General features: G+C 42.6%; 1 protein-coding gene and 1 pseudogene across 1 annotated transcript; both read right to left on the bottom strand.

The window, feature by feature from the left end:
* Positions 1 to 5,095: 5,095 nt before the first annotated feature.
* On the bottom strand, positions 5,096 to 40,775 carry Tnfaip8l3 (TNF alpha induced protein 8 like 3). The gene is made up of 2 exons (XM_005316565.5): positions 40,431 to 40,775; positions 5,096 to 6,607 (listed from the first exon to the last, which is right to left on the bottom strand). Exons 1-2 carry the CDS (start codon positions 40,480 to 40,482, stop codon positions 6,045 to 6,047), a joined length of 615 nt encoding a protein of 204 aa, XP_005316622.1. The 5' UTR covers positions 40,483 to 40,775; the 3' UTR covers positions 5,096 to 6,044.
* On the bottom strand, positions 22,997 to 23,082 carry LOC120887097 (small nucleolar RNA U13; annotated as a pseudogene).
* Positions 40,776 to 60,948: the final 20,173 nt, after the last annotated feature.

Below are 60,948 nucleotides of genomic sequence, written 5' to 3'. Positions count from 1 at the left end.
ATGTGCAGGTAACTTCTCTCCTTTACAAGTTTTTTCTCTCTTCCCTTCCTTGGGAGGACAGTCCCTGCTTTGTCAGACAGCAGACACTCTTTGTGCCTTTAAGATTTAGTTTTAGGATTGCCAGGATAGATTGGTCAGTTCTTTGATTTGATTTGTAGGTAATAGTTTTTCTTGGCCAATTTTCTTTCAAACATTTAGGAGAGCATGTGGAAGCCCACTTGCATATATAGTAAAGACCTATATTTCCCCTAGATACACTTATCCCTCAACGTTTGACCTTTCACATATGGGTCACTGTCAAGAGCATGTTAACGTTTTCCACTCTCAGCAAGCCTCCACTTTCTTATGTCGCAGCAATGTTTTTCAAAATGGAGCACTGTGAAACCCTAAGTTATGCCAGCAGACCTCTCAGGAATGCCAGACCTTGAGTAAGAAGCACATGAAGTTAAATTCTGTTTTTTCACATAAGGTGCTCAATTAGCAGCAGTGACACTATAAACACTCAAACTCTAAAACCAGATGGCATCCCTTGGCTATAAGGTCATTCCTACATGACTCAGAATATACTTATGTTGATTTTAATTCTAAAAAGTCAGAATGAACAAAAACTTTAAAACTTCCTTTGGAACTCATGGACTATTCCTCAACTTTTCTCCCTGCCTCAGAATTACAGGGATTTGGCATGGTGGCTCAGTGGTAGAGCATTTGCCTGGCATGTGTGAGGCCAATTCTCAGCACCACATACAAATAAATAAATAAAGGTCCATCAATGACTAAAAAGAAAAAAAAAGAATTACAGGGATTTATAGATGCTATTTTGAGAAATAATGTATCTTCTTTCCTAACAAGCAAGATCCTTACCTAAGGAAAGAGCAAGAAGCTGGACACAACTTGGGCTGTGGCTCACTTAGTAGGTCAGGCTACACAGAGGAAATCCATTCAACCATACAACTCTTGAGTTAGAGGGCTTTGGCGAGTCTCTTTCTTTCAAGGCCATCTGATTCATGGCTATTGTTGAGATCCCATTGTTGGACAGCTCCCACAAAAGTGATGTCTTCACAGCCAAAGTTGGCCAGAATTTTCACTGATTGGTTGTACTCTTGACATCTGGGATCTTGTTGAATTAAAAAGAAAAAATCCCCAAAGATATTGGGGCAGAGGGCATGTAAGCCAGATTTGAGCTACTGCTGCTGCTGCTGCTGCTGCTGTTGCTGTGTGTGGTGTGTGTGTGTGTGTGTGTGTGTGTGTGTAAGAAGTTCATTGAAGCAGCCAATGAATGTACTGATTTGCTTCTGAAAAATGTACAGATGGGGAGAGATAGGAGTTTAGAGAAGCACAGATGGGAAAGTTTTTTCATTTTGGTTTATCACTGAGCAGAGACCTGGAGTTGCTGTCAAGACTCACAGATGCAAACACAGGGAGGAAGAATGATACAGACACATGACAGGAGGCAGCCAGCAGGCAATGTAGTTCTGCAGGGTTCTGACACATGAGGAATGACACGTACCAAGGGGAGAGCTGGGAATTTCAGCACAAGTATCTGGTTTCCTATGTGAGGCCAGAGCTGGGTGTTCAAGGATGATTTGAAGACCCAGTGATATTTCCAGATGATTTATACAAGCTTCTCCTACCGCCCCCACCCTTACAGAATGAGTCATGTCTCTGTACTTGATTTGCTAAGCCAAGTACTGCTCTCTGAAGTCTTTATGCAGCTTGATCAATTGAGTGATTTTTTTTCTTTTCCTCCTTCTTTTCTTCTTCTCCCCTCTCCCCCATCCTTGGTACTGGTATGCAAATGCTCTACTACTGACCTATATCCCTAGCCCAATTTTGCTTGTTTTGAAATCAATTTTCCTGTTCCATCATTTTTACAAAATGGTAGATAGACTTTATTATTGATATTACCTAATGTATAGTCTCAATTTTGCTTTTGTGGTTCTCATTGGAAAAATTTTATAGAACTCTGAGCACAGTGCACATCTACAGAGTAATCTCCTTTTGAAAATATCTGCTATCCTCTGTCTTTTTATTTTTCATGGCCACCAAATAATGCAGTTGGAGTCCTTAGGATAAACCAATATCACTATGTTATAAGTTTCCTTCTTTGGTCATTAGAATGTAATGGAAAGTGTTTGAAATTTGTTGGCCTTTCAGATGCCTTCAGACGAAACTCAAGAATCACTTGAGTTTAGATGCCAGAAGTATGTTTGAAAAGTATACATTGTCTGGGCATAGTGGCGCATGCCTGTAATCCCAGCAATTCGGGAGGCTGAGGCAGGAGGATCACGAGTTCCAAGTCAGCCTCAGCAAAAGCAAGGTGCTAAGCAATTCAGTGAGACCCTGTCTCTAAATAAAATATGAAATGGGGCTGGGTATGTGGCTCAGTGGTTGAATGCCCCTGAGTTCCATTCCTGGTTATCCCCCTGTACCCAGAAAAAAAAAGAGTATACATGGGATTGGTTTGGCTCTGTATTTTTAGATGAGTGTGGGATTACTTGCCTGGACAACCCAGCTCATTCTGGCTGCTGTTAATAAACTTGGGGTACATCCAGCTGCTCTTGTAGTAGAGAACCCATTGGTTCCCTCACTGGAGGAGCCTAAGGCAGTGGAAAATGTTTCAGTCCATGCCACTATACTTGCTGAGACCTGCTGATGGAAACACTGATCTTTCCTTGCCTGGAATAGGAAGGACAGAGGTTTCTTTAGAGACTTGTGGGCTGTCAAAACCCAACACAACCTTCTTTCTACCAGCACTGCTGTGCCTGTGGCCTGCTATGCCTGTAGCCCTCTTTGGCTGGGAATCCTGCCTTCTTTCCCCATTATCTCACATGGTGAAAAGCAGTTCCACCCATTACTTTTGCATTTGAGTTCTCTATAAAGTCCACTTATTTAATGGAAAATGAGCCAATTTCTAGAATGATGTCTTGAACTAGAAGGAAGTCCTTAGTAAGACGAGTATACCTAGAAAGGCCTTAAAGCCTCTACCTGTGTAAATCCTGCTACTGCCAGACCAATGCCCAGCAGGCAGATGGAAGGAAGGGGAGAACTGTGACTGCAACTCCTACCAGGACTGCCAAATGGCCAGTTAACCTCCCCAGTCCAGAGGTGCATAGGGCATCATCATTCAGCCCTTGAGTCAGAGAGGAAGCTCAGGTCACATTTGTCAAATGTGGAGAACAGGGACTGACTTAACTCTTCCATATACTTTAGTGGACATCCTTCCCATGAACTTACTGTGTTCTGTGGGTGAGAAGCTTAACTGGATAGTTTGCATGATGTTGACATAGGAGCCAGTTGAGGCTGAAGGGCCAAAGTAGGCTTAGTGGGTATGTGGTATATAAACCATCTCTCACTGTTCACAATGCTTCTGCTAGAGGGAGACTGCCGCAGTCTGGCTGGGCACAATTCAGGAGCCACTTGTCAAAAGAAACAAACTTTATTTTTCGAACCACACATGCTAAACAAAACAGCTCCTCAGGAAAAACCCTCAGAGCCCAACAGCCACCACCGGCTTCCCACAAGCCTCTCTCCCAACCACCAGCCTCTCCACCTCCCACAATCCTCCTGCTCTTGAGGCCCATTGGCTGGGTCATGTGGGCGGAGCCAAAATAGTCTCCCAATGAGCAGCTCCGTGGTCTGAAAGGGCGGGGAAACAGCCCAATGAGCATCACCGCAGAGGAGCCAATCAGCTAGATGTTGCTGGGGCCGCTGTGAGCCAATCATCAGCTGGCAGTCTGAAAGTTTGCTGTGTGAGTCTGAAAGTTTGCTGGGGCTGAACTGCTTGCAGAACTTGCCTGGACTATGTATCACTTGTATGCATTGTGAACTCACCTGTATGCATTGTGAACTATCTGTTGGTGCATCGACTTATGGTAGTGTTGGGGTATTTTTACTAATGATGTCATCGGTGGCACAATTTTCCCAAAAGGAGCCGTCAACTGGTTTGGTGTATCTTCCTCCCTTCTGCTTGTAATGATTGTTCAGCTAAAATTTGGGGGCCAACAGAGGTGAGGCAAAGAACCTCCCCCCCCCTCACGGTATAAAGACCTCTCCACAGGTGTGGCTGTATACTGGACCGGTAGTCAGTGACGGGTAAGATCCAATTGCAATGGTACCAACCTAAGACAGGAGGCTGACGCCTTGAGGTCAGCTCATCCAATAATGGGTAAGGACCATATGTACTATTGGACAACCTAAGGCAGGCACGGTCCCTAAGCCACATGGTTGTTGTTTAAACAGAGAGGGGAAGATGTTGAGAGCCACAGCCGAAGGGGCCCCAGCAAACTTTCAGACTGCCAGCTGATGATTGGCTCACAGCGGCCCCAGCAACATCTAGCTGATTGGCTCCTCTGCGGTGATGCTCATTGGGCTGTTTCCCCGCCCTTTCAGACCACGGAGCTGCTCATTGGGAGACTATTTTGGCTCCGCCCACACGACCCAGCCAATCGGCCTCAAGAGCAGGAGGATTGTGGGAGGTGGAGAGGCTGGTGGTTGGGAGAGAGGCTTGTGGGAAGCCGGTGGTGGCTGTTGGGCTCTGAGGGTTTTTCCTGAGGAGCTGTTTTGTTTGGCGTGTGTGGTTTGAAAAATAAAGTTTGTTTCTTTTGACAAGTGGCTCCTGAATTGTGCCCAGCCAGACTGCGGCAAGAGACCATGGGGCTGAGCTAGTGTGTTTTGTTTTTGTTTTTGTTTTATTGTTATTGTTTTTTGAGACAAGTTCTCTCTAAGTTGCCCAGGCTGGCCTCAAGCTTGCAATCCTCCTGTCTCAGCCTCAGGAGCAGCTGGAATTACAGGTGTGTGCTACCACATACAGCTTAGTGTGGTTTACATGATCATAAGATATAAGCATTGTGCCCTGATGTTGATTAAGACTATGATGGCAAGATGCCCAGGGTCTCAGTGTGAAAGTGAGGCTGAGACATTTAAGTGCCTGTGTATTAGCTTCCACTGATCCCCTCCAAGATACACCCACATATGCTCCCTGGGGCTACTTCCCCTTGGGGTATGAGTGTTGACCTCTTGCTCTTCATTTTCTTCTTTCTTCCAATACTTTTACTCAACTCCAGGAAATTTTCTTTTTGAATCACAACTCCAAGACTTGTTTGAAGGGTAAATTGAATTTATTAATGAATCAGAGAAAACAGCACAAAATGACCATGAAAAGCCAAGAAAGATGAATAGGGGTTCACTCTGCCTGACTCTCCTGTGCTTATTGGAATAAAGCCTCCCTGGGTTGAAAGGATGGAGCCCCTTCATGAGGGAAGGCTGGTCCTGCAGGGGGAGCATAGTGTTCCTCTGCTTCTGTGTTATGACTCCAAAACTCTCTCTCCATGCCCTGTGGAAACTTTCCTTCCACTGGGTTATAAGTCTGCTCATCTAAGACCTAAACAACTTAGAAAGAATGTTTTTAAAGACCTTTTTTTTTAAATTTTTAAGCATACTTTTTCACACCTTTGGATTTTATTTTATTTTGTTTGAAGTAGCATATTTAGAGAGAGATTCAAGCCTGACCCATTTTTAATGCTGCTAAACAATCTAGACCTAGGTTTATCCCTTTCACACTCAGAGAGAAAATATTAAGATCTTACATTAGACTTTTCCACATTAGTATGACCATACATCATCTCATTTGATCCTCACAAGAGCCCTGTGAGGTAGGCAGACAGGCATCATGACTCCAGAACACAGAGGACAGAGTTGTAACTGGGAGAGGTGATAAGTGAATTCATGTCCTCTGGCTCCTGGTCCAGGGCTCCTTCCACTCTAAGATGAACTGAGCTCATCATTATGAGCAAAGCAGCCTTTTTGCTTAGAATAAATGAACTGTCCTTTGGGCTTGCACACACAGGCAATTTAAAGTACAGACCTCATCAGAGAGCTACGGAGTAAACACACCTGAGCTCAGTTCAGCGTCAGCATTAGAAGGATGAATAGGACAGAACATGGACATCTTTGACAAGGGTTTCTGCTTGTTTTCTTGATTCTCACCTGGACCATGTTGTATGTTGTAACTTTAAAGCAGCAAAGTCCAGGAGGAGAGTAGCCATTCAAAGGACTTTTTCATCTAGTAATTTATTGATTCCTTCACAAATCCTCTTGAGGTTGGGCCTACAGTCTCCATCTAGACTATAGAGGGTGGATAGGAACTCCACATCAGCAAAGTGGTTGAAGACATGGTTGATGCGCCCATGGGTCCTGGGCGTCAGGTGCCGTTGCACCAGTTCATGAACCAGTTCCTTGCACTCATGCAGGAGCTTGGAGAGCACGTTCTTATCAAAAGTGTATTCTACCTCATAGAAGCTGACCATAGTCATGGCGGTCTGGTTCAACTTCTTCCGGAACTTCTCTACAATAACAACCTCTTCCTGATTGAACTGGTTGTTCCTATAGAGAATCCCAATTTTGATTGCCACCTTGATTAAGTCTTTCATTATCTTGTGGGCTTCCTTCTTGTTGTGGGTGTGCTCTTTGGTGACTTTGTAGAGCTCATCAAAGATCTCACTGCTGGTGTCGTCAATCAACATGTTGACCACAGTTTTGCTTGCTATTTTGCTCAGAATCTTCTTCTGGGCTTGAATGGCAAGACTCTTTGAACTAAACACATCAGAACCTATAGTAAGAAAAGAAAGAAATGTTATAGGAATATGAGACTTGTTAATTATGTTTCTAAAAACTCATGTCTTTATACCATAACTCCCTAACTGAACTCCACACAAGCCTGGTGGCCCCACATTCTCTTCACATGCTGTGCCTCTTTGCCCTTTGGAACCTTCTTAACTATTCTTGTGCTCTTTGCAAGGGAAGTGGTCTCCTCTTGTCCAGGCTACATCTCACTATTTTGGATCTTCAAGCATAAAATCTTTTTTTTTTTTTTTGATTCTACTAGCTCATGGAGAACTCCTACAATTGCTGCCACCATGGAAACATTCAGTTTCACAAATTACACAGGAGCAAATTATTGCATAATGACAGGGATCAGTAGAACCAAAGCAGTAGGCACCAAGGGCCTTCCATGGCCCCAGTAAGCTCTCTCTCCAAAGTCTAAGACTATAGAATCTTTAAGCAACTTGACATCCAAGTGAACCTGACATAGTCAGGATTTTCCCTTCAGCCTCAGAGCAAAGAGAATAAACACATATCATATAGAACATAAAAGGAATGAATTTTGTCTCCTGACCACCCCAAGAAAGCTCTGATTTCCTGATTTATGCTTTTCCAGAGTTTGAGACAAATGTTATTCTTGCCCAGTGTGATCATCCACTGTGGTCTCCAGACTTTGTGTGAATAACTTTTGCTCAAAAAAAAAAATCAAATATGTCCCCCTATGACAAATATTTAGAAGCACTAGGATTTTCAAAAGATTGTGCTGTAAGCTTTCAAGTCAGTAATGGCCCTGTCACTGAAACATGTCTATGTCTCCTCAGGTGATTATTCCAAAAGGAACAATGAAATATAGATGGATCTGTCTTGAAATATAAAAAAAATGAGTCATTACTTTATAGTCACAGCTTCTAAAAACTGCCTAAGAATAAGGTCTGTTATCATTTGGATCTTTAATGTACCCTGAAAAGCCTATGTGTTAGGCAATGCCAGAATATTCAGAGGTGGGATGATGAGATTATGATAGCTGCAATTCATCAGTGAATTAATCCATTCAATAGATTAATAATTTGAATGGACTACTGGGTGGTAAACTGTAGTCTGGTGGGAATGGCTGGAGAAAACAGGTCATTGGAAGCATGCCTTTGGGGACTATATCTTATCCATGGATTCTTGTTCTCTCTCTGCTTCCTGGCTGCCATGACCCTCTGCCATGATGTTCTGCTTCACCTTGGTCTAATTTTTAAAGAAGACCTTGCTGTGCACCCTTTAAATGGACAATAATGGATATCATATCACAATGGCACTTGAATTACTTCATATTTCTGATCTCTAGAAATATACAATGGTGCATTAGTGTTTTAAACCACTAATCTTGTGATAAATTGTTACAGAAGCAATCGGAAATTAATTCAGGTGAGTAGAATTCAAACTTCCTATTTTATTTTTTGAGACAGAATCTTACTGTTGTCCATGCCATCCTTAAATTCCTGCACTCAAGCAATCCTCCTGCCTCAGCCTCCTGAGTAGCTGGAACTGTAGGTGCATGTTCATTTCCCAATATTATTTGATCAAGGAAATCTTTCTGTCTTCTTAGTAGAGCAATCACCTGTCAGGTTTGCCAGCAATCAGGAGTTTCCCAGATAGTGGACTTCACTGACAAATTTGAAAAAGTCCCAGGCAAATTAGGACAAGTTGGTCACTTTACTTTTATTTTTGAAGTATTAGTGATATGTGTATCATTGAGATTAAAAAATGAAGAACAGAGATGCAAAAAAAGAAAACATTTCAGAGAATGGAAGCAGATAATGTTTAATTAATGGGTAAGATGCTTCCAGATACAGCAGGGTAAGCTGTACACTCTACATATTGCCACACTTCTCACCCCTTTCTACCTGCTTTTCAATTTTAGTGTCATGAGCTGGGGGTGTAGATCAGTGGTTGAGGGCTTGCCTAACATATGTGAGGCTTTGAATTTGATCTCCAGCACTGTGATTAATTAATTAAACTAATTCTAGAGTCAATGCTAACCCTTTTTATCCCCTTTAGACCAAGGACTCTTTATTCCTTTTTTTTTCCTATAGTTATTCAGCACTTACTATTAGCTTGATTCTGTATGAAGTATTATGGAAAAATACTCCCAAAAGTATTCAGTTGGGTCTTATTTTGAATATGGTTCTGCAGGGAGGCAAGATATAGATAACAAAACAAAATGCAGAAACATGAAAACAGCCTAAATTAGCATGAGTGGTAATTGTTGGCATGAGCTCTGAGGACTCTGAAGGTAGATTTGAATGTAGGTAGATGGAGACAGCTACAATGTTAGAAAGTAGTTTCTAAAGTCAGGATACAGGCCAGTAATTTTCACCAAGATGGTAAGTCCCTTGGTGGTTTCCCTGATGTTTCCAGTCATCTTTCTTGTAACAAAAAACCCCCAAAACAAAACAAAAACAAATAAACTTATTTTGTACCTACACGTGAATCGGGAGTACAAACTTCTAGGGTGAGAGCTTAGAAGGATCACAGTGTGAACAACATCTCTGAAGACTTAAAGATCAAAACTCTAGAGCAGAAAAACTCAAATGTTATAGATAAACAAAATCACTGGAAAGCTTTTAGGAAAAAAATTCACCACCAACACCAATGATCCTAAGCTGTCACAAGCTCCCTAAGTGATTATGACATGTTAAATGTGCCCCATCATGTATCCTGTGAGTCCTGTTCTGTCCTCTAGGATAGAAGGATCTGTAGTCAAGTTAAATGAGTTTGTAGATGACTAAATATTAAGGCTGGCTCTTGATGGTTCACCATACAAGTAGTTTACTAAGGCTTTGAGCAGTCCTGCGAGAAAGATAGCTGCATGTATGGTTTTATTTAGTCCACTTCCCAAACTTTCTGGAGACACACACACACACACACACACACACACCCCACACATCTTTTACATGTAGAAAATAATGGGAAGGATGAAGAGAAATAAAATAAAGACAGTCTGGTCAACATAACACTTTTAATACCTCCCAAAGATATGTCAGGGCACAGTGGGGAGATGCCACTTCTTATGGTTTGGATATGAGGTATGTCCCCCCTCCAAAACTCTTGTTAATGCAGGAATATTCAGAGGTAAAATGATTAGATTATTAAACTGTAACCTGATCAGTCCATCCTATTTGAATGAACTGACTGGGTGGTAACTGTTGGCAGGTGGGGTTTGACAGGAGTAGGTGGACCACTGAGGGCATTCCCTGAAAAGTTTGTTCTTCCTACAGCCCCTTCCTGTCCTTCTTTTTCTGCTTCTGACCCAACTATGAGATGAGCCATTTTCCTGTGCTCTGGGCCCTTCCACCATGATGTGCTGCATCACCTTGGGCCCAGAGCAATGTGGTCAGCCATCTGTGGACTGAGACATCTGAATCTGTGAGCCCCAAATAAACTTTTCCTCCTCTAAGTTGTTCTTGTTGGGTATTTTGGTCACAGTGATGAAAAGCTAACTAAAATACCACCGTTCCACCATGCACACATGATGTTACAATGATTTGAGGGAGAGGGTGTGCCCTGAGGGGCAGTCCGATTCAGAAGATTTTGCACAAGCAAGGGAAATCTTGGCCTTGCTTCCATCCATCCTTTTGTCTCAGTCTTCTGCAAAGGGACCGTGTTGGTGACCTATAAGGAAGGGATACTGTAGGCAGAGAGGAAGAGCATGAGTTAGGCTTTGAGAGTCAAGGTCAGGAGTATGCTTGGAATATTTGGGGGAATAGGCCTAACTAGTGGACATATGCTTCTTGGTGGAAAATACCAAATATCCAGGATAGGCCTTGGCAAAACTCGTTTTCTCATCCCTGTATACAATCCTGAGGAAAGCTCTTTTGGCTAAGGATAAATTTCTTTTGACTATGTTTGAACAAAAGTTCCCATTCTCTAGCCATGAAAGGTAAGAGATTAAATATGATACTTCAGAGCCTCTAAACATAGAGGTATAAATATGATTATACAGCAATAATATAGCTCCCCTGACATAATGAGACAACATTGATGAAGCTGAAAAATCCATCCTTGTAGAAAGAAATGGAAACTTTCTGAACTAAGATTGATGGGAGAGCTCAAGTAAAGGAATGTGAAGTCAATGCTTTGAAAGTAAGTATCCTTAGGACATTTATAAAAAAAAGGAAAAGTACCAGGACTATGTTGGGAGAATGGTATGACAGGAATAGGGAACTAGTTTAGGGAGACAGAAAGCAAAAGATAGTCTAAGTGGGGACTTCACTGGGACTAGTCTGAGTTACTGCTTTTATAAATGATGTTCATCCAGAGAATAAGTGATGTTTCCATGATTCTAGAAAACACCAACCTTTCTCAGATGGTGAAATGCCACACTGATGGTGATAAACAGCAAGATCTTACCAAGCCGGATGAATGGGCCTAAAAGAAGCAGATGAGCCTGGTAAGATGAGCATGGTAATAACAAGGTAATAGATTTGAGGAAAGATGAAATAAATCATGATTATAGAAGATTATAGCCTCTGAGCTGTCAGCTATCGCCTAGGAGAGTACTTTGAGCCTCATCCAGGATGTGGAGGTGGAGAGGGACCAAGGGACAGCTCTTCTGTCACTCATAGGACTCTGCAACTTCTCTACCTCTATGGTGTGGAAAAAACTTGAATATAAATATGGAGAGTTGTATCAAAATTAGATAGCTTGAAATTATGTGTAACAGCCAGCATACAGACAGTATCACTTGACTTCTGTAAACAGCTTAAGCTGAAGGCAGGAAAGCAAATTAGCTAAAAAATGTTAAGTAGAAGTTAACAGTGGACATGGTATCCAGACAAAAATAACCTGTGATTCTTTATGAGCACCATCTGTCACGACAGAGGACCCAGGGTACAGGGAAGGTGGGAGGGAAGGCCCCAGGTCATGGGGGGCAGGGTAAGACCCTGTGCCAGAGGGAGATCTGTGGTAGTCCATGCTTCTGACTCTCAATCACTTACTTTAAATATTGGGGGGAAAACTTCAAAAAGCTTCCTTGAGATGGAGCAGGCTCACAACTACTTTGAACTTTTAGGAACTATCCTGCTCAGCTGCTTATGCACCCAGAAAAGATGAGTGGTCCGGTTATGTCCCTCATGTTATACCCATCACTACTGATGAGGGGCCAGGAGCTGGAAGCGGGGGTGAGGGCCTCCCCTCTCCCTTCTCATTCATTTCCTTTTCTCCTCTGGGTGAATGATGAGGAAGAGATTGGCTACAGGAGTAATGTAGTTGGCAGGAAGGTATGCCCATGACAAGAAGACATGGTTTCTGCTTTAATTCTTGGTTGTCCTTAAGTAGCAATGGGGACAAGATTATCAAGGAGCCTTGAGTAATGTTTTGAAATGTAAGTGTAACACAGTTGTGGTTTCCAGAAAGACTAACTGAGTTATGGCATCTTCAGGGGAGTCAAACTAGTCAAACCATTTTCCTTCACTAGTATAAAACTGTTATTTGTATACTACTGGAATATCAAAGAAAGAACAGGGAGCTGGAGGAAATAGAATAAAATGAAATTGTTAAGGGATGGTGGGGCCTTTGAGTTAGGGACAAGCAAAAACCTTGATCTCCAACCTCATGGAAAAGTGATCAAAGCTTAGAAGCTCATGAGAAATGTTTTTTGTTGATCTGATCCCTTTCATACTTGAGTAAGATGGTATTTTTGAGGCTTAAGAAAGACATTCAGAGGGCTGAGGTTGTGGCTCAGTGGTACAGCGCTTGCCTAGCACATGGGAGGCACTGGGTTTGATCCTTAGCACCACATAAAAATAAAAAAAGAAAGAGAGGAAGGAAGGTAGGTATTATTTCTATCTACAAACTTGAAAAAAAATTTTTTTAAAAAAGAAAGGCATTCAGAGACATTTAAAATGCATCCACAATATAACTTAGATGAACAAGGAGGGTTAGGGTTAGTCCTTGAGAACTTCTGTTGGTTTGGTCTCTCCCTAACTTTCCAGAAGAGCCTCGCCTGCCTTAAAGACAGATCCTCTGGTGAATGATGAGAAAGGTCTTCTAAGAAGACCTGAGCTCCCCTAAATTTCCATTACCTGCAACAAGAAGAAAGTAGTTTGTGTGTTCTATGGACAGGGACACCATGATTTAAAGGGCAGCTGCCTCCACCAACACCACTGGTGTGGTGCACAAAATGAAAACATTAGAATCTTTATTTATGTTTTATTGTAATGGAGAAAATAAACTTTACTAATATCTAATACAGAGACTGACCCTGGTCCCCATTGGTGTGTGGCATTCTGAAGGAAGAAAAAGTTACCCAGCATGGTATGTGAGTGTGTGTGTGTGTGTGTGTGTGTGTGTGTGTGTGTGTGTGTAGGGGGTGTCTAGCGTATACCTCACTTGTCTGTGCCCTTTTAGAAGTTTTGCTTTATTTCAGCATATGTTTATGTATGCTTGGTTAAACAGGCTCACTGATTATATTATTTAGTTCTAACTAAACTAACCATTGCAAAACAGACTGGTGGTTTAGAAAGATTTCTGTAAGAAACAAAACCAAGGACTGAAGACCATGCATTAATCATGTAAGCACATGCAAACCATGAGGGGATGGCAGAGCTGGTGATTGTGTTCCTCGTGGCAAGAGCTTTTCCACAGCCAAACTATAAGGGAAAAGTAATGGTCTAACCAGATCTGATAAGAGATGAGCCATAAACATTTCAAAATTTTTAATAAGATGATTTGAAATATGGATTTCAAACACTTTTATTTGCCTTGAGTTATTTCCCAAAGGCAATAGGAAGACTTAACAGTTAACAAGACAGTTTTTTGTATTTCATGTTTGAGGTAGGGTCTCACTGTGTTGCTCATGCTGACCTTGAACCTAGGATCCTGCTCCCCGAGTTGCTGGGATTACATTTGTACACCATGGAGACTAGCTTTAGCAAAACAGTTAAATGCGTTGTTATTGATCTTTAGCTTCTCCTTTGGGAGACAGGAAAAGCAATAAAGAGTGGCATGGATGGCTGAGGGAGAGGGATAAGCCAAGGATGATATTGAATGTTTTTTCTAACCAGGAGACTCATTTGAGTAGGGGGACTTTTAGGTGCCATCAACTGAAATAGGCATCTTGGAGAAGCCAGTATAGCAGGAAGATGAATTCAACCTTAGTTGCCAGTGCCCATGGGTGTCTGGGCGGAGATGGGTGCACTATCCTGTTTAATTAGGCACCTTAAATCTCACTCATATGACCCCAAGCTTCCTATTTTCCCATGCAAATGCTAAGAAACAGATGATAAGAAGACAATTTTCCTGAAACAATTATCTAGCTAGGGACCCTGAGGGATAATCAGGCTCTTCCTTCAAAATGGAAATACCTGCTTATCCTATTAAAGTGGGTTCTCTATTCCCTGTAGTTAGAGCCACACTGTATCTTCTTGGAATTCTCTTTCTCCCTTTGTGGCCCACCACAAAACCACCCTTTCTCCACCCAGGTAGAGATTTAAAATTTAGTGTGTACTCTACAGAAAAAATAAAAACCATTATGCATGGAGAAAAAGATAGGGTAGAGAGGCAAAGGCAGGTTTGCCTGCAGGAGGATTGGTGTGGAGGGTGGAAGAAGGAAGGACTGAAATACCTGAGACAAACCCATAACAGAGGGTGTTGCACTGGACCATCATGACTCCTGAGACATGTGGTTAGTCATTTCATCTCCAACTTATGCTTGAGCACCCCCAAATCTTGCCTTTTCCTCAAGCCTGTGAGCAGGCAGAGTTTGGCTTTGCCCATGGTAGATGCTTAGTCCTAGCAATTGATTCATTCAGAGACAGAACTGGGGATGGATGTGTTTGTGGGGATGGGGCATGGTGGACTTTCTTAGTTATACTGAACGTTTCAGCATGCTAAGCAAGAACATATAAAAGCAGCTATAGTCAAAACAGACATTTCTTATAGGAAAGGAGATTCAGATATCTTCAGAAACCTTACAATGAGTAATCGCCCTTGAAAAGCAGCACTAGACAGTAAGAAGAAGACCAAGGGTTTTTTCATTCTTCTTATCTTTCAATAACATATTGAAGAGAGACTGGCAGAGATAGTTGTGAAAACTTTTAGTTCATTATCTCATTTGGTCCTCAACCTCTCAGTCAAACACCTATCAGCACCAAGAAATATGTAACTCAGCTAAGGATAAGCTAGAGATAAGGATCAAAACCACAATTTGTTTAACTGTTTTGCTAAAGCTGGTCTTAATGGTGTAAAAATGTAATCCCAGCAACTCAGGGGGCCAAGGCAGGAGGATTGGAGGCTCAAGGCCAGCATGCATAACACAGCAAAACCCCATCTCAAACACAAAATACAAAAAACTATCTTGCTTCCTGTTAAGGTTTCCTACTGTCTTTGGGAAATCACTCAAGGCAAGTAAAGGTGTTTGAAATCTACATTTCAAATCATCTTATTAAAGCTTTTTAGCATGAATTTGTACCTAAGGTGGCATACACTGTGTATTTGAATCTCAACAATTCTGCAAGAGAGGAAGCTCTCTTCCATTGCATAGAGGAGGAGACTGAGGCACAGCCTGTAGAAGTAATTCACTCAAAGCTCTGGTGCTAATAAATAGCAGAGCTGCCATTGGGCCAAAGTTCACCAGACACCAAACAAAGCCTGCAATCTTAGCCTTTCTGAATCTACCTTCAGAAAATTGCTCTTGGCTTCCTAATGACTATGATTTCTCACTTATTAGAAATGTTAAGTAGGCCTCAATTTAAATCTCCATGTAGCTAGGAGAGTTAACATCCCATCATTAAAAAAATACAAAAAGGACATCTTATGATAGCACAATATTGTGTATTCATCAAAACTTGAAGATAGATGTAGCATTTATTTTTAGAGGGGGATTATATATATTTCAACAGAATTATATATTGGTTTTGTTTTTCATATTGATTTTATAGCCAGCTCTGAAAAGTAAATGAGTGTTTGATAATTTTACTTACCAGAGCTAACTGAAGCAGACACTTTGTGAAGTCACTGGGGGGTGAATCATCTCCAACTCAACAGGTTAATTATGGAGATCTGAGAGATATTTTTGTCTCACTGCAGCAGAAGAGCAACCATCACTAAAACAACATCTACTTACATGATTCCTTTAAACAAAGATTATCTACCCCACCCTGTTGCATCTAACAAATAACTAGTATCTCTCTGAATGGTAGATCATATTGAGGTTCAATAATAATAATAGAATCTACTTATGTGGTGTTGCTTATATGAAGTGCTTCATGCAAAACAATGAATCATATTCTTGAAGAAACTCTATGAAGTAGGCACTAATCATCATCACCACTACCACTACCATCACCATCATCATCATGGTCATCACAATTAGCAGCAGCAGCAGCAGCAGCAGCAGCAGCTATAACATTTGAGATGAGCAAAGAGAGATGAGATAGCTTGTCTAAACCTACTACTTAGGAAGTGGCAGAGCTGGATTGTGCCATCTGTCTTATAGTCTTATGCTTCAACCCACCATACTAAACTGCCATGCAGGGGGTGACAAACCAATTAGTTTAAATGCTTCTTGAATTGCTGCCACTTAAAAATGGAGTTAGAGCAGTTTTATTTCTCCTCGGAAAAATTAATTTCTTTTTAAAAACCCACAGCACATCTAAAACATCTAGAAAAAAACCAAACTCTTGTGTGGTTACCACTTAAAAGCAACAAGTCTTAATATTTTGGCCTTAAAGACAGGGGGAAGTAAGGAGAGGGGACCTCCCTCTCTTCTGCTTCTACCTCCTCAGATCTAACTGGAATCTGGGAGTTGATGTGCCTTAGCTCATCTCTGTTTTTGTTTTTGTTTTTTAATTTTTGTCTCATTGTACGAGTGTGCCTGCATCAACATTATATTGAAAATCATTTTTAAACTTCACATTAAAATGTGTCACTACATATTACACATATCCTTCTGCAACTTTTCATTCAACATCGTGCTTTCCAAATTTACCTAGTCATTTAGTTGCCTGTATGAAAATATCCCTGTATTTCCTGTTGATGGACATTTAAATTATTTCCACTTTCTGCACATTCACAACAGCCTCCCAGAGTCTACACCTAGTGGCAAGCCTGCCAAGTCTGTAGCAAGAGCTGCCAAGTGCTCCCCAGTGACACTGCACTCATTTTCGCTCCCAGCAGCAGTGTCTGAGTTCCTGGGGTTCTGCTTCCTCATCAACACTTCAAGTGGTCCAACTTTTTAATTTTTGCCAATCTGATAGGTACAAAGTGGAATCTTGTGTTAATATGCATTTCCCTGACTGCTAGTGAAATTTGATGTTTTTGTGTTTACTGGGCATTTAGGTTTTTCTCTTCCGTGAAATGCTCATTCATATAATATACTCATACTTTTTCAATTAGATTGCATGTCTTTTTCCTGTTCACTGGTAACAGGTTTTTTTTTAAATTTTTTTTTTGTTTTTAGTTGTTGATAGACCTTTATTTATTTATATGCAGTGCTGAGAATCAAACCCAGTACCTCACACATGCCAGGCAAGTGCATTACCACTGAGCCACAATCCCAGCCCTTGATAGCAGTTTTATATACTAAGGATTCTTATCCCCCACTGATCTCACATGAGTTGCACACACCTCCTCCCAGTCTGTAGTATTCACTCTTACTTTTATTATAGTGCCTTTAGTCATACAGAAGATTTAAATGTTAACATTGTCACATTTTTCAATCTTTCCCTTGATGGTTGATGGGTTTTTATATCTCGTTTTAAAAATTCCTTTCCTGCCATGAGGTGATAAGAGTCATGTATTTTCCAGAAGTTTTAAGGTTTTGCTTTTCACATTGAGATCTTTGATCCATCTGGAATCTATTTTATGATGTCAAGAATTTTTTTCTCCTCACAATTTATTCTTTTTATTGAATAGTTTATCCTTTCTGCTACTGATCTGTTAGCCCCTCCCTTTTCTTATCAAGTTTCCATATTTCATGCATCTGTTTCTAATCTTTTTACTCCTCCATTCCACTAGTATTTTTTGTTACCAATAACATATTTTCTTAATTACCAATACTCTTAAATTATGATAGACCAAAAGGAAGTCCCTTCTCTTTATTCTGCTTAGAAATTGTCTTGATTCTCACTTTTATTCTTCCATATGAGTTTTTTTTTTGTACTGGAGATTAAACCCAGGGACGTTTTACCCCTGAGCTAAGAACCCAGCCCTTTTTATTTTTTGAGACAGGGTCTCACTAAATTGCTTAGGGCCTCGATAAGTTGCTGAGGCTGGCCTTGATCCTCCTGCCTTAGTCTCCCAAGTTATTGGGTTTACACACGACGCCACTGCACTGGGCTTCCACATGAATTTTAGAATCATTTGATCAAATGCAATACCACCCTTTATTAATCTTAAGTAAGCTGTTATCTTTAATATAGAAACATCACATCCATTAACATGATATTATTTCCACTTAGTTAGACCTTCTTTGTTCTCCAGTAATGTTTATGGCTCTTCTCCATAAAGCTCTTGCATTTTTTTCCATCAGATTTCCTTTAAGGTAGCATAGAGTTTCAATTGCTCCTGTTAGCATAAATTTTTTCTATTACAATCATTGAATGGTTGTTAATGATGCATAGGAATCCAAATGGTTCCTGTATATTTATCTCTAATTGAGAAATTTTGCTGAGCTCTGTTATTAGGTTTTATTTATATCTCTTGGATTTTTTTTATGTATACAACATTGCTTGCATAAAATTTTTCTTCTACCTCCTTTTTTCTTTCTTGCTTTATGCCATGGTGGGAACACCCCATACAATTTGGATAGTAAGAATGCTATTTGGCATCCCTGCTTTATTCTTTAATTTTAACAGGATTACCTCTAAAATTTTCCCAATAAATATGATGAGCTTTTGATGTGTACCACTTATCAAGTTAAAAAAATCTTTCTCCTATTCCTATTTTGCTAAGGTTTTTTGTTTTGCTTGAAAGTAGAAATGCACACATAACTATAATACTTTCTTTGTACCTATTGAGATGATCATACAGTTTATCTCTTTTAATATGTGAACTTATCAATTATAAAAAGGCTTTTTTATTTAAACCATCATTGCATACCCAGGGTAAGCCTTTCCTGGTCTTAATGTGTGTGTGTATTTACTATATTGGTGAATCTATTATTAATATTGTATTTAGCATTTTGAAGCTATACTCAAAAGTGAGGTTGGTCTACAATTTCTCCCTGGTGCTTTCCTTGTCCCATTTTGATGTTAGAGTAAACTAGCCTCATAAAATGAATTGAGTAGCTTTCCTTCTTTTCTTGTTCTCTGAGGTTGCTTACGTAAAATATGTAAGGTGGGATTAACAGTTTTTGATGCTTTTAGTAAAAATTGCCCACTTAAGACTAGTGTATATTTTGAAAAAGTGAGGACTCAGTTTATGTAATATTTGTTTATTCAGGTGTAGCAGGCAATCATCTCCTAAAACAGCAATACTTTTGGTATTTTATTTAACAACAGTCTTTCCTTCCTTTTTCCTCCCTCTCTCCCCGTCTCTCTCCTTCCTTCCTCCCTCCCTCCATCCTTTCTTCCTTCCTCTCTCCCTCCCACTCTCCCTTCCTTCCTTTCTTATTTTCCTCCCTTCCAGAGAGCATCCACAAAGGAGGAAGCTGCTCTGAATGGCAGATCACTCTCAGGAATAAAGTGATAAATGTGATTCACTAGTATAATTTGTAATACTATTCTCCTTGTTTTATTTTAAGAGGGAGAGACTAAGCAGTTATTTCTTCTCAAAGTTGTTTCTTTCTTTAATAATTTTATCATCAAAAATGTTACATGAGTACTGCAAAAAGTCATAAAATATAGATAAGCTAACAGAAGAAAATGAGCCCCCATCATCCCAGCATGCATCACAGTTAGCAAGTGTATGTTCTTCCAAACATGCATATTCACAAATGTAGGATCTATGAACACTTGTTTTTTTTTTCACCTGAGTTTTCATTCAACATTTTGACAATGATTTTCCATGTCAATAAATATATATCATCTTTTTTAAATGACATTTTTGTCACCATTACTTTTTTTTTTTTAGTTTTAGAAGGACACAATATGTTTATTTATTTTTTATGTGGTGCTGAGGATGAAACGTAGTACCCCACACATGGGAGGCAAGCACTCTACCACTGAGCTACAAGCCCAGCCCCTATCAGTTTCCTCTTGATAGACTTCAAACTGTTTCCAGTTTTTGCTATTGAGAATCTGGGGAAAATAGCAAATGACTCAGCTCTATGCTTTGGGGAAAGTTGTCTAAAGGTATGTTTTCGCACATGATAGGAGTCCCTGCTAATGCCCCTTCCTAGACCATGAAATGGCTGGAGACACTGAGGAGGAGTCTCAGAAACAGACCCTCTGGTTCATCCCACCCTCTGGTTCATTCCAGGCCCCCTGGCAGAGGCCTGCTTATCCAAAGTCAGTTAGAGAACATGCTGAAATTAGAAGTCAAAGGTGGCTCATAAGGATGGCTTTGCCCTAACCCACTGGCTGAAGACAGTTCAACAAGAGCCAAATACAGCAGATATCAGGCCCTGTGGGTCCTAGCTGCCAACCACACCCTGACCTTCTCATGCCTACAGCCAAGTCTGATGGACCCTGCCTAGGTGGAAGAGGCACAACTGAAGCCTGTCTGTGGTGGCTGAAAGCCCCCTCCCACCATGAGCCCCTGGCCAACCCTCACTCCTTCCCCCAGGGAGGGTGTCCTTTGCATTCATCTTCACCTCAATCCTTTCCGTGCTGCACTGTAATTGACTCTGCTTTCCACACCTGGGGCTGAGTTCTTGGGGACTGATGCTCAGATGATTTATGTGACGTTACAAGTGTCTGCTTTGTAGAAGTAATTCAATAAATGTCTCTTAAATGAGTGATGAAATGAGTGATTTACCATGGTCTTTCTCATTCCTTGAGGCCCACATTCTATCTGTTCAGGATCCACGGTTGGAAGTAGGTGTGCATTGACAAAATGCAGATCGAATTGCATATACTCCAATGCCTTCTCACCTCAGCACAGGATTTACCCCTTGCCTTTCACTCCGTGCTACCTGCCTGGCCTAGTCTTCACCTCATCAAACAGCAGCATCACCTGGGGCCAGATGCATTGCCTACCACACCCTTAGTGTTTAATTCCAGCAGGAACCCTCTCCATGACACTAGCACCTATCCCTCCTGCCACACCTAGAGCCTCCCCATTTGTGCCCCTTCACACTCATGAGCTATTTTAATATCGAGGAGTTGTTGGGCATGGGAATAGCACAAGCCATGTTCTGTCTCTCTGGCGATCCTCTCTTTCTCTGCTGGCAGCTCCCAAACTGTTCACCACAGCAGGCGCTCAAAAACCCAGGCTCAGGCCACCAGACTGCTAACAAGGACGCCAGTAGGCTGCCATATTCAGAGTCATGGGAGGATGCCAACAGGGTAATATGTGAAATTAGTAAGTAGACTGAAGCAATAAAAATGTCAGTCTGGAATTCAATTTTTGAATTCCACCTATAATGTTAAAAAGCAGGCAATAAAATGGATCAAAATCTAGTCTAATTTGGAAAAATAAAATGTGACCTGAGGCAGTAGGTATCTGAGTCTAAAGGACTGAGGCTCCTGAAAGATACTATAGTTAAATACAGCAACATTTAAACCCTCAGTTTAGTAAGGTTACAAAAGGTTAAAAAAATAAAAATAAAAAAGCTGTTAGCTATATTAGGGAAGTTAGAACAAATGAGAGAGAATAAACCAGAAGGTACTTCTGGATGGGAGACATTTCATAGATAGAACTATGTCTTGTTCAATGTTCTACTTTATTTTGGAGGGAGGGGTAAAATATGAATTTTGTACAATGATATTTTGGGTTTCCGTCACAATGAATGTGTAACAGCAGGAAAGGGGATGATGTAATATATTACTTATAATATCCCTTATGTATATGTTGTAGTAAAATTGTTGGGTTTTTTTTTCATGAATTTGAGATCTGAGACAAGAGTCAAATCACATTTCTAATTTCTGCTGGTGCCAAGCCTATGGAATGACAGTGTTGAGGGATGCAGTTTGTAGATGGGAGGTGGGATGGCCCCTAAAGGGGGTCCTGAGATGGCTCCCAAGTTCTCCAGGGACACCTGTTTGGATGGAGCCAAGGGTCAGACCCATTCATATTGCCCAAGAGAAAGGACCAACCAGCAGTGGCAGCCTGACTTCCTGGAAGTTACTAAGAACTGTGTCTTTCTCTGAGGCTTCCTTTCTAAACTAGATTGTCCCTGTACTTGGTTCTACAGTAGGGAATGGCTCAGAATAAAAATTTTTAGACCTTAGGTAATGTAAAACAGTATCACCAAAAGGCTTCACCATTTCCCAGCCAAGTCACTCAAAGATGCTGAGAAAGGCTGTCCTGAGGAGTGGAGAAGCGAGGATGTGGCATGGGGTTGCTCCCCAAAGACAGGGAAACACAGACAGCTGATCAGGGAACCTGACTCAGGCCACTGAGCTGGGAGAGGAGGACAGAGTCAGCTGCCAGTCCCACCCCTGCACCCCCAAGTACTCATGGGGGGGCGCTCATCCTCACCTTCCTGATTTCTGGCCTGTTAAATGAAGAAGCCGACTAGATGATTCTGCTGATTTGTTTTATATTCTCAGTTGTAACCCCTACAGAATCAGAAACTGAATATGTGCATTTTTTTTTCCATTAAAAAACCAGCACAGGGCAACATCAGATGTGAACATGGGCCAGGTCACAGCTTTTTTTTTTTTTTTTTTTTTTTCTCGTGCTAGCTCCCTGCCCTGCAAATTCTTGCCCTGTTCTACTCTTGCCATCTTCTTAAATGGAGTGCCCCCTGCTTTGAACAATCTGGCCTTAGAGCCTCTAGCTTTCCCTTCCTGTGGCTTTCCTCCAGCATGCCTCCTTCTCCCCCGTTTCTTTGGGGCCCTTGACTCCCCAACCAGGCCTCATCCTGTGCTGACCACAGAGCACATGGGGCATGTTGGCTCTCCCCATACCTCTTCCTGTGCTGGCCTCAGTGCCCACAGACTAAGCTGCAGACTGGTAACCCTGCCAGGCCTTCCAGCCCCAGCAAGCACTGATGCAGCTGCCTGTGGGAACTGTCTGGAAACCTCAAGGCCAGCTCTTCCCACTAGGCCTGGCATCCCTGTGTCTCCAAGAGAAGTTGCTCATCCTTCCTCCAGGATCACCCCATTTTGCTTTGTGTATCTTCTCCCTAGATCCAAGTATCACTTACTGTCCCCCAGCAACACCTCCCCACAGTGGGGCTTACTCAAGGACCTCCAGCCTGGCTTCATTGGCTTCTTCCCTGGCAGTTTCAGGATGGGGCACCTTTGACTGTTGTGCCACCAACATGTGTCAGGAACTTGATGATGATTTTTTTTTTTCTTTTTGTCAGGCGGGTAACAATGTTTAGAGGAAGGCACATCTCACATGATAGCATGAATACCCAATCATCACGCTTATGAACCAAAGGATCTTGATAATGAATTTAAATCTCCAAAAGCAAACGGCAACTGATCAGCCTGGGGAACTGTGGTTTTGTCCTTCCCTGGCTTTCACTCGGAACTTGATAGTTACTGCTGTCACCAATGCCATCAATGGTCTTTTCTCTTTTTCTTTCTTTTCTTCTTTCTTTTTTTCCCTTCTTCCTTTCTTCCTTCCCTCCTTCTCTTCTTTCTTTCTTTTTTTCTTCTTTTTTTTTGGATTGCTGAATACTATTTTATTGTATAGCTCACTTTTTGGTTTTATTTTTGATTAACGTATTAGTTATACATATTGAAGGAGTTCAATGTGATATTTCAATATGCATATATGCATATGGTGTCCACTGATCAAATCCAGCCTCTCTTTATCCAACCCCAACCCTCTTCCCAGTCTCTAGTAATCAGTATTCTACATTTGGATCCTCTTCTAAATACATTTCCATATTTGAGAAAGAACATGTGGTATTCTCCTTTCTGTGTCTGATTTATTTCACTTATCATCATACCCTTCAGCTCCATGCATTTTGCTACACATGACAGATTTCATTCCTCTTTATGGCTGAATAATATTCCATGGTGTATATGTACCACATTTTTTTTTTTTTTTAAAGAGAGGGGAGAGGGGGAGAGAGAGAGAGAGAATTTATTTATTTATTTATTTTAGTTCTCGGTGGACACAACATCTTTGTTTGTATGTGGTGCTGAGAATCGAACCTGGGCCGCACACATGCCAGACGAGCGCGCTACGGCTTGAGCCACATCCCCAGCCCCAATATGTACCACATTTTGTTTGTCCATTCATCTGTTGACAGGCATCTAGACTAATTCCATATCTTTGCTATTATGAATAGCAGTGTAATAAACATGGATATGCAAGTTTCTCTTTTGTATGCTGACTTCATTTCCTTTGGATATACCCAGGAGTAGGATAACTGGATCATGTGGTAGATCCAGTTTTAGTTTTACTAGGCATGCTCCCTACCACTGAACTATAGCCCCAGACCTCTAATTTTAGTTTTAAAAGGAATTTCCACACAGTTCTCCATAGTGGTTGTACTAATTTACATTTCCATTAATAGTGTATGAGATTACACTTTTTTAAAAAATAGACATTTTTAATTGGAGTAAGATGGTCTCTCGTTGTTTTGATTTGCATTTCACTGATGGCTAATGATATTGAACATTTTCTCATTTATTTATTGGCCTACCAAATGGTCTTTTAATTATTTCTGAGAAGTGTTTGGAAACATGGGAGGGCATTTTTTATTTTCACAGTGTGAGTGGGTGTTTTTCAGGCTGTTGGGAGCGAGCAGGTATGCTAACTATCCTGTAATCCAGGACAGAAAACGCCAAGGGGATTGCCCTGAGACACCTACTTCTCAGTCTTCATCTAACCTGGCCTCCAGCAAGTCTCTGTCTTCCTGATCACAACTCTGGGTCCTTCTCAGACTCCTTCTGGGCTCCTCTTCTTCTGACAATGCCTTAAGATTGTGTGTTCTCCTGGGTTTCCTTAAGGCCTTCTCCACCACACGCTCTCTGTGAGTGATAGGTGCCACTCCTCTTCCATGTGTTGATCCCTTCTCAATATGTCCTCAATCCAGTCTTATCTCCAGAGGTCCACCCCATTTCTAACTGCTTGCCTGGTTTCTCCACCTGTATTCCCAGACCCATCAACCTCCACATGTTCAAAATCTCATCATCTTCTTTCTTTACCCCCAGAAGCCCTCTCCTGGTATTAGGTGTGACTGCCCCTTGCCTCATGTCAAGACAGGAATCCGGGGGCCATCCTTGCCTTATTTCTCTCCTTTAGTTCCCACATCTAGTGGGGTACCAGCAGTCTATTCAGCTCCCTTCATTATCTTCAAATGCATCTGTTTTCCTCACACACTGCGTGGCACAGATCCTCATTATTACCCACCTGAATGCTTATTTGCCTCCTCACTCATCTCTCTACCCCAGCTTCCAAGCCTGGGTGCAGCTTGGATCATGTTAGTCCTTTAGAAGGAACCTTCACTAGCTTCCCAAAACCTTCAGGATAAAGAAGAAGCCTCTAGAGCAGGGCACAGGCCGCTGAGCTGATGATCTATCTACTGTTCACCCAATACATGTCTGAGTTTTCAACTCTGGGCTGCACTCTGGTCTTACCTGTACCAGGCTCTCTCATGCCTTGTCCCTTTTGTCTCTGCACATTCAGTCCCCCATGCGTGGACAACTTAACTCCTCCCAGCCCAATTCCTACTCAACCTCCAGGGCTCCATTTGAAGGACCTTGGATCTCTGGGTGATTTCTCTGCCCTTAGCTGCCCTCCAGCACACTCATTCCCTTGTATAGCAATCTATCATCCATTAATCATCCACTAGCTAGATGTGCAACTTCATCTTCCCAACAGTCTGTGAGCTCCCAGAGGGCAGGAATCGTGGTTTATTCATGTTCCCAGCAGCTGCATTCCAGGATTGAAACACAGAAAATGTTCATTATATGAATGTATATCTCTTAGTCCTGACATTTTATTGAAAGGCATTCGCACTCACGTCAGGAACAGTAATGGTAAGGGGAACTGGCATATCCTTGGACACTGAAACCTATTTCCTCCAACTGGGGGCCTGAGGCCCCATCACCGTGCTCCTTCCCCAGTGAGAGGGACCAGGGAAAGTTGGACTATGTTTGCCACATTACTCCCTAGACTAACTGGCTACTTTTATTTTTTTAACTTTTTAAAATTTTTATTTTCAAAGTAATACACAGTACATTATTACTTTCAAAGTCAAAAACAAAATGTGGCCTCTTCTGGCCTGCCTCTGACGCTGGCTCTTTAAAGAGAAAACATTTTGAGCTGTTTTAGCGGTTTCGATGAGTAATTACCTCTATGTATTTAAATTACATGCTTATACTGTTAGTTCTTGATTTTATTGACTTCAATTTCCTGCTATGGAAGAAGAGAATTTAGCTCTCTTCCTCATTCATTTCTCCTTCCACCTTCCAATTTGGTTCTCTTTCAACATTTGGTTAAATCACACTTCAGCAATTATATGACTGGGATTTAGATGCCACTCACAGCTTAGTCATGGCAGTCTGCATTTCCTTTCTTATTCGTCTTGTTTTCCCAGGAGTTAACACTTCTTGTTTGTCTTCTGGTTAGTTTTCTATATGTCTGGAGCTTACTCACTCCCAAAGTTTCCAGCTGAATATAAAATTTTTCCTGATAAATTCAAACACATCAACTACTTGACTACTTCCATTTTTTTCCTTGGAGGTACTCCTGGGAACCCTGTCCCGTCCCCGTACCTCATATCTGGGCATGTTTCCCTCTACATCTGATATAGGCTGTCATCCCAGCTTCTCCTTCCTTGTTCGCCTCTTCTCCCTGTGTCTGTCTCTTGGTTCTCAGATTCTATGGCTCCTCTTTCTTTATATCTTACCTGGTTTCCAGTGCAGCACTGTGACTAGCACAGATATCAATAAACTACCTTAAAACGCCAGAGAAGAAAGGGCTAAAGCAAAACAGAAAATATGATGTAGGTTCTTCTATATACACTTAAAGTGCAACTATTTAAAAATGTAAGCAATATCTACCATGTCTCACAATGACTTTATTCCACTTATGCACTTGACAGGTGGCTGCGCTGGATTGAGAACTCGGTCAGGAATCATTTACCTGGAGGATGCAGAGACATTGTACCACTGTTGTCTAGCACTCTGGTTGCTCTTTAGAATACAAGTATGTTGGTAAAAGGCCTGATTGATTTTTCTGGAAGCTTTTAAGACTTTTACTTCAGGACTAGTCTCCAGGAATGGCCACACTGTTTGGAGTTTCTGCCGTCCTAGTCCCTCTGATGCCCAGAGGGCTCGTGAGGGAGGATAGGGGCCTAAGGCTAAGGAAATGAAGAGGAATTTCTAGTGTCCCAAATGCTGCAGGAGAAGGGGACAGCAGGAGGAGGCAGAGAGCTGGGACCAGGGGTTTGGGGAGGATGAGGAAAAGTCAGGAGGAGGAACTGCTTGTGGCAGGGGTGGGGGGCAAGAGGGATAGGGCTCCACAGGGAAGCACATTTTTCTCTAAGCTTCAGACTTTTTAAGGTTCAGAGAGACTATTCCTCCAGGAGGAGGGGCCCACAGAAGCTAGGGCAGCAATGACTGGATGACCAGCTGCAGGCCAAATGACTTTGGAGAAAATGGGCCTGTCTTATGGCACCCCTGCCACATGCCCCTGATGTCCTGACTATCAGGCCTGTGACTCCTTGTTTCTTGCCTGGCCTTGATTCTTCTAGTTACCTTGTAGTTATCATCCAGATTCATACGTTGCTCAGACTACGTTCCACTCTCATGGGGCTATGGGAATTTGATGGAGATATTTTTATGTGGAGTTTTTCTTTTTCTTTTCTGAGGTATTGAGGCTTGAACTCAGGGCTCACGCATGCTGGGCAATTGCTCTACCATTGGGCTACATTCCCCAGATTTTTTTGTTTTAACAAAACAACAAAGCACCCAGGAGAGTTAGAAACACTTCTTTACCCATCCCTGAGCCTCATCTCATTATTCACCTACTCCTGGGTGAGGGGAAAATCTGGGTGAGGGGTACTTGGGAATAGCCCATGATCTTACTGCACTCGCTGGGCCTAGCATGTGCTGTGTATCGCTCTTAGCACCATGCCTGTTTTTCTTATCTCATTCTGCCTCATCTTCTCTGATCTCTCCTTTAAAAATGGCACTGGTCATATCCACTCATTTGCAGATAATTAGGAGAGACGGTTTCTTAATAATAAGGGAACTGCTTTCCACTTGAAAACTAAGTGATTTTTTAAATGAGAGAGAGATAATAGTCTATTATAGTTTTTGTATATGAAAAGGGGTTAAAATAATAGTTTTTTAATAACATGAACCAATAAAATAAATATAGACAAAATCCTGGCTGATAGGGAATACCAATCACCAATGGTGATTGGGACTAAGTTACAACTGGGTTAAGTTGCTGATAAATGTGAGCCTAACCAGTGAGCACTTCTTTTTCCTACAAGTTTCTTGATAGGGCTTCCTCTGTTTGGTAGGCTAGAGTGGAATGAGGAGGTAGGGAGAAAATAAAGAATTGGGGCTACCATATGGTCTCTTATTTTCAGCTCCAAAATATACAAGAAATCTTCAATTAAATTTCTGTCTAATTACATTATACTTAATATCACACAATTCCTCAATGAATTTTTTTGGGGGGAGAACGATGGACTCATGTTGATGGTGGCAACCTGAAAGCTAATAATCCTGTTAAAACAAACTTTAAATGTTCTTATTTTCCCCCTAATTTTAGAAGTAATATAAAATCCAAATATATAAATGAATATTACTCATACTTAGGACAAGAATGAATTATAGAAAAAGGGTCACAGAGAGAGTGAGGGTCAGAGACACCAGGTGTTCACATGCTAGTCAGCAAACAACTGCAAGTTCACATTTCAAGAAAGCCAAAAAGGCTGTGTCCACAAGCTCACCCAGCAGGTCCTATTAGCCTGCAAAGCACAGTGCTGTTGGCCGGTCTGTGACCTCAAATACATGACTTCATTACCTAACCTGTCCACACTTCTTCATGTCCAGGTGGGGCCCATAGGAGAGGATGGTGATGGGTGGAGGCACCAGAGAAAGAGGGAGCTGAAGTCAGGTCATTGATGAGCGGGAAGAGGGCTGAGGACAGAGTCTGGATGATCCCCACTAGGTGGGTAGGGGAAGCCCATGAGAGCACCTGGAAGAAAAGACAGAGGAAGAAGAGGAACTGGGACAAGAATAAGATTGAAGGGAGAGGAAGGAGGGCACTGGGACGAGACTGCCAGAAAGTCAGAAGGACTAGCAGTGGACCAGACTGCTGGATCACTCTTGGATGTTGCTTTTATTTTGTTTTATGGTGCTGGGGATGGAACTCAGGGTCTTGTACAAGCTAAGCAGGCACTCTACCATGGAGCACACACCCAGCCCTTGGTTGTTGCTTATAAAACATTTCCTGCTGAAAGCTATGTACACTTATTGAGAAAAAAATCTGGAAGAAGAGAACCAAGAAGGAAATTAAAATTACTAATAAATTTTTCACCTGGAGTGATTTATTTTGTTTGAGCATTAAAAATAATTTAAGTGGTTGTGTGTGTGAATGTGAGCGGTGTTTCTTCTCTACTCCATATACAAAAGGGTGTGTGGACAGAGGTATGTGTGTATGCATATATGTATATACATACATAAAACAAAATTGAGTGGCAAAGCGTCTGCCTTGCATTCGCAAAGCCCTCGGTTTGACCCCCCCAAAACAAAACAAAACAAAAAAAAGAACCCTACCAAAATAAAAAAGATTAATAAAAAAAACCCTTTTCAGGGCTGGGGTTGTGGCTCAGCGGTACAGCGCTCACCTGGCATGCCGAGGCCCTGGGGCCAATCATCAGCACCACATAAAAATAAATAAATAAAATAAAGGTACTGTGACCATCTACAACTAAAAAATAAATATTAAAAAAATTGATTGTTGATCCTTTTTTGTGTAACATTATAATGTGAACACTTCCCTATACCATTAAATGTTCTTCAAATTAATAAAATTTGAATAACAGCTGAATAAAATATTATACTATGTGAAAATATCATTATATATTTAATTATTCAGTAAATTAATATTGAATATTGAAATTGTTTATTTAGGCTGTATTTTGAGTTCTGTTTTTCTAATTCCTGACTTTTGGAGCAGTTCATTATTTATTTATTTATTTATTTTCCCAGCACTGAGGATTGAACCCAGGGGCACTTTACACTTAACTACAACCCCAGTCCTTTTTATTTTTAAGAAATATTTTTAGTTGTAGGTGGACACAATACCTTTATTTTATTTTTATGTGGTCCTGAAAATCAAACCCAGGGCCTCATGAGTACTAGGCAAGTGCTCCACCACTGAGTCACAACCCCAGCCCATACCCAGTCCTTTTTATTTTTATTTTGAGACAGAGTCTAAGTTGCTGAGGGTCTTGTTGCTTGCTGAAGCTGGCCTTGAACTTGTGATCCTTCTACCTCAGCCTCCTGAGTTGCTGGGTTTACAGGTGTGCACCATGGTACCCATGTGGGACAGTTTTAAATAGTAAAAAGCGCCACTTGCTTTGCAACTGGGATAATTCAATGTCTCTGACTCTGTTTCTTTATTGTAAATTGGCATTAATAATACCTGCCTTATCCATGTCATGGTTTTGCTAAGAGATCATATGTGAAGGATATTTCATATATGAGTTCTTAAGAGTTTACTTTGGGTGACTTGGTGGCTTCTGGCAGAGCAGGGAAAGGTGAGGGAAAGACAATGGTCTGGATTCACTGTGCTGAGGTCTCTCCTGAACCATGAGGAAAGGCCCAAGGTCTCTGGAAAATGAGAATCTTGATCAGGAATAGGACTGAGCTGGACTTTGGCTTCAGGGAATCTTCAGTTTCATGTCATGAAAATGAATGGGCTTTTCCAAAAGAAAATGTTTTGTCAGAAAAGAGTAAGGCCAAGACCCCTTGGTGGGGGACACAGCCATGGGGGGGTGGGGGGTAGGGGAGGAGCCAAGAGGGTAATTATGAGGGAGATAGCAGTAGCCATGGAGGAAAAGCACAGGGAAATCAGGATGATATACAGGCAGGGAAGTAAAATGTTTTAAAAAATGGGGGTGAGGTTGGGATTATGGAAATCCGTTTAAACTTAGCTCTGCCAGTGTCATTTAACAAGAACTAATCAATGAAATATGAAGTTAAATCCTGAAGGTAGAGAGGCCTAATGCAGATAAACAAATTTCCCAATTTCTTTACAATTAAAAATTAATCCAAAGAAAAATAAAACATAATTGGAGAATCAGAGGCCAATAAATTGTCTCTTGAAGCTAGTAGCTATTAAATATCAAAGTAAATTTACCTTTCAAGTTGTCACTGGACATTGTAAAAACCTACCAACCCCATCTCAAATGTGAGAAAGGGGAGTGGGCGTGCAGGGCAGGAGGCTGCTGGGCCAAGTGCAGGTGTGGGGGGCTGTGGTGGTCTGATCTCTGCATGGATACACTTAGGATGAAGAAACTTAAGACAGGAAAAGGAGGCAAGAGGTAGGGGTGATAAGAACACAGTGGAAGGTGTCAGAAGGGAAAAAAAGCAGCAATCTTTTGATATTGTAAAACCTAAAATGCCTCTGATCCTATTTTTTTAAGTTGTGTGTTTGGGGGAGAGGTTAGACAAGCTAGAGAATGTGCTCTCCAGTTGCAGGGCAGCCAGATGTTTTTTGGATCCCCACGTAAACATTTCAGAAGGGTGACTCTTGTTCTCTTATCAAACCCTCTTCTTTCCCATCTTTTCAGGGTTCCTTTTGAACTACTCTCTTTTCTTTGGAAAAACTACATTTGCTTCTGTGGCTCAATCCAGTTTTCTTCTTTGTACTGTTTTCACATAGTCCACCTTGAGTTTGCACTCTTGTGGTCAGAAAATAATGTCACTAAAAATCAAAAACTTAGAGACAACTCTGGAAACTAAACATGAGCCATCTAGCACAGAATCTCAGCTTCTTTCCACTAATGCTGCAGCCTCAGCTTCGAGTTTTCTCTCCCATGTAGTCCAAGTGGTCACCATGCCCTGCAGAGTCTACATCTGAAATTACTCTAAATGTTGGTGTGAACAAAATTAGACCCAACTTAAGTCCACTCTGAAAAGGGAACATTTGTCTTTGGCATTGTTCTTCACTCTGTTTGTTGACCATATATTTTTTTCCTCTCTCTCTCCTCTCACCAGACCCCTATGAGGGATGCCCATGGCTCTGAGGTCTTTCAAGGACCTTTTCTCCCTGGCAGATGCTTTGTGCTGACTCTCCCCTTCTTCTCTCCTTCAGTGGTTTGAATATGTTTTATTCCCTCTAAAACTCTGTTGAACCTTAATTGCCAAAGTAATAGTACTGACAGGTGGTGGGACCTTTAAGAAGTGACCTGGTGAGGGGGACATTGCCCTCATGTATAGGTTAACATCCTCTTTGAGACTGGATTAGTTGCCATGAAAGTGGGTCATTACCTAGTGAGGCTGCCCCTTGTGTTTTGTCTCTTTCATACGTGCCCTTTTGCCCTTCTATTTTCCTACTCTGTGGTGATTCAACCATCAGATGCTGACCTTCCCAACCTCTAGGGCTGTGAGCCAAAATAAACTTCTTTTCTCTATAAATAACCAAGTTTTAGGTATTCTGTGATAGCCACAGAAAAACAGACTAAGAAACCTCCCCAAACACCCTTTACGAGCCCCTGTTCTGGATCCTAAACCAGCCGATCCATGCCTGTGTGTTATTGGGTTAATGCAGGGAATGTCTGCAGCTTATAACATCATGAGATACAATGCCCTAAGTAACAGAGGGAGCCCCAGGGTCAGGGTTCTGGGCACTATGGAAGTTGAATGAGGATGAAAAGCAGCCTGGTGGCATCCATCAATCCAACTATGTAGTCCTCCCCTTACAACAGAAGCATCTTTGGATTCATTTCCATGTATGAACTGTGTAATTCTGAGCAAGTTACCTTTCTGTGCCTCCATTTCCTAATCTAGAAAATGGGACTATTTATAGTCCTTAGCCCAGAAAATGGCTTGGTATGAGGGTTAAATACTATACAATTAACTGAGTCTCTAAGACATTGAAAGTTCTTGGTAAATATAAGATAAATAATAAAAATGTAATATATCACTATTATTTCACCAGTATCAGCCCTCTAGGGATGGCCCTTAGCTGGCAAGACCATCTTTGTGGTTTCTCATCTTGTTTGACCACAACTCTTTAAAACTCTAGTTTCTCTTACCAGGCAACTCTTATCCCAGTCTTTCCTCCCTGATTTTATCAATCCAATCCACAGAAAATCAAGGAACTAGGCCTCAAATGTGGTAGGAAAGCTGCCGCAGATAGCTACCATTCCTCCCTCCTCTATTCTATTCCATATTTGCTTACCTTCCCCCACAGAACCCGCAGACCTCAAATCAGGAGCATGGGAAATACATGTTCACCAGCAATAGCTCTTTACAGAATTTTCTGCCTCATGTGAAACTGAATGCCTTTACTATAAAAATATAAACAGGGGGTCTCCACTGGCTTTGTATTGCTAACATGCTTCCTTTTGGGGGCTACAACAGTTCACAGAAAGCATATTTTACTTTTGAAACAGAACCTAGCAGCCAGTGGTTGCCCTTGTGGTTTTTCCACAGTTTAAAGCAACATTGGATACCACTAAAGTGCCTCCCCCCGCCCTGCCTGAGAACTGAATTACAAAATCCTGGTTTCTATTAGGGTGTGTCTAGCACTTTCTGTGCTGCCAAGCCCTCCATTTTTATAGTCTGCACACTGGTAGATTTTCCATGAACGGGCTCAAATTTATTCCCAGGCAATGATGTTTAGGAAACCCAAGATGAACGTGAAGATTGTTCTAAAGTAGCCTCAGAATTTGTGCCATACAGTTGCCTAAAAAGAACATTTCTGATGTATTAAAAAACATATTATACTTTAGTATATGCAGAAGGAAAAGAGTATTCACTCTTCTTATATGTTTTTTTTTTGGGGGGGTTATTGGAAGAAGTTTATATTTGAAATTCTTCCTTCTTTTCTTCTTTGTTTCGGTGGTGCTGGGGATTGAACCCAGGGCTTGGCTCATGCTGGGCAAGCCCTCTACCACTGAGTCACACCCCCCCATCCTACCCTTTTATTTCTATACTTGTATAGAATACAGCCCAAACACCCACTTACACAGGCATTTTACATAAAGAGTTGGAAGGCAAGTGACTGAAAACAAAACAAAATTATTTATATAGTATTTTTATAGAGATTTACATGTGGATTCCAAAAGGAGTCAATGGTAACTCTGGAGGAAAATGAAACAGAAAAGTGCTAATGGAAAGTGTGACTATAATTTAGTTTGGCTGACAAATGAAAAAGCAGGTGTTATATATATATTTTAAAGGGAAAAATAGCATAGGAAATAGAGCTTTATATGTACATATTGCACACATTCTCCATTTCCAGAAGCCTTCCCATAAAACTCCAAAACCACATTGCCCCACTTGCCAAATCCTACATTATTTATTGCTGGTGCAACCCAATCTTACAGTTCGTTTTGGGTGAGTGTTTTTCTCTCCCTAACACAGCTACAAACTTCTTGAAAGCAGGACCACATCTAATTTCATTTCTGTATACTACCATAGCACCCAGCACCTCTCTGAACAAAAATGATGATCTACCAATATCTGTTGGATTGTGGGGACTGAACAGTTGAGTGCAGAGCTATGAGGTCTAGGATGACTAATCTAATCCAGCAGTCTTCACTGTCTTAAAGAGGTCTTAGTAAAGTTAGCAGCTCAACAGCCATCCACTGAATTCAGCTGGTAGACAGGGCCATTTCCACTATTGAAACTTCCCTAAAGAATGAGGTAGGTCATTGTGCTATCATGTATTATCTAGATCCCCTTCAGGAATGAAGGACTTCCTCCACAAGTTTCTAGGAGCTGTGCCTGCAGAAGCCCACAACTGAAGGGAACAGTCTGACTCAAAGTCACACATTATTAGAAGGTCTGAGTCCCTCATCCCATCTCAGGACATCTCTGAAGGACCATCTAGCTTTAGAGCCTTCTGTGGGCTCTTCTGGGGCTGTCATTGGGTCTACATTGCTGCTCAGCTTCTCCCTCTGCCCAGTCTGGCTCCCTCCCCCGCTTCCCTTCTGCAGGTATTAATCCTAAGAAAAGTTCCAAATAATCCTTCTACATGATAACCTCTGCCTCAGAATCTACTTCCTGGGGAACCAACCTACAACACTATCAATCCATGCATATTGCATCCATCTATCTATCCAGCTAGCCAGCATCCTGCTACTGTGTTTAGGGCACCTGGATGGTGTGGCGGTAGGTAATACAGAAGAAAAAGATCCATTCCTTGCCCTAAGGGAGCTAACTAATAGTCCAGTACAAGAACAACTTTAAAATATGTAATATTAAGTGGCTGGTGCCAAGGGAGAACACATAAACAGTAACATTGTTGAGGGTGTAACCCTAGGCAAAGGAGGTCAGGAGTTTTCACACACTGGCTTAGCTGTGACTATCGGTACCTATGTACTGCCTCCCCATCCAATTTCAAGCTTGGGAGGACAGAACAGGCGGTGTTCTTATCTCTATTCACATTCCCCATAATTTCTAACAGAGTCCAAGACAGTGCAAGAAATCTTAAAACCCCGGAAACAACACAGCACAACACTGAAGGAAAACTCTGGCAGTTCTAATTTATAGAACAGGTTTCTGGTTGCTGGTCTGATTTTTAAGTGAAAAGTTTTCTAGAGGCTCCTCAAAATGCTTATTCATTACCAGCCCAGTAACATCTTGGGAACATGAAGAAGTACAAGTCATGGTCTTGACTCTCAAAGCAGCTACAGCTCCTTGTGTGGATAAGTCTGAAATCTTGCAAATTTCAAAAACAGGAATAAGAAATGGGAATATGACTAACAGCCAATGGTACATCATCCCCATGCAGTCCCTGCCCTTAGTTGGCCAATCTATCCATCATCAATCTGTCAACAAAGATTACTCAATGACCTCTATCAGGAACCCAACCATGGGAATCGAAAATCCCTAAACCTCACAATCCTTCCAAACGAAGGTACCTGCGGAGTCTGCTGTCTAAAGAGGAAAAGACCCTTTAACCAAAACATTACTGCCAAGTGTCTACAGGAAAAAGAGGTACCCAGTGCTAGTGAGCATGTATAGGGTGGCAGAGTCTGTCTTCTACATATCTCTGCCTGCAGAACATCTCCACTCAGCTGTTCTGCCCTCACCCCAACTCAACATGCCACCATCTCCTTCCACTCTCCTTCCACTCCTTCTGTACAATCTGTTACTAACTTCTGTTGTTGATTTCTCTGTAATGCCATTTGCATCCTTCCTCTTCTGCCTTGCCTTAGTGCTACCACCCTTTCAGATATTGTGGCCACACCCTGGAAGCTGAGGCTCCAAGACTTGGCAATCCCTGCATGTCTGTATCTCTGCCAAACACACCTTCAGAATACCCAGCTCTCATTTGGTCATGTCTCTGCTTAACAATCATGGGTTCTGTCTCCCCAGCTACCATCAGAATCAAGTTTATAATTCTTCGTATAATATGCCCTCACCTCCAATTGCCTCCCTTTTTTCTGTGCCTCTGCTCAAGCTGTGTCTGCCTCCTGAAATGTCCTATTGAAACTACCCATTGAATCTATCTACTCCTTGTTACTTTTTCACCTGGACCAAGCTGAGGACTTATAGAGATAGGAAGGGCAGAGTTAGGGGTTGGCTGTTTCTAGTTCTTTTTTTCCTCTTGAAGTCCCTCTATCATACACAGACACCCTTTTTGTGGAATTGCTTTTCTTTCTTTTCTTTTTTCCCCCTGGTCCTGGGGATTGAACCCAGGGTACTCTGCCACTGAACTACATCCCTAGCTCTTTTTAAGTTTGAGACAGGGTCTTGCTAAGTTGCCTAGGTTGGCCTTGAACTTGTGATCCTCCTGCCTCCACCTCCCAAATCGCTTGGATTACAACCATGTTTCACAGTGCTTGGCTGGAAATGCTTTTCTGCAACACCCATCCAGGCACAAGGATGACCCATCAGCTTAACTGCTTGGGACTACCTAGTTGTGGGTGGAAGGAGCTCATATGCCTTCAGCAGACTATCTTGGTCTTCCAAACCAGAATGGGGAAAAAAGCTGACATGGCTAATGTTTACTCCCCTGTTGCTTCTTAGGAAAGACTCTTAATCACTCTCAAGTTAATACACCAAGCTCTAGGATTTCTGAGAGATGGATGGTGGGTTTGCCAAAGGGAAGACTGCCAAGTTGGGTCTCTGGAATGAATCCAGTGTTCTATAAACCCTGCCTCTTTCCTAATCATAGAAAGAACCATAAAATGACAGAAAGGCAGCAGAGAGCTGCAGGCAGCAGAATGACACAGAAGCATCAACCTGTTCTTCCTAAAAAAACAAAAAACAAAACAAAACAAAAATGCAGATCAAGACAAATCTCATCCCCAGCCCCCCAACCCTCTGTTCTGCGGGGTGTGATGGATCTTCACTGCACGATGTGGGAAGATTTGGTAGAGCTTCTTCAAAGGGGTAAAGAATGAGTGGCCTGTGAAGACTGCCTTGCTAACTAGACAGTAGGTGATGGGAAGGAGACCAGGGAGATGGTCATGATGGACAAAAGTGGAAGGGAGGGAGGCAAGCACCTCCCATGCCTCCTGCCATCTGAAAGGGGTAAGATTTCTGGGGGTGGGGAAGGAAAGAAGAAGCAGAGGGAAGGGCATTGTCACTCTTTTCTCATTTGAAGCCATAGGGAAGAAGGAACCCGTCCCATCTCTAGGTTGGCAGGTGGATTGAGTAAGAGGTTCTCTGTTTTACACAACTTTCCCTAGCGCTGGAGGAGAGGGTGGTGAAAGTAGCAGGGTAAGCTGTCCCCATCTTCATACCTTGAGCTGGAAGATGAATACAGATAAGAGATGTGAACTAAAAATCTCTACTCACACATACACACACAAACACATGCAGGATGCATCTGCTGAAAAGGAAAAGTTTCAAAATATATCTCTTCAGGTAATTATAGTAATGTGATCATAATGACAATATTACTAACTGCTTTATATATACCTAGTGATCTGTTTATTACAAATTAGTGTACTATAGTAGACTAGAGTTCACTATTTAGATGTAGCCTTACAAATAATCCAATCAAGTGATAATCAAAATAACAGCTCCATTTTATTGAATGATTACTAGGAATACCTTTCATGTGTTATTTTATATAATCCTTATAACCTCCTTGTGGTATTATAGTTATCCCCACTTTACAAAGGGGGAAACTGAGGTTGTAGAGGTTAAGTAACTTGCCCATCAAATGGAAACTTATGATTCCAGAGTTCTGTCTCTTAACCTTACAAGGTCCATTTTATGGCTTTTTCACAAGTTCCAAGAGAAAAGGGAATTGAGGAGGTAGCAGTCTTACATCTCAACTCCCTATAAGGCGCGTACACTCACACATTCTCACTGTTATCTTTCTCAGTTGCAGACCCATTCACCTTGAAAAGACACAGGTCCACAAATCAATTTCAAGTTTCTCTTAAGGACAAAGGTCAACCTCTATGGATAACATACCTGCCAATTAACTGGTGTCTGATTCTGCAACAAGAATTTCCATTTGATAGGATGCAGCCAAAGCAAGATGGAGAATTAGAATCTAGTTTTAAAAAGCAATGTCACAAAGGAGAATACTTTAAGACTGAAAATAATGAGACTGAATGCCATTTAGCAGAATGGCTCATGACATTACAAAAAAATATTCAACTTGTGAGAGTCAAGCACATGAAGAAAGAAGAAATGATGGCAGAAAACAGTAATGTGCAAACAAATGATGCATGCTCACGGAGAACTGGCTGCCCTGTTCTTCATCAGATGCATCTGACCTTAGTGATAATATTTGCTGTCAGCTGTGCAGAGGTGCTTTGGGCACGAGCTGACATGAACATCTACAGGCAGGGATATTCAAAACTGAGGCAGGCTGGGGGAGAAGACACCAGGGTGCATGGGAGCTCTTTCCCACCCCTTTTCCCCAAATACCAAAGACCCTGGAGTTTTCCTGTCTCCCCACTTCTTTTCCCTCCTTTATCCTAAGCATTTTTATCCTCTTGCCTCTCTCCCTCAATACTTAACTTCTGCCACCAGAAGAGGTTGTAGGTTGGAGTAGAGGTAGCATGAAGAATTCTAGTTACTGGGATTGAGAGAGTAAAGTGTCAGTTTCAGTGTTCCCCCTTCCCTTTGAGCTCTGGAAATATACTTAGATGTACACGAAACACTTACTGGAACTTTTAAATGATGAAAGAAGATCGATAAGCAACCTGTAAAGCCAAATCTTGGTGCTTTACAGTCAAAGATACACAGGCAGGCGAAGGACTTGAGTTTATGAATTATATCCTCACATATCTACGCAAAGCAGGTGGCTCTTGCACACACACATTAATCCTCACATACAGGCATCTTGGGGATGTGTCACATTTCCTTTCTGCTAGTCTTCCTTCCCACCTGCCCACCTAAAGGAGATGACTACAGCTGCTCTGTGAGGGGTATGGTGCAGCAGAAGAGAGTCATTGGGCCTTGGCTACTCCTTGTGAGTCTGGCAAGTCCTTTAACCACTGAACCTCTACAAAATGTAGATAATCGCAAGGCTAGGTGCTATGTGGACGAAAGGGAATAATAATATGTGGGGTGCTATGTTGCCTGGCTCCTTAACCAGCCTTTCTGTACCCACTCCAGGTCGGAAGGTGCCTCAGGTCATTTGGTCCCCACCCTTGGCACTCAGGTGTAACACTGGGGAAAGTGGGAATCGGACCCAGACCTCATTCTGTACCAGGAGGGTCCCAGCCTACAGGCACAGGGCTAACTTTCAGTGACGCATAGGTCAACGGGAGCTGGGGGCGCTGAAGGAGGGCAAGCGGGTCCCAGGTGCCTGGACCTGTGGGCGGGGGGCGGGGCGGGCTGGTGGAGGTGGGCAGAATCTGCGGTAAGTCGACCCACGGTTGTGGGTGGCTTCCTCCTGTTGCTCAGTATCAGGGAGAGGCGGGGGAGGACATTCATTTTTTTCTCCTAAGTAAGCATCCTCCCATTGCTTCGATAACTATCGATTGTGAAAAGCCGGCGGCGCTTCTAAGAGGCGACGCCCGGTTCCAGTGCGCCCCCGCGTCTGTTTTCGGGGACCCCTCCTCGGGTACTTCCTTTGCCAGCTGCACGGCAGGGACCGCAAGCTCTTCTGCACTGGGTTGCTTATCAGCCTCGGGAACCGCAGCCACCAGCTGAGGCTTGACTCCTGCCGGTTCGCTCGTGGGGTCTTTTCTTTCCAGTGTCCCCTGTCACGCCCTGGGACCCGGTCATCTGCTCTGCTGCGTGGCTCCGGCATCTCGGGTTTGAGCACCCGGCCGACGCTTGGAAAGTTATTTCAGAAGGCAGATGTCTCGCAACCCTCTCTGCAGCAAACTACAGGACTCGGATTTCCCAACCCCTTCCCCGCCCCCACCCAGCCCGGGCGACCCTAGCCCGCCGCGGGAGACCCACAGCACTGAAAGCCATCGGCAAATGCACCTCCTCTCCCTCCAGCCTGCCCAAGTGCAACGGGATGGTGGGAGGAAGCCCAAAGCAAACTCAAAGCGCCGAGCAATCCCCAGCCCTGGCCTGCAAGGGATCGGGCTACAGGGATCGGCCTCCCGTCCCGCAGCTCCGAGAAACACTCCAGATTTTCTGCCCCAGTCTCTGCTCCTCTCCAGTCCCAGTCCTCCCAGCCGGGTTGTCGCGGTCCCTCAGTACCTGCGGCGGTCACGGGCTCCCCCTCGCTCTGTTCCCCGGAATCCGAATCCATGCTTCAGGCTGTTGGCCGGACGTCCACCGTCGCCTGCCCGTCTGCGGGGCGCTGGGGCCGGCGTCCCGGCTCGGGCTGCCGCGGCGCACTGGATGCGGGCAGCAGGGTGGCTGGAGTCCGGGTGGTGCGGGTTGGGCAGTGCGTGGCCGGCGGCTGCGGCCAGGGGGCGGCTCCGCTGAGGCGAGCGCCAGCGGTGTCCCGCTCCCCGCGCCCGCCGGCCGGTGCCTGCGTTAGGCGAGCGCGGGGCGGAGGGTGGGGCGCGCCGAGAGAGTGGGGAGGAGGCAGAGGCGGCGCGAGCGCCGAGGAGCGTCCGGCGCCCCGCGGGCTCCCGGCTGGGGTTAAATACCCCGCTTCCCTCCCCCACCCTCGGTGCCCAGCGCCGAAAGCCGGGAACCCAAGGTTGTTCGGGTCAGCGATGCAGAGACCCTTTCCTTGGGTGTGGCCAAGTTTGCAGGATTCTTAAGTGAAAAAGTGCCTCTACCCGCTTTTAAGAGGTTCGGTGTTTTCAGAGTTCTAGGACTGGCCGGGTTCGAGTCCGAGTCCACCGGTCAGAGTCCTTGGACGAGACCTGTGTGGGTCTGTTTTCTCACTCGGAAGATGGGAAAAGGGGGAGAGGGATGGCAGTTTCCTTCTCGTAGGAACGTCGTGGGGAGTGAATACAATAATTCATGTGAGGGACCAAGCACAGGGCCTGGCACCTAGCGAGGAAGGGAACAACACACGGCCAGTAATGGTAACTCGAACTGTTCTTGGGCGGGACAGGTGAGGCAAGTCCTTGTGGAGCTGGTTCTGATGGCTGGGTGAGGCCAGGCACTGCCTAGCCTGGAAGGTAAGATCTGCTCTGCCAATCAAGCTGCCCCACCACTTCGTATTCTGCCAATCAAGCTGCCCCACCACTTCGTATTCCCAAATTGAGAGGCAAGAATTGATTTTACACCTTTATTTTGTTGATGGGATTAAACAATGTAAAAAACTTCCTCAATGTTCTCCTTCCACTTTCAAAAAAACAAAAAAAAAAAGGAAGAAAGAAAAGCATTTGTAAATTTATGTACTAATTAAGAGACTAAAGTAGGAGAGAAATGCACAGAGCAGGGAGGCCTTAGTTGTTAATTCTTGATTATCCATGCATTTTTATTGTCTCCCTAATTTACAGGCTCCAACATTTACACAACTTCACGCTAGCTTATATATATAAAGTGTATATATGTAAAGTGTTAAGAAATTGCAAACTATTGATCCGAGTAAAAAGAAATCAGTAATACAGGGTCCATTAAATGGTTCCATTTACAGTGTTTCCTGTGCTCATTGATTTCATCTGTATAAGGAACCAGTGATGAATTTAAGTAGAACCATTTGAAAATTCTTTTTGAAGGTTAAAAAAACATGATTGAAAGTTGGCAATTTTGTAGAATTTAACCTATTTCTACAGATGTGGAAACCGAGTCTTAAATAACTTCCCTGTGATCTCATATCCAAAAAGTGGGTAAGCTGAGACTTGAAGTTGTAACTCTCTGATGTGGCCACCTCTTTCTAACTGCTGTGGTCTAGTGTCACTTAACAAGTGAGTTTTGGCTTCTGGGTTAGCTGGGGCTACCCTCCTAATTAAGTGAAGGTCTAGCTTTACCAAGTGCAAATAACACTTTGCTTTGAGTTCTAAGAAAAAATTTTCTGGATGACCAAATTCATGGACTTAGTAATACAAGTTGGATGAAGGTTGACGAAATGGTCAAAAGAGCCCCCACACTTGATGCATGCTCTAGAACAAATGGCCCACTTCTCTCTTTCCTCATGTGTTGGCATCTCCTTCATAGAGAGATTGTAAAAGAGTAAATTAAATAATGAGTGTGGAAGCTATTACCTAATGCCTGGCACACAGTTAATATTCGATAAGAAGAAAGAACTTTCATTCTTTGATCTGATCGATCCTGTTTGGAACAAGAAAATGTATTAAAACCACTTTCTAAAATGAAAAGAAAAACGTAATAGCAAAATTTAGAAGCAAGTTAATACTCAGAAAACAAACAGCTAGGATGGTTTTAAAAGTTTGCTGTAAGAGCTTTTCTATCTTAAGGTAAAGCAACAGTGACAGCTTCACGGAACAGCATTCATTGGATTGAAAAGGCTGTGTCAAGGTTCAGGAATGTCAGACTTTCTCTTTTGCCTTAGAACTTCATTCCTTGCACTTGGCGGGAGTTTTGTTGTTGTTGTTTTTGGTTTTTGTTTGTGTGTTTTCAGTGGACAGGTGGTACAGAGTAAGGGCTGCACAGACACATCTATGTATAAAGTATAACAGCAGTAATTTAAACAGGGATGCTCCTGTACTGGAATGTGATAGCAGTAGACAAGAAAAGGGAATGCACATTGACAACACATATGAGCCCATCAGTCATCAGGTCTTTATGGAATACCAGTACATTTTGGCCCAGAGATAAGTGCTTGTGGGTGGGGAGGAGGAAGCACTGGTCAAAGCATCCTAAAAAAGTCTATGAAATCAGACTTAAAATAACAATACCTATTCATTTAGCTGTTCCTATGTTCACTTGTAGTATATTTCTGCAAAAGGAGGCAGGCATAGAATGAAAGATTGAGTGTGGAATTAAACAATGGAAAAGAGAGATCCAAACCAAATAATGTCTCCGTTCCAATTTCCTATGATATGCAATCTGTTGTCATGGGACAAGAAGACAAAGGGAAATGACTGTTGGCATGCATGTGAATTTAATGAGGAGCATTAGTAGAACATACCTTATCTGTCCTCTCAGAATGGAAAAATCTGTGTTAGAGAAGGAAGTCCTTAAAATAGCATCCCCTGACCATCATCCCTACGAAAAACAGTGAAATCTCTGAAGTGGTGAATCTCCCTTTGTAAACCAATTCTGGTATTTTTCTTAAAGTGTGTGTGTGGGGAACCTCTTAGGAAAGTGAAAAGGGGAATGGGTTTCTGCATTTCCTCTGTATATTTTTAGAAGAGTGGCATCACTTTGCAAATTTGAAAACCTAGAGTCTGAGAGTTATAAACCACCTCCCTCAGTGTTTCCACTACATCTTTTCAGCCTGGCAACTCTTCAGATGCACAAGTTTGTAATTCTCATTGGTCATTTCTTAACTTCAGCAAACAAAATCGTTGGCTTTCAAAGGAAATTGCCTGTCTTGTGGGAAAAGCATATCTATCTGTAAGGTGTCAAGAAACAGATAATAAAATAGATCCATTTCTGCTCACACAATAATACTCCTTTAATCCGAGCCAGTGCAGTGACTCATCTGCCTGTCTCCTCTTGTGGGATGGAAAGGGAGCTGTCTGCAAACCTTCAGCAGAAGCATGAGGGAGGGAGATTCCTCTCACGCTAGGGCTGCTGCTGTGCTTTGAAAGCCAAGGGGCTCTGCCACTGCCTTTTTCTCTGGGCTGAGTGGCCCACAGCCCTAGGGTTTGGCAGGGGAGTACCATTTTTAATAACTCATCTCAAGTTAGACACTGATTTTAAGGAAGCTTCTGCCTGGATTCAAGGTAGCTTCCATGGGATTATAGATAATCTGGAGAGCAGGCTGTAAACTGGCTTCATTCAACTTCCAGGGTGCCTTGAAAGAGGGGGTTTTCCTACTTCTATTTTGCTAGCAAAAACAAGCTTTTATTATGCCCCACTCCGTATTTCAAAAGCAATGCACGTTACTGTTAAAAAAATTGGAAAAAGCACATAAGCAAAAAAGAGGAAAATAAAGAAATCTATTCATAATTCCACTAGTTGTAATCATTGTTAACATATCCTTAGAAAAATTATCCTCTTTGTATGTACAATATTCTGCCATTGTAACTTGCTTTTTTTCTTTTACCTTTATGTTGTTAACATCATTTCATTTACTCTTTGGCAACCTGATTTTTAATATCTGTATAGCAGTCTAGTGGATGGATGTACCATAATGTATTTGAACAATCCTCTGTTGTCAGGCATTTATATTTTTCCAGTTTTCTGTTATAGTAGCATCAGTAAATACCCTCATGTCTAAATCTTTGCAAACATATTTAATCAATGTCTGTAAACCTTCCTTACCCTCTTTGGTTCACCTTAGAAGAGAGAGGACAAAAAATTGTAGGTAACAAAATAATTGCTATATATATATATATATATATGTCCCAAGACGTTAAGTTTAGTAAGAATTCCAGAGGGATGATCACCACCGGCAGGCAGGGGGTGGGTTGTTTGAGTTCATTCTTGCATTCATTGCACAATTGAGTTTGGAGGGGATTCCTATTAGTTTAGGAGAGGAGTAGAATGTTTCTTTCCCCACTTTCTTTATGGGTGTGTTTTCTGTGCAGCCCCATCCAAGTCCAGACACCTCACGGGAGACAGAGGGTGGATGAGGCTGGTGATGCGGGCATTAGGCTGTTCTCCTGAGTTCTTAGCTTCTGTCCTCATGAGCTACCATAGGGTAGCTTCCTGAGAAGCTAATGCCATTTTAGTGATTCTAAAGCACTGACTCAGAGAAAAAGGGAAGTTGACAAAGAAGGAGAAAGAACAAAACCTGAGACCAAACCTCTGTTGCACCCCAGCCCAGCTTCCTTTTTTTTTTTTTTTAACCTTGAAACAGCAGCACCATGATGAGAGGTTCCTCCCCATGGGATGTCTCCCTGATCATATATGGTGTCTGGTCCCATGTGTGACATTTACTTTGGGAGCTGCAGGATGTGACTATGCTATAACTATTCTTCCAAAGATCCACACAGCCCCTATGCAGGCAGCCTAAGTGACTATTTTGTTGTGCCCAGCCTTTCTTCTGGACCCCTATACTGCTCTGTGACATAGGAAGGGTCAGTATCATTCCTATGGGAGAGAAGATAGAATCAAGTCTCATAAGGCTTCAGAAAGAACTAGAATATAGGCAGTTTTCAGGAAACAGAAGAGTACCCAAAGACTGGATAGGGGCAATGTTGCCTCACATTGTAAATAAAAGAAAGGAGTGGATCTCAGAAATAATCCACTGGGGGATTTCTTTTGTCACTCTCTAATAATTTTCTTTAGCTTCAACGTAGCCAGTATTAGCTGAGCACCCCTCTACTTTAGGTGCAAGATAAAGGGAACAGATTGCCATAGACATCATATATTGTGATTTAAGTAAAGAATATGATGGATACCCATACAATTCCCTTGCTGCTCAGTGGACCTGGAGCTGGCTGAACAATCCTACCCAGTGAACCCTGACTTATGGCAAAGGGTTAACTTGGAGGGAGGTCATTAGTGGAGTGACACAGAGCTCTGCCCTTAGATCTGGTCCAACCAAACAAAAACAACAAAAGTGATTTATAGAAAAATTTGATGATTCTGTTCATCAAATGTGTAGATTCCCTAGCTAGGACAAGTCAGGAAAAAATATGTGGGTCTTCATTGTCTATAGATAAAATGAGTCAACAGAGGGATAACTTGTAGCTATATTGCTTCCAGAAAGCTAGGAATAGTCCTACTATACTGGAGCTGGTATTGTGGACACCTGGGATCTTAGGAACATGTGGTGCCACATTTTAAGAAGGCATATCAGGGAGGTCCCTGAAGAGGGAGTCACAGGATGATGAAAGAAATTTGGAAACCATTCCTTATGAGGAAGTTTGAATGTCACTCTGGGGAAGGAAAAAAGCAAGGAATGACTGGATTGATGTCCTCCGATGCATAATGGCTTAGATTCCACATAGGTGCAGTACTAATAATGGAAGTTATGAGAATGTGAATTTGGATCTTGGACCACTCCTGGCATGTCTATCCTCAGATCCATTCCTTGTCCTTTCTCTGTTGTGTATGGAAGAAGGGTTGACCCTGTAGGCTGCATTTTCCTGGTTCTGTGCCAGCTGGTTTCTGGATCCTGCTTATGGGAGGCATTGGCAGGAGACTGGAGCGCGGAGGAAGGATAGCAGGGATGTTCTTCCCAATCCTCTATCCCTGAGTCTTGGCAGCTCTGACAGTAGCTGTACCTCCTCTGTGGCTCCAGCTTCCATTAGGTGACTCTAGTCTCTGGGTTCCAATAACTGCATCTCCTTCCTCTAGTTATGCCAGCCTGGAGTGTCAGTGGCTTCCTGCAGTTATTTAAGTTGTCTCATTGTCTTCTGCTTGGTTTCTCGGCTCTTTGATGACCTGTCCAGCCAGTTCCCTGTATTAGCTCTGTCAAAAATATATAAAATGCTTCCCGAGTTAGACCCTTTTGGTATAAAGACACAAGAAGAAGATGTTTTTAAATGATTGTGACTGGATAGTCACAGGCAGGGGTACCGTGGGAGACTGGAATCCAGAATCTTTTGGATTCCTTTGGAAGTTGAGGCACAGAAAGGAAATGATATGCCCAAGTCCTTGAAGTGGCAGAGTTGGCACTAGAGCTCAAGATTCTTCATCTCTATACCAGCACTCCTTTTATTTGATGTTGGCTCTCTCCTCCTGCACATATCTTTATTTACCACTCTCCCATGGTTTATGTTATTCATCCTTCTGATCTCTATGGAAGGGAAAATTGAGTCTCCTATTTGTGGGTTTCCCCCCCTTTTAATTCTCTTGTATTATGTGACAACCCAGTTCAATAATGCTTACTTGCTAATTATTTTACAGAACAAATATTGCTCGCCAAGTGTTGAGTAAAACCTTTTATTCTTCCCTTTGAAACATTTTCTACATAGAAAAGCTAAATACATGTTCCAATATGGAAGGTTCCACTTATGTTTGTCTGATTTCATAACATCTATGTTGAATAGAGGAGTGAAAGGGGGATAGAATGTTCAAGGTCACCTACTCTAATGCTATTGATATGCCTTTAGAATAAAGAAAAAAGTCCAGAAAGATGGAGCTGCTTGACTAAAGTTAGAGGGAAACTGGGATAGAAGCCAGGTCTCTGGCTCTAGTTTAGGATATCCCACCACATTACCATTCTCCTTTATGGTCCTTCTACTCGCCTCGCCTGCATCCTATTTTCAGTTGGCTTCCACATACTCTGTCCTCAACACTGATCTTTCCCATCTTTTCACCCCATCCAGTGGCCCATCTTCACCTGGAATGGAACTATCCAAAGCAGGTCAAACATCTCTGTTCAATTTCTTTTAAAAATTTCTTTTCAATTTCTTCATCAATGACTCTCTACTCTCCCTTCCCTTTCCCTTCTTTCATGGGTTTTCAAACTTTCCATTCCTCTCTCCTGTCTAGCCAGCATTTTATTTTCCCTTGGCATTGTCCTTTAACTGATCCCTCCCCTTCTGGTTCAAGGCCAATCTGTCTGGTGGAGCTATCCACACTCCTAAGGGAGGAATCTTCCAAGCACTGGATCTGATCCCTGCTTGCCATAAGCCTTTGCTCATTCTCTGAGGAAAGGCATAAATTAATGTCATTTCTTAGATTTAGGACCCATGGGCCTATCTCTGTTACTCCCTGGCTCTTGAATGTGAATGTGAGCATCTTAATACCTCAAATACAATTTGCCTCTTGTAGCCAAAATGTTAAATTTATTTTAATTCAAACCATTAACACATATCATCCCATGAAAGGGTTTCAACAAATTTTTCCTTTGGCTGTTAGTATCAGTCTTAGCTGGTTTTTAAATCTTGCCAAATTTGTATTATCTAGACATCCATAAGTGGTTAGATTTATTAAAGCTTTTTCAGAATAATGCCATTAGAATATAATATTTGAGTCACAGTGACCTCGTTCAAGTGAACTAGGATTTTCCCAACACAGACACGTTGACCAGATGTTTCCATTTGGCTTAATGCTGTTCTATCATTCCCAAATAGGTTTCTTTATTCCTGTGTGGATTTTGTCTCAGGCACATAATTGTTGAGAACCCAGGAATTAAGTTCATCCTCCACATTCCTAACTCATACTTTAATTTCTCTCGATGAATTTGATAGGTCCAAAAATCAAGTACTGAGTTTGTGTCCCAGAAAACAAGTGTTCAGGACACCTGCTTTCTTCCCTAGTATAGGTGATACTGCTGCAAGACTAACTAGAATGGGGAGTTACTGGCAGAAACAAGGAAGGCCTCAGTGGAATCTCAATAGGAATCTCAGGAATCTGAGCCTCACAATCCCATCATGACTTCCTCTGACAGAGCAGAGGTGGGGTCAGCGCAACTAGACTCTCAACTCCAAAAAGCTGTCTTTCCAAAGTCCAAGGTGCCAACGGCCTCTCAGTTTCCCAGGATTACAGTCTTAAAAATTAATTCCCTTATTTTTATCTTCTATTTTGGCACCCAAGTTCCCATCAAATTTTAATGTTCTTTTTAAATCAGCGACTTTCTATGTTGTCCAGGTTCGTCTTGAACTCCTGGGTTCAATGAGCCCAGCCTCCTGAGTAGCTACGATCATAGGTATGAGCCACCATACCCAGCTTTTACCCATGTCTTGATTGCTGCCACATCTCCCTTTTGGATTGTATCCCCTTCTCCAGCCTTGCCCAAATTCAGGGACACCAAACCAAAGCTCAATCTTCTGCAACTGTCAATCTTTCTGGTCTGAGAGCCTACTTCTTAACAGTCTTGGTCACTCCCCATCCACAAAACAAAGACCTACCTAGAGTCTAGGCAGTGAGAGGTTTGTCATAAGGCAGCCCTGTCCCATGTCCACTCTATTTCAGTCTCTCTCTGCTGCCTGCCCCAGCCACACTGCATTTCTCTGGCTCTGTCTGCAGCAGCCCATCCCTGATGTACAGGCTGCCAGAGCCTCCTCCAGCTTGGGGCCTGCCTCCTCCCTGCCAGCTTTGCTGTGATGGCTGGAGGTTTGGACTCCCACTTGGCCTCAAGCCCTTTCCCCCTTCATTATCCTCATGGGAACTTCTGGCCAGCATGCCCTGGTGTTCTGGAACACATATCCTCTTCTTGGCTTTGCCTCTGGACAAATAAGTGTTGGGTAATTTCTGCTGTGTTGGAGTGAAGACACCTGGGTTTTTGTCCTGGCTGTTCATGAACTTGGTATAAGTCAAGGGCTGCCTGTCACAGCCCTCTGCAGATGATAGTTCTGAGTACCATGCATTCCTGCTCACCTCCAACCCTTCCCTGCCAGTTCCTGTGCCAGTCCTGGCCAAGGCCTTTCCCCGCACTGAAGTTGAAGGAGGAGACACGCTTTGTTTGTAACCTGGTATCCCTCATCCTCGGGCCCCTGCACATTCACTGACACACAGTTTCCCCTGGGTTCTATCCCAAAGAGCCACTATGCCAGTGTAAACCAGCATGCTTGGGTTTTGCCTCAGTGCCTCCATTTGCATCCAGATGCCATCTGTCTTGGAACAATAGCCCTGACCTGCACACTGACTCTTACTGAGGTGGAAACATTTCCCCATTACTTGAAAGAACAGGAACTAAGTCAGTGTTCATCTCAAGAGAGTTTATCTAACACAACCTGCCATTTAGTATATTTGTACTTTGATTCAAAAGCTAATTTGATTGGAGATATATATATATATATATATATATATATATATATTTTTTTTTTTTTTTTAAGAGAGAGAGAATTTTTAAAATTTATTTTTCAGTTTTCGGTGGACACAACATCTTTATTTTATTTTATGTGATGCTGAGGATCGAACCCAGTGACCCGCTCATGCCAGGCGAGTGCGCTACCGCTTGAGCCACATCCCCAGCTCTTGATTAGATATATTGAATGACAAAAACTTGTTTTTTTTGTTTTTTTTTTTTTTTTTATAAACTATTAGCTCCCTTATAGCACCGTTTAAGAATATAACCAAGAACCGGGGAGAAATCATAGAGGAAGTGTTCCTGAACTATTTGAAAAAGTTATCTTTTGCTCAGTGGAGAGTCCTTTACGCTCTCATTCATTGCCTAGTTATCTTTTTACTAAAAATCTCTGTGAGGTGTGAGAACCGGAGGGCGGCAGAGCACCAGAGTGGGGCGTAGAAGCTACCTGTCCTCGAATACCTACCTCAGAGTCTGCTTCTGACAGAACCTACCCTGAGATGTGCTGCCAGAATGAAAAGCCAAGAAATGATGCAAAGAGAAAAGAGAACTCTGAAAACACGGAGATAGGAATGGAAGTATTTCAGGGCCCTGGGCTTCTTTACCAGGGGCCCCTGGGACATGTGGTTATGTGACAGTTTCTGTACACACTGAGGCTATGGTGGTGACCTGGGTGTACTATATTCTCTTTAAGAGGCAAAAATGTTGAATAAGTTCAACATTTTAGAAAGTTTTCTACTTGAAAGAGTCAAAAACAGGTTGTGATGCTTAAAGGAATAATCAGTTCATTGTTATCTGGAAGCCTCCGTTTCCTGAGGACCTCTTGTCCTGATAGTAAAGACTTACTGGATTTTCAGTTGAACTGAAATCATTGCTTCAAGCTTCAAAGCTTCTGGGCCAAACAGTTTAGTTATTTCTTTTCTTTTCTTTTTTTAAGTTGTGGATGGACACAATATCTCTGTTTTATTTATTTATTTTTATGTGGTGCTAAGGATGGAACCCACCGCCTCACACGAGCTAGGCAGGTGCTCTACCACTGAGCTATAACCCCAGCCCCAACAGTTCAAGTCTTTTAAGATTCATATTCTTCACATTTTTCATAGCCTTTGATTTCATCCCTTCCCATCTCCTGTTTGCATAATGGAGTTCTTTTTTTAAAGTCTGTCTTCCCACGGAAGCCTCCTTTCCGCCTTGACCATTTCAATGGCCCTTCTTGTGCACCATTATCTCATGCCTGGGGTATGGGGATCAGCTCTGCATTCAGAATTCCAAGGGGGCAGTGCATCAAGATTTGCACTTCTGTTTTGTTTCCAATCCAAATTGATTATTTTTTTCCAGTTTTCATCCAGATGTTTAATATCATGTAAACACAGCTTGAAAGTGTTCCCGAACTGCTTACAGATGTATGCCAGTGAAACCCTTTCCAAATTATATATAATGATGCTCTGGGTCTATTTTTATCTGTGTCATAATCTCAGGCTTGAATTTTGGCTATAAGACTAAGATGGAAAGAAAGTGAAAAATTCACATGTATGGGTGATTTGTCTACTTGATTAAAGACTCTGGATATTTGGAAGTATTCATTGATTGATGTCATTTTCTACTGAAGGCTAGTATGTCTGTAACTGTGGTGTCATTGTCAAAGGTTTGTGTCCCCCACAAGTTCATATATGTGAAGCCCCAGCCTCTATGTGACAGTATTTGAAAATGAGGCCTTGGGAGGCAATTAGAGCGAGACAAGCATGGATTCTATTATTATTATTTTGAGTTGGAATGTTGCTGTGTTGCCAAGGCTGGCCTCCAACTCCCAGGCTAAAGTGGTCCTCCTGTCTCAGCCTCCTAAGCAATTTTTTTGGTAAGATTCATCTCTGTGTGTCTGTGTCTCTGTCTCTATTTCTCTGTGCTTTCACTAAGAAAAAGTCAGAGAAAAGGTGTCTAGCTGCTACCCAAAGGAGAGTCCTCAACAGAGACTGTCCCTGATTTTGAATTCCAGCCTCCAGAATGGGAGAAAACAAATTTCTGTTGTTTAAGCCACTTACTCTATGAAACTTTGTTATGGCAGCCTGAGAAGACTCATACACATGAAGACCCATATTCTGACGATTTACTTAGCTTGGTCACTGTGACTTTCAAACATTCTGCAGGCTTATTTAGATCTCTTTACCTACTGTTTGACACCAGGAAGACACCCATTAAGCCCCTTACATTTGCTCAATGTTCATCAAACCTTGTGGTAAAAGGATGTGGTACCAGATTGAATTTTCCCAAGATGGCAGCAATAATTCTCCTATCCACATGCTTTTCTACAATATGAACTTGACATGTCTCACAGAAAGAAGTGGGGTCTTTATCATCTCTCCTTGAATCTGGGTGGCCCGTGACTTGCTTTGTAACCAACCAAATGCAGTCTAGCTCTCTAGGACACCCTCCTTTGGATCCCTGAGCTGTCATGTGTGAATTTGGACCACTCTGAGCCTCCAGACAGTGAGGTCACTGAGGCCATATGGAGAGGCCACGTGTGAGTGCTCCCGTGCCAGCCAACAGTCATGTCAACTACCAGACATGAAGATGCCTCCACAGTCCAGCTTTCACCTTGCCCTAGGTGAGTCCCAATACCATGGAGCAGAGATCAACTATCCATGTTGTACCCTATCCAAATTCCTGTTCTACAGAATTATAAGCAAAATAGAATAATAGTTTTAAGGTACTAGGTTTTGGGGTAATTTGTTTAGTATTTAAGTAACACTAACAAACATACTTAATTTCTCCTGTGAGTGAAATCCCACCTCTGATCAAGGGAAACCAGGAGAAACCTACCTTGCTTGGATCTTTACTTTAGCAGCCCTCAGATGCATTGCCCTTGCCCTTGCTTGTACCACCAGGCAGGATCAAAGGCCGTTATGAGTGTAGGAAAAAAAGTTTCTATGGTATCTTGCAAGCATTGTGGATTTATTATTGCTTAGCTTTCTCTCTTTGCTTTGCCTTCTAGGAAGCTTGGGACCAGCTTTGTGACCAACTTATAATTATCTTCTTCCTTTGTATCTGGCTGTATTTATTTTTTGAAGAACCTCAAAATGCTTTTGGAGCAAGGGGGGGATAAATGTGAATTCATAGGGGAAATAAATATCTCTTAAATTACTTTCATATCTAAAAACTATATTGTAGCATATGGCTTTATTATCACTAAAACCCTTTCATATTTTATCTTTTATATTCTTTAAAAGAAAAAATGTAAGAAGCTAAAAGGTACAGCCTAAAACAGAAGTTAAAAGAAATAATAATCGTTACAAAGTAATCTAATATTATTTAGTAAGCAAAACATGAGGTGCTTAGAAAAAGTAAAATTTCTTGAGCACATACTATCTTCTAGGCATAGATTTTCTAGGTCTTTTATGTATACGATTTCATTTAGTCTCATTTCATCCTGATAAAAGGACTCCATGAGCATGTGTATATCTGTTTTTGCTGGAAGGCAAAAATCACATCCCATTCTCCTGAATTCTGTCCAGCTGCAACCCTTTTGTGGGGATGGGGTTTCATTGTAACTAGTTCATGGCCCAGGAGGGATTCTGTGTAGCAGGCAGGGAGGGTGGAGCCCCAGGAAAGGGTGACACTCCAGCAAGGGACAGCCTCTTACATAGCCACCACTTTCTAAGCTTGCACTTTCATAACATGGCATTTCAGTTTTCTTCTCTTTCACTTTGTGACCCCTGTGCTCCTCCCTTCTCTGGAAAATCATTGCTTCCCCAAGGAGGCTCCCTGGAAAGCCTCCAGGCTGTGGGCCTGAGGGGAGGCTTCTGTCACTCTGCAGTCTGAGCGCCTGCTTGTTCCTGGGCACTGCTGCACAGTGAGGCGTGTGCCGTTTTCCCCCTGTGTGGATGGGAACTGGAGAAATGTGCTCTTGGTACTGAAATAATTCCTCTCAACGGATTCAGTCATGAGCAGATCAGCCTAGCATCGTGACCATGGGCTTTTGGGTGGGGCGTGGACATTCCTGCATTTCTGTGTCATAAGTTGCTCACTGTAATGCTACCCTGCTTGCTGCCTCCTTGGCACGGCAGTGATCTTAAACACCAGCGAGGAGAACCCAGTCGTGTGGGCAAGAACTCCAGCCAAGGTGTAACCACAGCTGTCATTCCTCGGTGGAACACTGCTAAAACTGACTTATATTCTCAGGTTTCTCTAAGGCTAGACGGCATATATCTTAAGTGACTCCAAGAGTCTGATTTGAGTGAGCCAAACAGTTTGTCATCTCACCTTCCCTGCTGGCTACGATGCCTATAGTTCCACCATCAGTAGGTCACACCACTGAATCCAAAGGAATATTCCAGTGTATATCTGTCCCCTAATAAAAATGCCCCAGGAAAGATTTTGAAGCAGGTGTCCAGGAGCCCCAAGGTGAGTTTATTCCTTAAAAAAAAATTTAGTCCCCTTCTTTCCCTCTCCCAACCTGCTAGCAAGTAGTATATACAACCTCTACGTGCTAGCAGGTTGGTTTGGTGCTGGCGAGTTCTGGAACCAATTTAGAATGTTAATGTTCTTCATATAACAGCAGCTACGCGTGGCAGTTAATCACTCCTTCACAAATTCATTGACCCATCAAAAATTCATTTGAGCAGAAACATGCTCAAGTGCAAGGTATTTGGCTGGACTCTGGAGATACTGGAGTGAGCAGTGTCCTTGCCATCATAGAGCTTGTGTAGGAGGAAGAGAATTCGCCAGTGACGTACAATGAGTCACAGGGTGATCAGCCCTTGAAGAAAATAAGGGGACCGGAGAATGATAGATGGAGAATAATGGGTTTGATATTCTATGTAGCTGTCAGGGACAGTCTTTTGGCTAAAGTGACAATTAGGTAAGCTGTGAGTGGGCCTGTGAGCGAGCCACGGGGATGAGCCTGGTGGGAGAGGGAGCAGCTAGGGAAGGGAGGCCTGGTCGGCTGTGGGGAGGGCTGAGAAGGGTGGTCTTGAGGAAGGCAGAGGGCCGGGCAGGCAGGAGCCATCACTCCTAATGTCTCAGTCCTAGAGCCTGGAGGCTTGGGTTAAGCCCTGGTAGATGAGAGCTCAGCCTCTCTCCAAGAGGGCAAGGGAGCTCCAGCCAGAGAGGCTGCTTCTGGCAGAGGCCCTGGAAATGCCTGTCAATTACTTCAGGGCTGTAACCCCAGTCCTCCTCTCTGTGTCTGCAGGCCCATCCAGGATGCAGCTTCTCTTCACAGCCCTCATTGTGTGATGGCCCACAGAAGCCTTCAGTCAACCACTCCCAACTCCCACCTCCCCTACACCAGACCAGGAGCAGGCACCTTTCAGGCAGTGCGCTCACCCTAGTCCGTCCCTGCCCCAGCTTCTCTGCTTCCCTTATTCTCCCAACCATCCTCCCACCCCATTATTGAGCTTGGGCCATGATATCACCAAAGAGGCTGTAAGCAGGGTTATGGACAAACACTTTCCACCTGGCTATTGTGGTCACCCTAAGTTAAGCCTCTCCTGCTCTTCTGAAATTCTGTGAGTGCTTGGTGTGTTCCAGGCACTGTGTTTTACAGGTGTCAAAAATTTTATGGAATCTTCCCAACTTTCCCAGTGAGATTTTTTTTTAAAGAGAGAGAGAGAGAGAGAGAGAGAGAGAGAGAGAGAGAGAGAGAAAATTTTAATATTTATTTTTTAGTTTTTGGCGGACACAACATCTTTGTTTGTATGTGGTGCTGAGGATCGAACCTGGGCCGCACGCATGCCAGGCGAGCGCGCTACCGCTTGAGCCACATCCCCAGCCCCCTAATGAGATTTTACCCATATTTTACAGATGAAAAAATGGAAGCTCGGAAAGGCTAAGTCAGTTGCCTAAGATTACATAGTCAATGGTGAAGTTTTTGTTGAAATACAAATCTGTCTTTCCTCTAAGCTTCTTTTACTTGAATGCATGTAGAGGGAGGTTCTGAATTGAGAACTTTAATTGTCCTGGGCATGGACAAGTGGATCTGTGTATCTTGCCTGTGTTGCTTTTCCAGCAAGAATAAAGATCCTCAAAAAGCTCCTACCATCCATCACCAGTGGTAGTTCTCTTCTTACAACATACAAAAAGGTGCTGCTACTCTGTCCTGGAGATTTCCATTTCCAAGGAGAAGAAGGCCTGCATTTGTAGGATTTCCCTCTATGTTTAGAAGTTCTCTTTTCCTGGCCCTGATGCCTCGCCTTTTACATCAAACATTTGTGGAGTGCCTTCTGGGTACCAAGGACTGGGGAACGCAAAGCTAATTACAACCTGGACCCTGCAGTCCTGGGTTACCCAGAACAGAGGACCAAGTAACCTCTTGAGATGGCTGTTTTCCTGAGGAAAAGCCCACTCTGCTGTCTTCACCACAATTCCCTCAGATCCCTAAGTTCTTAGTGAGAACATGCGATCTCCAGCCTCCAAAGGTCACAGTGAGAAATGAGATTCTCTAAGTCTGAAGAATTAATTCGTTAGTTTGGCGGGGCAAATGAAAGGCCCATGCCAGACAAGAACCCCAAACACTGTGCTGGCAGGCAGAACCTACCCTAGGCCACTTCTTGACAAACAAAACAGAAAATAAGCAAAGACAACACTATTTCAACAAGAGCCTGCAATGAAAATGGAAATTATATTATTTTTTTATATAACATTCAAATGGTAAATTATTTTGTAGTAAATTGGTCTTTCAAAAATTTTCCACATTTACTTCACATGGATTTTCAAGAGTTTTCCAGTAGATTAGGCAGCTCCTATGCAATTGTTAAGGTTAGTTTTGTTCGGTCTCCAGATGTGAAACTCATAGGGAAAATTGATGCCCATTTCCAGAAGTAATGACAAAAACAGAATCGTACACAGTTTTGCTGGTCTCAGAAAGTGTAACTTGTTTTCTGTTGTGGTTTCATCTGGGTCTTTCCTCTTCTTCAGGAGAGATGATGAGACTGACAGATGGGGAGAGGGTCCATCAGGTACAGCTGGAAGATCATTCATTCAAGGTCACCTGTGGGCACAAGGAGGAAGCAGCAGGCCAAAATGCCCTCCCTGCCACCAATAACCCCAACAGCTTTACATGTTTTCTAAAATTCCAACACTAGAAACTTGTTTATTTCTTTGATGATGTTTCCATACTCTTCTGGGGAATGATAGAATGCAATGGAGCTCTTTTTGCATTTAAATGTCTTGTACCAAAGTCCCAGATGTATGTGAATTAGTTGTGAATTAAGGATCTCCTTCTCTCTTTTTACTAGGTGACATCCTTTAGAGATCTTCCTCTCCCAATCTGAACTATTTCCCAAGTTCAGTGAAGCTCTTGGGGTGTGGCAGTCTTGTGGTCCCTCAGTTTTTGGCTTCCACATCCCATCTCTCATCCATCCTGATGCAGAGATATGCCACATCCTGGTTTTCATAGGGGTGACCATCATGACAAAATGCTTTGTGAATTTTTCAGAGACCCCTGAAGATTTTCAGGAGGGCTCACTGGCCCATTAGGCTCAACTCTTTGTCCTCTGACTTCTCACAACCTGATTCTTCCAGGGCTTCCAATTCTTCTCCCTCCACTTGGACTACTCTCAGGTGCCTCTTGCTCTGCTTGGTCCCAGTAATCTGTCTTCATCCTCAGGAAACATACCTGTCCATCTTTTACCTGCTACTGAAGCCAGGGGCCAGTCATCCTTGCTTCCTCTTCCCTCTCTGTGTCCCACATCCAAATACCAAGTCCTGTCTACATTAAATGGTCCTATTTCTCCAGGCTGGATTCGGGATTTCTACTTGGGCAGCCCAGGGAGTAATCCTCTGGTGGAAAGTGATCAGGGCTTATTTTCTAACTACAGTTGCATAGCCAGTGCATTGTTTTAAATTTGATTGTAATTTGGGGTGACTTTTGGGAGGTGATTTGATGGAGACAGGGAAAATGGTGAACATTTCCCAACCCCTCCACATTATTGCTCTCAGTCCCCCATGGTCACCATGGCAACCCCTTTCTCACCTCCCAGGGGTTGGTACAATTGTGTTGCATTCCATCCTGGGCCTCTGACATTTTTGCTCATTTCTGAAAATTGAATCCGATCATACTGTTTCTGAGTTTTATGGGTCTTCACCTTTCTGCTGAAGACTCACATCCTTGACATGACCTACAGAGCTCACCAGTCTGGGCCTGCCTCTTTTGCACTGTTCCTGCTCTTGCCTCTCTTTGAAAATAGCCACCCAAACCTGTTTTCAGTGCCCCAAGTTTATCTGTGGTATCCCCCTAGGTTATTCTCTCTGCTTGTAGCAGTCCACACGCCATCACCTGGTGAAGCCCTCTGAATCTCAACTTAGGTGCACTTCCTCTGCAATGTGTCCCTGATGTCCAGGCTACCTCGTTAGAGTTCTGGTGTGGGACTTTTTTTTTTTTTTTTTCTGCTATAGATAATACTAATAGCCTCTCACTGAGGGCTTCTCACCCCTGCTGGTCTGAAAGGCCATTTTGCCCACAGTTGCATCCCCAGTATCTGGCATAAGTCTAGTATATTGTTGGTGGCCACTGAATACATGCTGAATAAATGAATAAATGAATGAATGAATGAACAGGATGTAAAAGGAATGTATGCATGTGAAAACAGATCTCTTGATGTTTCATCTGCAAAAGAGACAACTAGGGAAGGGGGGCAGGGAGCCTATGCATGGTTGTTACCTTATGTTGCTTCCAGAGATTGCTGAAAGATTAGAAATAAGGCACATAGAAATAAGGCACAGAGCCCAGCCGCTGGGAATCAGCAAGCTTCACAGAAGAACACTGTCTGTCTCCCCTTGTCCTCTGTGTACCCATCTCCAAGTCCCCTCCCCCTAACATCTGGATTGAATTAGGAGCAGCAGAGAGTTCAGAGAGCAGATTTCTGTTCTTGGGAGGGAGAACTTTTTGACAGAGCACTCTGGATATGGATTGGATCTGTGATGATGACATCCCTGTATTATATGATTGTTGAAATGGGGGGCACTGTATACCAGAATGGATGAGCAGAGGTGGACCAGATGTCCTTTAGGTTTCTTTCCCTCCCCCAAGAAGCTCTGATTCTGTCTCCTTTTTTTTTTTAAATTCTTTTGTTGCCTTGATTTAAAATAGGTGTAGAAATGCTGCAAATTCAAAGATGAGAGGAATCTCAGGAAAATTACGTTACTAGGAAACCAAAAAGGTTTGGCATTCTTTCAAGAGGAATTTCTATTCTGCCACCATACATTGTTCCTGAGGTTCTGCCAAACCTAATTCTTTATCCGTGGCCAGTCTTCTTTGAGCTGGATTCTCTCCAAAATTGGTTGGGGCTCAACATCTCTGAGCACCAAAAGCTACTTGTTAGCCTTGGCTTTTCCTGCTCACTTTTAGGTATCAAAGTATAAAGCAGAGTTTTAAAGCATGCTTCTTCTTCTAAGTAATAGTGTAGATTTAATGTGAACATTGTGCTCTGTTAATTAAACATATAAAATGTCTAATTTAAGGTTTCTCAACCTTGGCACTATGGCATTGTGAGAAGATGGTTCTTTGTTGTGTAGGCTGTACTGTGAGCTCTAAGATGTTTTAGAAGCATCTTTTACCTCTACCTACTGAGCCCCAGTAATACCTCCCAGGGGTAGCAACCAAATTGCCTATAGATAGCCAAATTGCCTGCCAAATAGCTCATGGGGGAGCTAAATTGACCCTGGTTGAGAACCTCTGGTATAAATAAAAAGACTAGAAATGAATAAATCATCCATATATTCTGTTAGTATGATAACTAATCAAATTACACCTGAACTCCAGCATTTCTGAGGTCATCACCTGGATTCAGCAGGCAGTACCTTGATATGATTAAGATCAAGAATTAAGATGACAAATGACCAGCATTCAAATCTCTTAAGTTATTTGCCTCTGTAAATTTTACTTCCCTAGGGGAGCTGGGGTTGTGGCTCAGCAGTAGAGCACTCACCTAGCACATTTGAAGCCCTGGGTTCGATCCTCAGAACCACATAAAAATAAACAAAATAAAGGTATTGTGTACAACTGAAAAATAAAATATTTTTAAAATTTTTACTTTCCCCATCTATGAAATGGGTCAATAATATCCTACTGGATGGTCATAGGATTCAATGAGATAATGTTTGCAAAGTGCTTATCACAGTGTCCAACATTTAATAAGGGTGAAATTCATGTGACTTATTATTGCTTGTGACAAAACTCCCCAGGCTGAAAAGGATGATCTGCTCATTGGCAAATAACTTAAAAATATGCACCCATTATACATTGGGAAGCATAGGCTAACTGCTATCACCAATAACCCAGAAGCTTAAGTGGTTGAACACAACAGAGTGTCTCACCCACCCAATGATCCAGCACAGGTATTTTTCATAGGGCTGCTCTACTGGCATTTCAGCTGCCAGTGGTGACTTAGGGGCCTGGGTTCTTTCTGCCTTATGACCCCGCCCACTCCAGAACCTTTCCCAAAGTTTGAATGTTCCATGAAAATTTAAAGAATTCTGAGGTCAAATAAATTTGAGAAACAATATACTTATAAGCTCCATCTTGGAGACTTGAAGTGTCCATTAGCCTGATGAGTGTCATCAGTAGAGATGCCTATTGGACTTAGCTAAACCCCATGTTTACCAGTAAGTCAAACTTCTGTGAGCTTTTAAAAAATGTTGGCATGTCAGCTATTAATAACCCATGGAACAGGCATCCTGTGGGAAATCTGAATGTTGGCTCTGAGTGGAGGAATGCCGTGGACAGGCTGATGTTTTTAGGAAAGGAACTCCAGTGACAGCTTGAGGGGTAGTGTGTCAAGCTGAGGAGGAGGCATGTGCCACAAGCAAGCAAGCAAAGGCCTGAACCAGGCAGGGGCAGTTGAGTGGGAGAAAAGGGCACCACTGTGTAATGTGGGCATTTTTTTAAAAAATCAATTTTACCTCAATAAAGCTGAACCAAAAAAGGGGGCACAATTCAAGTCTGGGGTTGTTGCTCAGTGGTACAGCACTTGTCTAGCACTGGAGGAAAAAAAAAAAACAAAGAGAGAGTTCAGGGTGGAATTACCTGGACTCAGTAGGCAGATA

The sequence above is a fragment of the Ictidomys tridecemlineatus genome, chromosome 5 (genome assembly GCF_052094955.1).
Source record: "Ictidomys tridecemlineatus isolate mIctTri1 chromosome 5, mIctTri1.hap1, whole genome shotgun sequence".
Classification (NCBI taxonomy): domain Eukaryota; kingdom Metazoa; phylum Chordata; class Mammalia; order Rodentia; family Sciuridae; genus Ictidomys; species Ictidomys tridecemlineatus.
Note: the sequence above shows the minus strand (reverse complement) of the source record. Positions and strands in the feature narration are given on the sequence as shown.

Excerpts from the sequence above, each read along its gene's own strand:
- Tnfaip8l3 (XM_005316565.5), bottom strand. The coding sequence starts at position 40,482 with ATGGATTCGGATTCCGGGGAACAGAGCGAGGGGGAGCCCGTGACCGCC. Across the intron at positions 6,608-40,430 it reads GGAGCCCGTGACCGCCGCAG|GTTCTGATGTGTTTAGTTCA; the intron begins GTACTGAGGGAC and ends TTCTTACTATAG.